Below are 72,089 nucleotides of genomic sequence, written 5' to 3'. Positions count from 1 at the left end.
TGGGGAGTAATAGGTGCCTATGTGAGAAAAAGACCCCAAAATCGGGACTGTCCCTCTAAAATCGGGACTTCTGGTCACCCTAATATTGGTACAAAACTGTGTGCAGAGCAGTCCTTACTCTAACTGGATCAAGTGGGGAGTACTCAATATGATACTGCAGCAGAATCTAACCCTAAGCTAGTAGACATCAATTCAGCACAGTACTTGGTTGTAAATGGCCTGCTTGTGCTTAGTCATGCTTAAGTATTTTTCTGAATTGGGATCTTAGTATCAGTGGTTATAATAACTCAGCTATGTTTAGAGGTGAAACAGGCCCTGGAGTTTCTCCATTCCCCAGTGGAACATGTGTTTCAAGTTAACTAGCTAACTCCTGTCCATGTTAAATAAGTATCTATTATTTGTACTGCTGTGCCAATTGAGACTGGAGTCCTATTGTCCTGGGTGCTGAACAGACACAGTGAGAGACATTCCCAGCCCCCAAAACTTCTGGTCCAAATAGACAGCACAGGCTCTGTCTTCTCTGCAAAAGAAGGTGTGCTTTCACATCCAGATAGATAACTATTTAGCTTTAAAATTGTAGTGGAGACAAGGCACCTAGTTAGTCAAGATTAGCCTCGGGTGGGGAAGTTATAGGATTGGCTTCACTGAGCACAGCGAGGTAAATATTGCCTGGGCCTTCTCGCCACTCAGATATTACAGCAAGAAAGCTATCTTGAGTTATCTATCTCAATGTGAAAACAAACTTTATTTTCCAGTGAAGACATAGCCACAGACAGAGGGTGAGAGGAGAAACAGTGGCACGGAGGGGTGAAGTGACTTCCCCAAGGTCACACAGCACATAAGAGATTGAACTGGGATTATAATCCATGTCTCCTGACTCCTAGTTCAGTGTCCTTCCCACTAGACCATGGTGCCAGGATCAACTGTCAGGACTATATTTCCAAGGAATCAGAGATTGGAAAACTTGTAGCTTGTAGTGGTACAGTAGTGCTGGCATGCATTGCTTTTCGTCTTGTCAGCCTGCCTTCTTTCCATTATGGTGATAAATGCAAAATTCTTTCCTTTACAATTTAACTTCAGATGAAAATTTGTATGACAGCTTTACCTACACCAGAGAGCTTCTCACAGAGATAAATTCATATGGCAAGTCATTTCTGGATCAGAGGGTTATTAATGAAGAGCCAGCATGGGTCATATAGCTGGTGATTGCTATAATTTGCAATTATTTATTGCATTTGAAAATGTGAATTTGTACCATCAAGGTTTGAGATGGATAGATTGATGGATATGATTAACTGAAATTGTATACAGCATGATTAAAATAAAGATCTGGGACATTAAATGAAACCACTACTGGTTAGCTACCAAATGTAAATTATTTACTTCAGTGATTTAAAGCTTTATATGTTTGTAGATTTGCAGCTGATGCTGGTGAGGAAGGAGCAAAGTAGTACAGAAAACATGTATGTTTAAAAATGGTGGAGCCAGATACATGTAGTGTAGCTGTGTGCTGAACAAGGAGCAAGAGCTGAACTTTGACTACAGGGAAGATAGATGTTGCTAGTCAGAGAACAGAGCCGTATCATTTTATATAAAGAGAAAAGCAAGAGGCAGCGTGGTCTGGGGATAAGGCACTGGGAGTGACGAGACTTGGGGTTCTGTTTTTGACCTTGCCATTCATTTGCTGTGTGACCATGTCCTTCATGATGTAGCTTAGGCTCAAATTTCAAAAGTGGCCTTTAATTTTGGGTGCCCAGGTTAAGATGTTTAGGAATCCAAGCTGAGCATCCAAAAATGGAGGTACCACAAATTAGAGCCGACTTTTGAAAACTTTCCCCTTCACTGCAAAATGGGGATAGCACTACTTATCCACCTTTGTCCAGGGCTTTGAGATTTCTGAGAGTCCTTGGACTGGCACTGTTCCTGAGTTCTATTCCTGGCCCTGCCATCCCACTGCTGTCTGCATTCACAGCTATGTATCCTGGCTATGCCACTTGAGAATGGGTGAAAGTCATCAACTTAGGCCTCAGCTGGAGTATTGTGTCCAGTTCTGGGCAGCACATTTCAGGAAAGATGTGGACAAATGGGAGAAAGTCCAGAGAAGAGCAACAAAAATGATTAAAGTTCTAGAAAACATGACCTCTGAGGGAAGATTGACAAAATTGGGTTTGTTTAGTCTGGAAAAGAGAAGACTGAGAGGGGACATGATAACAGTTTTCAAGTACATAAAAGGTTGTTAGAAGGAGGAGGGAGAAAAATTGTTCTTAAGCACTGAGGATAGGACAAGAAGCAATGGGCTTAAATTGAAGCAAGGGAGGTTTAGGTTAGACATCAGGAAAAACTTCCTGTCAGGGTGCTTAAGCACTGGAATTATTGATTAGGGAGGTTGACGAATCTACATCATTGGAAATTTTTAAGAGCGGGTTAGCCAAACCCATGTCAGGGATGGTCTAGTAGATAATATTTAGTCTTGCCATCCATGATCCAGACCTGAACTTTGACACATTGCAAAGGGGCTTGGGTCAGATCCTCCTTCCATTCAGGCCCATACCACTGTTTCCCCAAACCCCTCAGTTCCACTTTTTTTTTTTAAAGGGAGTGGATCAAGGGGGAAGAAAAATCAGTTTTAGTATTAATGGAAGACTGGGATGTCTTTCTTCACCACCCAGTGCAAGTCTGACATCAGAGTCAATCTGGAGAGTGCTAGATCTGACTTTGAGCTGGCCTCATCGAGGGAAATTCATCCCTGAATAAATTAGTTGGTGACTGACAAGAAAATATTACAAATTATGTATTTGGTTATTTTATTCAGTCACCTGTAGAGCAGGTTGAATAGTGGAGAAATATATGTGTGAATGCATTGTGATATTTGACAGAAATACTGCGCAACTAGCTCCAATCCAAGTTCTCTTGTGACAGCAGGAGCTTCGTGGATCAGGCATATGAACAAAAGCAAAATCTCCATCCTAGGTCAGCGTAAATTCTGCCATGCATTTTTAGTGTCATGGCAGGTTATAAAGGGCTAACTCCTACAGTTTTGTGACATTCTTCACCTACAGCTGAGTGCCTCTGGAAAAGGGTACAGAATTCTGTCCTGCTTTTGAAATCCTCAGAGGAACTAATACCAATTTGATGCTTGCAAGTGAAAGGCCCACTGATCAGTATGAGCTTTGGGCAAGCTTATTGCCATCCGTGGGAAATGGGCTTTCGGAGAGAGGGATTTGATTCACAGAGCCAAACCATCAAGTGGTGATCTGTAAAACTGAATTGCATGGTAGTTGAAGCTGCACCAGAACGAATCTTTTTAAATGCAGCGTGCTGGTTAAAGGGACATTTCTCTACCAGTCCCTAGCTGTGTTCTATTCCCAGACAGAACTGCTATAGCCTGTGTCTGCATTGTGGGTTTTTTTACACCCAACGTAGCTACAACAATGCAGCCATATCAGTGTAAAATCCCAATGTATCTATCTAACCTATATGGCCCATGTCACCATAATATCTGCACTGTTTGTGTGTGTGTGTGTGTGTGTGTGTGTGTGTGTGTGTGTGTGTAAAGACAAAGTGAAAATGGTATGCACACAACTTATCAACTACTCCCACACTAACAGAAAATCTTAAAAGGCGACCAAGTCCACTAGAAATTATGGTACAAAAAAGATGTCACTAGGAAATATCTGTGTAATGGGATGAAATTCATAGAGAAAAGGGGGGACTAATGCATGAGGCAGCTCAGAATGGAAATAGCAGCACTGAACAGTATATCCAATCTGTTCTGAGCCATGACCTGCCTCTATCACCATGTGTGGGATCTTCTCCTTCCTAACTGGGTTTAAAATGGTCACAGAGAGAGTCCTTCTAAATGCAATATATAATTTAACCCATGGAACTCACTGCTATTGGATATTATAGAGGCAAATTGCTTTGTAAGATTCCAAACAGGATTAGACATTTTGGGGCAGATTTTCAATTTCTCTACACCATCTGGGGACAGATTTTCAAAAGAGCTCAGCACCCTGTGCTGAAATCCTCTGAGAATCTGGTCCTTTTGAGTAAAAACAGAAGCTGAAGTGATGTTAGTTCGGGCCCAAATGACAAGGGACCTCAGTCCATGTGCTTAAAAATGTAAGCTGATCATCAGCTGGACTCAGTGAAATTTCACATATGGCACAAGTGTCAGGATTTTTATGCTTTCTTTTGAAGTATCTAGGACTGGCTGTTGTTGGAGACAAGTCTAGCTTGTTGTGGTTTTTTACGGAAAATTGGGTTCTGACAAAGTGAATTGTTTTATGAAAAGTGTCTGCTTTCCATGGAAATTTTTGATTTTTCATTGAAAAATGGAACTCCTGAAAACAGAAATATTTTAATGCTGAAATGCTGCTACTCTGCACCATGAGAGTTGCCATTCACATGATTCATGCTGCTGTTCTCCTATGTGGATTGGGATCCCCATCCAAATGACATCTCCTAGGATGCCCTACAATCATGCAGTTACCATGATGGTCAGCCTCTCTTCACTGAGAGGGGGCCTGTGGTGCATCCTGGGAGATGTAGGCCAACCAAGGAGCCTGGTCTATAGAGAAGAATTGGAACATGAGGTACCCAAACTACAACTCCCATGAGGCCTGGTGGTGGCACTTCAGAATCAAAATATTTTGATTTTCAGTTTTTTTCACCAGAATCTTGAAATCTTCCATGGGGGGAGGGGAACCCCATTTCCAACCAGCTCTCATGGTGACGTGTGTCTAGGTGGCTCATTGAGATGCTCCAATGCAGCAATTCCAATGTAGGAGAGGGGGACTGTGTATGGCTTGTGCTCCACGTGAACTAATTTTCTGAATGGGAGTGCAAGACTCCCCTGGTCCTAAGGCCTCCACTGTCTGGGTGTATCTCCTCAAAATGTAATAATCCTCAAGGTCTTCCCAAAGTGCCCAGAAGCAGTTTATGAGAAATAGGCCAAGTTCTGTGCCCTGCTTTGCTGAAGAGGACACACACTGATTTATATTCTGCTGTAACCCCAGCTGGGTCTATTCCACACACATATACTGAGGCTGCTGAGCTCTCCTCCTAGCTGCATCTCTTGGATCTGAAATGAAAGCAGCATAATTGGATGCACCAACATAGCGGACAATGACGAAAAGCGTTTTTCTAAAAGCATCCCCCACCATTGCAGAAAGATTACATCTGATGTGATAAACCAGCATCGCTCCTCGTTGGTACCACTGCTAAGTAATTTACCCTTACAGAAAAGAGTCTGGTTATTGCAGTACATTTGCTGCAGCCATCTAGGTGAAATTATTTGTTTCAAACAAGAAAAAAAATAGGAATTTTGCTTTCATATTTTCCAATAATTCAAACTCCTTGGAGAAAAATGAGATATAGACCTAGAGTCAGAGGTGGAGAACACCCATGACTGAGTATGATATAAAAAGGATGGAGGCAAGAGGAGAGGACAGGGGTTTGGACACACATATACACACACCTTGCTTGAAAATGGTCTAAAGGAAAGAGGTGCTAAAAACAGAAATGGGAATTGCTAGAAGAAAGAGGTGTGTACCTGACAGCATGAAGGGGTTTCCCTTGGGACTAGGTGGATAGTTCAGGGAAACAAATATGAACCTGTTTGGACTATGCATGATTCTGCCAACCCACATTTTGACACCCAAAGGGGCGGAGGCATTTAGACTTTATAGGATTGCCAACCCTCCAGGAATTAAAGATTAATCTTGAATTAAAGAATATGTCGTGATGAAACTTCCAGGAATACGTCCAACCAAAACTGGCAATCCTAAACTTTGCTGGATTTGGATGCATTAAAACTTTGGGGCCCATTGTCCCAAGAACACCCTCTTCCCCTGTCCCCCTTCTCTGTATCACTAGCAGTATGTGTACGGTGCATACTAACCAATCTGGAGTCTTGGTCATGCCTGTCCCCCCTCACTCTTCCCCTTGGGCATGTTGTAATGTGATCTAAGGGGAGGAAGGGAATCACTTGGATGGACAGTACATTTCTCGCCCCTGGGATCCTGCTTTGGCAGCAGCTAGCCAGCAGCAATGCAATGTTCATTGCCTCCTGCCCACTGGTGTTTCTAGGCCCCCTTGGACTGATTGCTTTGGCATGCTCATTCTCCGCTGAGAGCAGTGTGAGTTTGGGTTTGGATTGGCATTGTGATGAGATCAGAAGAACTGCAACTGTGGGAATTAGGGCTGTCAAGCAATTTAAAAAAAATCATGATTAATTGTGCGATTGAAAAAATTAATCACAATTAATCATGCTGTTAAACAATAATAGAATACCATTTATTTAAATATTTTTGGATGTTTTCCATATTTTCAAATATATTGATTTCAATTACAACACAGAATAAAAGTGTACAGTGCTCACTTAATTTTTTATTATAAATATTTGCACTGTAAAAAAAAAGTAGTAGTATTTTTCAATTCACCTAATACAAGTACTGTAGTGCAATCTTTTTGTCCTGAAAGTTGAACTTACAAATGTAGAATTATGAACAAAAAATAACTGCATTCAAAAATAAAACAATGTCAAACTTTAGAGCCTACAAGTCTACTCAGTCCTACTTCTTGTTCAGCCAATTGCTTAGACAAACAAGTTTGTTTACATGTGCAAGAGGCAATGCTACCCACTTATTGTTTACAATGTCACCTGAAAATGAGAATAGGTGTTTGCATGGCTCTGTTGTAGCTGATGTTGCAAGATATTTACATGCCAGATGAGCTAAAGATTCATATATCCCTTCATGCTTCAGCAACCATTCCAGAGGACATGTGTCCATGCTGATGATGGGTTCTTCTCAATAATGATCCAAAATAGTGCAGACTGATGCATATTCATTTTCATCCTCTGAGTCAGATACCACCAGCAGAAGGTTGATTTTCTTTTTTGGTGGTTCAGGTTCTGTAGTTTCCACATCGGAGTGTTGCTCTTTTAAGACTTCTGAAAGCATGCTCCACACCTCATCCCTCTCAGATTTTGGAAGGCACTTCAGATTCTTAAACCTTGGGTTGAGTGATGTAGCTATCTTTAGAAATCTCACATTGGTACCTTCTTTGTGTTTTGTCAAATCTGCAGTGAAAGTATTCTTAAAAGGAACAACATGTGCTGGGTCATCATCCGAGTCTGCTATAACATGAAATATATGGCAGAATGTGAGTAAAACAGAGTAGGAGACATACAATTCCCCCCCAAGGAGTTCAGTCACAAATGTAATTAATGCATTATTTTTTTAATGAGTATCATCAGCATGGAAGCATGTCCTCTGGAATGGTGGCTGAAGCATGAAGGGGCATATAAATGTTTAGTATAACTGGCACGTAAATACCTTGCAATGACAGCTACAAAAGTGCACACATACGTTGGCAATCCTAAAGCTTCCAACCTGGATCACATTGTAAAAACTGGATGGAGAGAGTGGAATAGCATCAGAGATGTTGGAACACATGTATGTTGCACAACCATGTTTAACATCTGGGGAGTATGAGATGAGGTTAACGCCATCAATACCATAACATCATGCTACGCTGATAGCAACATGACTTTCTTGCAAACAGATTACATCAATACTGTGACAAGTGGCTAGGGCACTAATGATGCTGCACTTGGCTGTTGACAGACCCTCAACATTAAACTGAAGAATTTAAAGTGCCAGTCCAATGGCTTAAAAGTTGAAGAATGGCAATATATTGGGGTCGCATTCAGATGGCATGTGACCAAGATTCATCACTGAATTTAGTCTGCTGGTTGGATCAGTACAAATGGACAAGTCAGCATATCAGACCTTAACCCATCATAGGGGTCTCAGATTTGAATATGTGGAGCTGAAACACACAACATTTTAGGGTATGGGTCAGAACCAAACCACAGGGGGCTTATTATCTGGGTTCTGATTCAGTGCTGCTGAAATCTTGCGAGAGTTGGTGATCTCCTGAAGTGTCATCCATTTGTGGGCAAAAATCTTACTTAGAAGAGTTCTTGGTGATATTGACTCTAAACCTCAAACCCAGCTCTGATTTGAACTCTGACCTTATACTCCAGATTAGACCATCACCCCCTTGACTCATCTCCAGTTATCGTGCTGGGATTACAATTATTCCACCCTTAATTTCTCTAGTTAGCAAAGTACGAGGCTTGCTATTTGGAGGCTGGCTTGGACAAAAAAGATTTGCTTCTTGTTTTTTAATAATTTTGAAAATGCTGTTACCTGAGGGTAGGTGCTTATTCTGGCCAGCACTTGGGAGTCTAACATTCTTCCCAAGACTAAAACAAGTGTACCTGTGTGAAAAAAGAAGTGCCCTTTATTTTCTGTTAAGGAAAACAAGTAGAAAATGAAACAGGAAGGGAGCAAGATATGTACAGCTGAAGGGAAGAGAAATGCAGCAGGTGTAAATTCCTCCAGGAGAAAATGAGATAACACTTAGCAATTCATAGATTCCAAGGACAGAAGGGACCATTGTGATCATCTAGTCTGACCGCCTGTATGACACAGGCCAGAGACCTGCCCCAAAATAATTCCCAGAGCGGATGTTATAGCAGAGCATCCAATCTTGATTTAAAAATGGTCTGTGATGGAGAATCCACCACAACCCATGTCCCTTGGTAAGTTGTCCCAATGGTTAATTACTCTCACTGTTAAAAATGTATGCCTAATTTCCAGTCTGAATTGGTTTACCTTCAACTTCCAGCCATTGGATTGTGTTACACCTTTCTCTGCTAGATTGAAGAGCCATTATTACATTTTTGTTCTTGATGTAGCCACTTATAGACTGTAATCAAGTCATCCCTTAACCTGCACTTCGTTAAGATAAATAGATAAACTTAAGGAGCTCAATCACCATACAGCATGTTTTCTAAATTGTGAAGTCCTTTCCATTTAAGAACTTCAAAGCACCTTACAGATACTTACCTGTGGCCTCACTATGGTGTTGTATGAGGTAGTTCAGTATTATTATCCTCATTTTACAGATGGGGAAAATGGAGACACAAAGATGCTAAAAGCTTGTGTCTACATGGGCGTGGATGGTAATGCGCTCTCTGGGGATATTATTTCTAAAGCACACTGTGTTGCACATTAATTGGTCCATGTAAACCTTGCTGATATGCACTAAGGGTTCCCTAGTGCACTTTAAGGTAGTACTGTTTCAAATAGCACTACGATAAAGTGCACCAACAGGGTCTACATGGACCAATTAATTTGCAACACGTGTGCTTTAGAAATCATCCCCCCTTGCCCCCCCCAGAGTGCATTTAGCCCACCGTGTAGACAAGCCCCAAGAAACAGGAAGTGTATGGCAGAGCCATTCCTAAAGCGCGGGTCTTCTGGTTCCCAGCCCTGTGCCTTAATCACAAGATGGCCTTTCTTGTAGCTATGAAGATGGAACTATAGGGAAAAAATGTGAAGAGGCTGTTGTTAATGTGCCATTTCATGTGGAAAACTAGAACTTTCTTTCTTGTAATTTTTCATCAAAATTGTAAAACATTTTTGACCAAAAAAAAAAAAAAGGGAAAATTGTTCACTGATTATTTTTCAACCAGCTCTTTTGAAAACTTGGTGCATTTCTGGGGGATGGAAGGGGGAAACTTGTTGAGAGTTCTTTGGGAGGGAAGGACTTACCCCAGGCATAACCCTCACAGCGGGGCTAGAGCTTGAGAGTCCATAGGTTTTTAAGACCGGAAAGGTTCATGATGATCATCTAGTCCGATCTCCTGTGTAACACAGGCCAGAGAATTTCACCAAGTGCTCCCTTAAGCATAACATGTGGTTGAACTAAAAGACATCCAGTCCCGATGTCAAGACTTCAAATGACAGAGAATCCAACACATCCATAGACAAGTTATTCAAAAGTTTAATTCCTTCCCTGTTCAAAAAGTGTACCTTGTTCCTTACAGAGTATTCTGATGCTCAAGTATTGTGGTGTTAAAGGGACAGCTCTGCTTTACTTATAGTTCCTTCCTTAAATTCTCTCCTGCCAAAGGTGTGTGAAGCTTCTGCACATCAGAGGCCTGGGGAGTAAATTTAACATTTCTCATGAACATGCAGGTCAGTTGGTGGCTGTCTTACACACTTGGACAGGATTTAATATCATGCGCTCGTCTGAGGAATCAGCAGTGGGACTGGATGGAACATAGTTCCCCAGGAGAGTATTTTGCAACCTGAAAATGAAAGCCTAAAACCTATCAGGATGTCTCTTCAGCTCCAAACTTAGAAGTTAGAACCTAGCACTGTGCCAGGAACCATGAAAGCTGAGCAAACTGCAACCTCCCAAAACTTGTAAATGGAAGCCTAAGTAGATAGACTAATTGGAGAATGGTTGCACTCTCTACCGTGCTTAGATTCTCAGTACACGAACTGGCCGGATAATGACAGACAGATCCTCAAATCACAATTGAAAGTGTTGTGAGAGAGCTGCCTCACTCTACTAACTTCCAATAATTGGGGAAGTGGTTGCAATAGAGTTTGTGCACTGCAGTGGAAGAGATCTATTAAGAATACTTTTCAGGCCTAAGCTGCTGGAGAGAACTGTTAATTGAAACTACAGCACTTATTTTAATTGTGTCTTCCTGTCAGCTTTTGCTCGAATTGCAGTGCAGAACTGACTTCACCACTCTGATAGTTCCACTGCTGAGCCCAGTGACTGTACAGTATCAACACATGTTTCTGCATTAGGTTGGGATTTACTTTTTAATATTTTGTTTGTTTAGCAGAATTTGAAAGCTGCGCAGCATTAATTGCCGGAGCCCTCTCTGATAGTGGGAGAGGGCTGTCTTCCTATTTTCAGTTCCCAGCATACTCATAGCCTCAATCTCAACTTGTGGAGTTCCCTGTTTCCCACGCTGGAGCCGGGAGCTGCTCTATGTCATGCTGGAATGGAGCTGTTGCTATTTCTCTAGCCCTCAAGGTTCTCTCAGCCCTATAGTGATTGTTTTCTGACCTCTAACTCCCAATGGTCCTTACATCTCTGTCTGGGAAGGGCTGTCTCCATACCAGTAACACACTTTTAGGGTGAGAACCTCCTTCGTGCTCAGAGTTCCATCTGCCCCATACTAAGAATAGACTGGCTTCAGACGTCCCTTGACTTTTTTCTCTGCATTTTTATGGGCGTCCATCTCTTGATTAGGATTTCCTATCCACTGTCCTTCCTATTATCAACTTCGGCTCAGAAGATTTATTTCCCTTGCTCGGTAATAACTTCTGCTACATGCTTTGCAATCTTATCAGTGAAAACCTTACCACAGGCTGCAGTCTGACCGGTCTGACTTACATCAGCCTTGCCCTATGGATGAAAAAACTAGGGTGATCCCCTTGAATAAGGGACCCAAAAAAGATCAGACCAATGCACGTCTCTGCTCTCTTTAATGTATCTTTAATGGTGGAAAATATGTCCGATGCACTGCAGACCTGTCAGCAGTGGCTTCAAAAAGTCCTTGTATGCTCCGCTTTATATATAACACCCCTTGTTTTTTGGTTAACTTGTTGAAATCAATAAATGATGTGGCCCCCAAATGGGTGCATAAGGGGTGAGGGCACAAAGAGTCTTCTCTCCCTTATATTTCCTGCACGGGGTCCAGGCACAGCTGCACTCCTGCTTCTAGCCCCTCACCAGCTTTCCCCCAGCCAGCAGAGAAGGAGTGTGCTGCACCAGCCTGCGGATGCATATGCACCCCCTGTGCACTGGGTCGTTCTGGGAGGCGCCTCCTGAACTCCCTACTGGGTGGCCTAATCAAAGCACAGGCCTTCTTTAGTAGCAATTTCCACTACTGCAAGTAATGAGGCCAGGATCCTAATTCTCATTTACCCTAGAGACACTGTATGCCGCTCTGGCAGCGTCAAGGCCCTGTACATTGCCAGAGTGCTATAAAGATGCTGTGGTGTAAATGAGAATCAGGCCTTTTGTTTTAAAAATCTGATCACCTTGATCTCAGATGGGATCCCCTGGGAGCAGCAAAACTGTCCAGCAGAAGGTTGCTTTGTTTCCTTGGATTAAAAGTGCAAATGTTTTTAGGCTGTGACTGTAGAACGGGGAGAAAAGAATGAAGATGAAAAAATATTATGCAGTTCCGATTTTTAGATTAATGCTCTTTCTCATAAAAGTGCGAATGACATTTATTTGGCTGGCTGCATAATCCATGTTAACAAGACAATTAGTATGTGATGAAAGTTATTATTGTCCTTGGCACGTCAAAGTCGGGGCTGCTGCCGGATTTGGAATGGCGCCTCGATTCATTTCTTATTTGCGGCAAAAGATAATATTGAATTTTTCTCCGAAGATCTTGACAGCGTGTAATTAGTATTTTTCTGCGTTAAATAAAATGAAGCAAAACACAGCAACCCAGATTAAAAGAAAAACCAAACAAAAATGATTTTTTTTTAAAAAAATTACATTTTGAGTGAATTCCACACTTATGAAAGGCAACTGTTTGACAGCTACAGGTGACTGCAGCTCTGTTTATTGACAGAACGGGTACAGTGTTGATAATGGCAGCAAAAGCTTTTCTCAAGCACCATGGTATAACTATACTAAAATATTTTTCCTAGAGTTTCTCACCATTGCTTGCACTGGTTCAGCGCCATCAGTGCTAGCAAAGATGGGAACCCTAGTGTCGACAAGGCTCCAGGTGGCCAATGCATTGTATAACCCTATGGAGACAGAGCCGGCCTGCACAAAATGATGCTTAAAAGTTAGTGGTTAGTGTTTCCATTGGCGACTGCTAGTGGAGCTGAGTCAGCGGTAGGTGTGGTAGGAAAAGTTAGCAAAAATTCCCCACACTAGACAAGGCCTGTATGTGCTGATGTGCTGCAGGCTCTGCCTCCCACAATAGCTGTAAAAGGGAGGTTCAAGGCCCTCTCCTCAGCTAATGAGCAATAAGCATCAAACTTTTGGGTGCCTGTGCCTTCGGAACTGGATTAAGATGCTTCTTTCACATAGGCTGCTGAAGTGATCTGAAGGTATGACCATGGTCAGACCCTGTCTACCAAGGCTGGATCAAACCAGGTGAGCCCAATCCAGCTAATTAAAGAGGGCCTATAAAGTGCAGCTAGGAGGAAGGACTGGGACAGGCTGAGCTCTGGTCAGCAGAGGCCACACTGGAGTGGCGCTAATCCTTGTGATGGGTCCCTGGAGCAAGGGGCCCAGGGGCTCAAGGAAACAATCCCGCAGTTGCGGCTCCAAGGCGGGAGCAGAGCGGGAGGAGACAAGGAAGCTGCCAGGAGCTGCAGAGCGAGAGATCCCTGGGAGGGGTGGCCCTGAAGCCTGGGGCTCAGGTATTGACTTGAGACTGCCACCTTGGTGTTTAACTGTTGTTATAAAAGAATAAACCTCCTTGACTGGGACTGCGCATGACAGTGTATGTTTGAAACTGGGGTGCCACCCCCGCCACTCCCAGTGGCACCAAGATATTACCTAGGTTGCAAAGTCAAGCTCTTGAAAGTAAAGAAATGCCAGCATTTAGATTGGGTGTGCAGCCTTAATTCAGTCCTGCTGTGTGTATGTATTATGACAATCTTTAATTATATGAATGCATGCTATGTTTTCCAAAGGACCTCTGCCTCATTCAGTGCACAGGACGGACAGTGCTCAGGGAATGAATTAGGGCTGCATACAGAATGGGGCTGTTGGTAGGATTCCTTCATTTGCATTGGAAGGTGTGTGGAGAACAAGGCAGGCCACTGACCCAAGAGAGAGATGGACCTGTGAGTAAGGCAGGTGGGTGCCACATGGAAGATTTCCCTGCCTCTGCCACAGAGGTCCTATGTGATGCTGGGCAAAACACTTAACCCCAGAATTTTTGCTGTGGTCACTAATTGTGTGTGTCTCATTTTCTGGGTGCCCTGGGGCCTGAAGTGCTGAGAGCTCACAATTGCAACTGAAGTCAATTGGAGCTGCAGATGCCCTGCATCTTTAGTAATGTGGTCTGGAGGAATGGGCACAACACTGGGTGGAAGGAGATCCTGAGTTCTAATTCTGACTCTGCCCTTGATTCGCTCTGTGTCTCATGCAAGTCAGTTTGTCTGTGCTTCACCATCTGTAAAAGGGGGCTAATAATTCTCACATCTCCCAGGGGAGATGTGGTGATAACGTCATTAATATCTGTGAGGTAGAATGGTGATGAACACCGCAGAAAAGTCTATATGGAAATGAATAATCCAGAGCAGGATTTGGATCGAGTGCAGTAAATAAGGCAAGGACTATTGAATGAGGATAAAAAGAAACAATGAACAACTGTCTCATTCCTTGAACACTAGCCATCCCATGCACTGAATGAGGTAGGGATACCCAGGATAAAAACGTGTGATGACAGGCTGAATCATCATTCATACAGAAAAAGGGCTGAATTAAGGTTGCATGAACATTATAATTAATAAAGAGAGGAAAAGAGATGTTCAGTCTGGAAAAGAGACAACTAAGGGGGAATATGATAGAGGTCTATAAAATCATGACTGGTGTGGAGAACATAAATAAGGAAGTGTTATTCACTCTTCTTATAACACAAGAACTAGGGGCCACACAATGAAATTAATAGGCAGCAGGTTTAAAACAAACAAAAGGAGGTATTTTTTCACACAGAACACAGTCAACCTGTGGAACTCCTTGCCAGAGAATGTTGTGAAGGCCAAGACTATAACAGGATTCAAAAAAGAACTAGATAAGTTCATGGAGGATTGGTCCATCAATGGCTGTTAGCCAGGATGGGCAGGGATGGTGTCCTTAGCTTCTGTTTGCCAGAAGCTGGGAATGGGCGACAGGGGATGGATCACTTGATGATGACTTGTTCTGTTCATTCCCTCTGAAGCACCTGGCATTGGCCACTGTCAGAAGACAGTATACTGGGCTAGATGGACCTTTGGTCTGACCCAGTATGGCTGTTCTTATGAAGGGACATGCTGGTAGTGGGGTCTGGAAAAACCCTGCTTAAATTAGACATGTAAATACCATTTAAAAAGTTAACCTTTTAAATGATTAAAATATTTCATTTAAATGGTTAACCAATTAAAGGGCCAGCCGGATAGCAGGTCTGGGGCCAATCCAGCTGGGGCTTGCATGGCTGGGGTTGGGGCTCCTCTGGCTGGGGCCGTGACTGGCGCGGCTGGGGCCGCTCTGGCTGGGCAGCACTGCTCCACCCTCTCTGGCTGGCCTGGGGCCACTCCAGCCGGTGTGTGACAAGCCCAGGGGTTAATACTTAAGGCAGGTTAACCGATTAATGCTTACCGATTAGCCGGTTAACATTTTACATCCCTAATTTAAATAAAACGGATCAAATTCACTGCTGGGGTAACACCTTTGGCTTTAGGAGAGTTAATCCTGGGTGAAATTAGAACAAAAGTCTTTGACAGACAGCAAATGTGGCAGGGAAATTGCTGAAAAACTTCAGAGAGGTAAAAAGATGTAAGGGTAAGTATGAAAAATGTAAGTGTATCTGACAGCATGATAAAGACATTTCAGAATCATATTTCAATTCCGATATGAGACAGTTTTATTCAGGAAGGTCACCAGATCTACTGTGACTTGTACATATGTGTGTGTATGGAGACAGAAATGTCACTACAGTGTCTGCTTTCTTCTGATTGAGTTCTGTATTTTATGAACCCAGTGCCCCCCCAAATTCTTAGCTGTGGGATTGAGGGGTTGGTGTTCTTTAATTACGCCAGGGCTGGCTTATCTGGGAAAAATAAATTCCCACAATTGGCAATCTGATGTGTCCTGTCTCTGGTTATTCCAGGCCCAGTTCTTCTGCAATGAAGTCAATTTTGCTGTTAACTACAATAGCAGAAAGATTCGACCTTTGGACTGGACATTTTATAGAAAACTGTTGTCAGCCACATGCCCAAATCAGCACTGGAAAGGGGATTAATTCCATCCATCAGTGGAGCAGACTAAATGGCTTTGACCAGCATATCTGACTGTGAGTTGTATCTATTACTGACGTGTACAGAGTACTTTGCAGAAGCAGTGATTTCTGCATTTTCTCCTGCCGTTGAAGTACTAAAATAAAATTGCTCCCAGCTCTAAAAATAAATAATGATTTGTACACGGTTTATCCTGGTATCTGGGCCTGGGCCAAGCATTGTTGTTGTTTTAATAATTATTCTGTTCTCTGTCTGCTTGATCGGGCTAATGTCTGATTTTTGTCTGCTGCTAGCACATCTTCCCCCAGAATCTCAGCAAAAGACCACCAGACTATGCAGAAATTAAGCTATTTTCCAGACATATAAATGACAGGTTTTTGTGTGTGTGTGTGAATTTACTTTTTAGGGGTATTAATTGATTGGCCTCCATCAACAGGAAAAGAATCATTGCTCCAGTTCCAAGAAACAAGAAGTTCATTGGGAAGAAATACCATGGACTATCGAAACGTGCCACAGTGGAACCCGCGTTTGGGGTGAAATCTCCCTGTGGTACAGATCCACCTGGAGTGCAATCATGTAAGCCCTGATGTAGACAGTGCTATGGATGGCTGCTGGTATTTTTTTAAGCACCATGTGGTTTTGAGATGGTGGTAAAAATGCCTGGAGTCCTCTTGGTGCTGTTATTCCCACGATAGTTATCATGGGTGGATCTGCAGCCTCACTATAACAGCAGGTTTCAGAGTACCAGCCGTGTTAGTCTGTATTCGCAAAAAGAAAAGGAGTACTTGAGGCACCTTAGAGACTAACAAATTTATTTGAGCATAAGCTTTCGTGAGCTAGCTGTAGCTCACTAAAGCTTATGCTCAAATAAATTTGTTCGTCTCTAAGGTACTATAACAGCAGTGGGGGATTTCCTCCAAACCTTCTAGAACAAGGAGAGTTCCATAGAGAGGCAAAACCTGGAGGTGAGTTGCAGAGAATCTACAGCATGGTCTGTGACTGCAGACGCATATGTTGTGCAGTGGGCTTCCTGCACAGTCTCTTCAAAAGGAGAATTTCTTTTTTCATCTATGTGATGAGCACACCAGGTCTCACAGAGAACTGGAATGGGGGAAAACCCCAATAGGGCTCTCTTTGGAAGCCAGAGGGCTCCTTAAAAGAGAAGGTGGCTGATGGGGCTCTCTTTACCCATATCTGTACCATAGCACTGAGAGGGAAGGAGGTGGGCATGGAAGCCTACTGTGCTGTGGTATCCTCTGGGTTAGATCTATCTAGCAGTCTAGTTCTCTTTTCCCACTGCCCTGTCTCTTTAAGACATTGACTGACATTATTTTCTGCTGCATTTGTTCTCTACCTTTTCTGTTCTGTTTTGGATGCCCCGCGCTAGGGTGGGAGGATGGGAACAAAGGCCCAGATCCTCAAAGGCATTTAGGCTTCCATGGATTGGTACCGACACAGAAATCATGGATTGACTGAGCCATTTTTCAAAGAAAAAAAAAAAGTGGAAGGGCGACTGAGGCCTCATAAACTTTTTTGCTGATGTAACACCACAGTTAGTATATCATTTGTGCCGTGTGCATAAGGAGTGCTTGTGTCGATGCACAGTGCAGTGCACCATGAGTAGGTATCCCAGTGTGCAACCTGCCACCGTCCAGCCACTGTCCTTTGGGAAGTTTTGGCATTGCATGCTGGGTCAGAAACAAGTTACACAGGGGTGACTGGGAGCAGGGGTGACTTCCCAGCATGCAACTGCCTCTATTCCATAATGTCATCTATATCCCATAATTGTTGTGCCTTTTAAAATCTTCCCACAAACCCTCGTGGCCCTCCTTGCTGTCTACCATGTCTGCCAGAAGCATAGAGCCTGCACAGCTCTGCACTGTTGTCCTGAGTGTTGCAAGCACAGGACTCATGATCCTCCGCTGTTTGCTGTGCCACAGGAAGAGCCCCCAAGGGACATGATGATTTCCCAGAGGGCAGATTGCTGTGGGACACAGCAAGAATCAATTAAAGATTTTTGGTGGCATCCAAGGAGCAGCTGCAAATGGTGGAGCATTGTTTCTGGGCCCAAGAAACAAGCACTGACTGGTGGGGATTGCCAGGGCTGGTGCAAGGATGTTTTGCACCCTAGGCGAAACTTCCACCTTGCGCTCACCCCACCCTGCCCCCTCCCCGAGCCCTGCGGCAGCTCCCCACCTCTGCCCTGAGGCGCCCCCCTGCGGCAGCTCCCTGCTGCCGCCCCTCCCCCCCCGGCCCGGGGAGCCATGCGGCAACTCCCCGCTGCCCCCTCCCTCCCTCCCTCCCCTTGGCCCAGGGAGCTGTACGGCAGCTCCCTGCCGCCAACCCCCCCTCGGCCCGGGGAGCCATGCGGCAGCTCCCCACCCCAGCTCACCTCTGCTCCACCTCCTCCCCGAGCACGCCGCTGCTGCTCCACTTCTCCCACCTCCCAGGCTTGCGGCGCCAAACAGCTGTTTGGCGCCGCAAGCCTGGGAGGGAGAGAAGCAGAGCAGGGCGGCATGCTCAGGGGAGGAGGCGGAGCAGAGGTAAGCTGGGGCAGGGAGCGGTTCTCCTGCGCAGCGCTGCTCCCTCCGCCCCCCGTTACTTGCTGCAGGCGGCCCTACACTGCTCGTGCCCCCCAGCCCCAGCTCACCTCTGCTCCACCACCTCTCTGGAGCACGCTTTTGGTCGTCCCCAACCACTTGGCGCCCTAGGCGACTGCCTCGTTCGCCTAATGGTTGCGCCGGCCCTGGGGATTGCATCGTAATGCAAGTTTGGGAAGACAAGCAGTGGCTGCAGAACTTTTGTATGCACAAGGCCACTTTTCTGGATTTGTGTGCTGAGCTTGCCCCAGCCTTCCAGTGCAGGGACACCAATATGAGAGCTTCACTGACCCTGGAGAAGTAAGTGGCGATCACACTGTGGAAACTTCCAGCTTGCTACTGATCAGTGGGGTGGGAGTTGGAAAATCTGCTGAGGGGGCCACTGTTCTGCAAGTGTGCAAGGCCATTAATCATCTACTGCTACTCAGAACTGTGGCTCTTGGCAATGTGCAGGACATAGTGGATGGATCTGCAGCAATGGGGTTCCCCAACTAAGGTGGAGCAATAGATTGCACACATGTCCCTGTTTTGGCACCAGACCACCTTGCCACAGAGTACATTATCAGAAGGGGCTATTTTTCTGTGGTTATGCAAGCAGTGGTGGATCATCGGGGAAGCTTCACCGACATCAGTGTTGGCTGGTCAGGGAAGGTGCATGATGCTTGCATCAGTAAGAATATAGGATTGTCCAGAAAGATACAAATAGGGAATTTCTTTCCCGACCAGTGGATTACCATTGATGATGTTGAATTGCCAACGGTGATCCTGGGGGACCCAGGCTACCTCTTGCTCCCTTGGCTCATGAAACCATACACCAGCAATGTCCACAGCACCAAAGAAAGATTCAGCTGCTGGCTCAGCAGGTGCAGAATGACAGTTGAATACACTTTTGATAGATTGAAGGGATGCTAGAGTTGCTTGCTTACAAGATTGAATCTCAGTGAAAAAAATCCCCATGACTATAGCTGCATATTGTGTTCTTCATAATATCTGTTAAACAAAGGGGGGGAAGTTGCTGCCAGGATGGTGGGCTGTCTGCTGTGAGTTTGAACACCTGGACACAGCAAATATTAGAAGAGCTCAGCATGGAGATATACAGCTGGGAGGCTTTGAAACAGCACTTTAACAGTGAGCCACAGTAATTCCTTATCTACCTGGCCCTTCCGATGTGATGTATGGTGCTTGGTGTGCAACTATGAATATGCCATTGTTAATGCACCTATTAATTCTGTGGTGTTTGCTATACATTTCTGATCATTACACTGTGTGTGTCACTGATCCTATAAGTTATGTCACACTGTACAATAACAAGTAAGTGGGTGCTTTCAGTACTGCTGCAGCAGATATTGTGAACTAATTAAGGTGAACTATTTTCCAAATAATAGAACTATACTGAGTAACACCGCCAGTTCGACAAAAGCTCTGTGCAATTTAAAATAAAATATATTTAAAAACTTAATAAGTAATAGAACAGAACTTAACAAGGGGAAATGACTTTGATGGCTATCTTAGCTAGACATACAGCAATTGTGGCTTTCACAGGCCAGTGTATGTGAAGCTGTGTTTGCTCTTACTGTCCCTCAGTGTGGAGTGGTGGGGTAGGGATGCAGCCCCTGATGCCATGTGGAATGTTGAGAGGGGGACGTTAGTGAGGGGCTGTAATGGAATTCTCCGTGGACTGCAAAGGGAGACAAGCCTGTGATTGATGAACCTGTTGTGCCACAAGAGTGTGCAGCATCTGTTTTTTCTGATAGAGACGCCTTATTCTGTCCTAGTGCATCTTCCTCTCCTTTTTCTGGGCCTTTCTTCTGTCTGCTCTGTCTCCATCCAGTCTGCAACATTCACCCTCCTGGCCCTCTGCTCACAGTCCAGTGCAGCACTGGCTTGCAGGATCTAGCTGAACATGCCATCCAGGGTCCTCCTTTATCTCCTCCTTATCTGGCTCAGGTGTTCCCGGGTGTGGAGGAGGAACCCCTCAAGGCCACAATGGCAGCAGCTACAGGTAAAACACACAGAGGTAAGATTGTCAGCCTAGTCACAACAGGAAGCAAAAGTTAAGATGCCGAACTCCCCTCCTTCCCTTGCTCCCCTAAAGTTTTACACAAGACATGCTTATTCACACTTCTGCTTCAGAGCGCTCACACATGGTGTCGCTCTCAGCACCAGCTGCGGTGAGTATAGCCCTCCATGAAACTCTGAGTACAGGGCAATGGGACTGAATATTGGCACCATTTTCCACAGGCGGTGGTGATTTTTAGCAGATATCTCATGCTTGAGAGTAACAAAGGCACAAAGAGTAACAAAGTAGCTGCTGCTGGCTTCCTGAAGCCCCCTGGGCCTGTATGCCGCTAGCCTGTGTACTGCAATGGTGTCTGCCAAAGGTATTGCTGACTGGTGTTCTGCTGTGGAGGAAGAAATAAGGCTGCCATCATTGGAAACCTTTGGGAGAGGAATGCAAGTACCTCTACCAAAGTTTCATTAAGATCTCTCAGGAGGATTCAAGGGACATCCTAATGTACATAAATAAACTGGTTGACATGTCCCCCTTGCCTAACTCTACAGGGGAATGAAAAGCAGATAACAAGAACTCTGCCTCTCTTTTTGTTGTAACACTAGCTTTTCTAGTATGAGTAAATTAATGAAAAGTTGATAGCAGTGACTTTTTAAGTTGGCAGCACCACGGTACATCATTGTAATGGGAAATACATTTACACACTTACCTGAGATTCCTTCCCCTGAATTGGGCTTTTCCATGCTCAACTGCCAGGACTGGCTGGCCTGCTGTGAAATCTCCAAGAGGTCCTGGCTCATGGCCAATATCTTCGGTCTACTCCAAGCCAGAGTGCGTCTGGAGTGTGTAGCCAGCATGGTCAGCTGGGCAATTGGATTCAATGGAGAGCTGCTAGCTGTGGTTGCCAAGCTGGACAATCAGGAAAAGGCATTTCAAAAATATGCAGGACTTTACAGGGGTGTGGGCTTGTGGTCTCTGCGACTTCTGGGCAATGGAGTTCAAAATTGTGACCAGAGCAGTCAGTATTGGGCATTGTGGGATAGCTGTTGGAGGACTGTTACGGTTGACATAGGTGATGTGGTGTCTACACTCATGTTGCGTTGAACTCAGTACATCGACCAAAGCTCAATGTCGCTCAGAGAGGTGATTTACAGTGTTGCTGTATAAGGGCATTTACATCGGTGGGAGATATTTAAGTGTAGACACATGCACAGCTGGGTCAACACAAGACAGTTGACATTGACCTAACTTTGTAGCGTAGTCCAGGCCTGAATACAAAATGTCTTTGTAATTTCCTCACACAGAATTTGGAGGTAATAAGGCTAGACAAGTTATTGTATGGGAGGTAGAATTTTGGATCTAGATCAGGGCAATGGGCTCGTACAGTTTGTATAATCCTACAAAGTGTGCAATTGCCAAACAGTCTGTTGGTTTTTACTGATTTGTGTTGATCAGATTTGGATGGAAGAGAAAATGAGATAGGAAGGATGGATGCAATAATAATATCCCTATAGGTAACACTGAGGGTAAAACATTGAGCTTCACCAGGAGCTCTTTAAGTATCTGAAGATCAAAAAGGAATTCTACAAAAAGTGGAAGCCTGGACAGATAGCTAAGGGTGAGTACAAAAGAATAGCACAAGCAGGTGCAGGCAAAATCAGAAAGGCTAAGGCACAAAACGAGTTACACCTAGCAAAGGACATAAAAGATAATAAGAGGAGGTTTTATAAATGCATTAAGAGCAAAAGAATGACAACACAAAGTGTAGATCCCCTAGTTAGTGGGGAAGGGGAGCATGACATCAAGAAGGCTGAGGTGGTTACTGTCTATTTTGCTTCAGTTTTCACTAAAAGGTTACTGGTGACCAGATTGTAGGGCTGTCACGATTCGCTCCCTGTCTGTCAGGGAGGGAGACCATGCCCTCTCAACGAGCTGCTCCTAGAGCAGCTCCGTTTCGGGGGGGGAATTGGCTGACAGTTGGGTCTGGGAGCCCTGGCACTCAGCCAGAGTGGGACAGCACACGGTTAATGCTTCTGGCCCGCAGTCAGGCAGGGCAGTAGTAAGTTTATAGGCCCGGCACAGGCAGGACTGTAATCACTTAATGGCTCTGGCTTGCAGGCAGGCAGAGCTGTAGGCAGTCTGTATGTCCAAGCCCTCAATCAGGACAGGGCAGCAGGCAGTTAAGGGCTCTGGCCTGCAGTTAGGTAGAGCAGCACAGCATTTGGGGGGATGAAAGGAGGGGGGAATTGGCTCTCTGGCAAGATGGCCAGCAAAACCATCTGGTGCCTTAGCTTGGGTGGGCGTCAGATCAATGCAGGCCTCCTGACCTAAAGATGGGAAAGCTGCCAACCCCAGGAGTGGAGTCTTTCCGGGTCTCTGGCATTGTAGCGGCCTCCGTTGGGCCCAGGCTCCAGCAGTGGGGGGCTGAGATGTCCTGCTCCTCTGGCAGCTCTGGCTTAACTGAGCTGGAGCGTCTGCCTTTTATATTTCCAGTTCCTGTCCTGCTCCTCTGCTTCTGGTGGGGTGGCTGTGAATATCCTGGTTCTGCCCTTCGCGGTTCTCTCCCCAGCTGTCAGGAAGGGAGACCAGATCCTCTCATGACACAGATACATAACACAAGTAATATTAACAAAAAGGAGGGGGGAACACAACCCAGAATAGGTAAAAAACAGGTTAAAGAATATTTAGATAATGTAATTGTATTGAAGTTGGCAGAGCCTGATGAAAGTCATTCTAGGGTAACTAGCTGAAGCAATCTCAGAACCATTAGTGATTCTCTTTGAGAACTCTGGCAGGATCAGTGAGGTCCCAGAGGACAGGAGAAGGGCAAACATAGTACCTATCTTTAAAAAAGGGAACAAAGAGGAGCCGGAATTATAGACCAGTCAACCTAACTTTCATAACTGGAAAGATACTGGAATAAATTATTAAACAATCAGTTTGTAAGCACCTAGAGGGTAGTAGTGTGATAAGTAACAGCCAGCATGGATTTGTCAAAAACAAATCATACCAAACTGGCCTAATTCCCTTCTTTTACAGGGTTATAGACCGGGTGGATGGGGGAAAGCTGTAGATATAATATATTTTGATATTTAATAAGGCTTTTCACATAGTCCTTCATGACATTCTCATAAACAAACTAGAGAAATTCGTTTTACATTAAATTACTATAAGGTTAGTGCAAAACAGGTTGAAAAATCATATTCAGAGAGTAGTTATCAATGGTTCACTGTCAAACTGGGAGGATGTGTCTAGTGGTGTCCCAGAGGGGTCTGTCCTAGGTCTGATACTGTTCAATATTTTCATTAATGACTTGGATAATGGAATGGAGAGTATGAATACAAAATTTGCAGTTGATACCAAGCTAAGAGGGGTTCCAACATTTTGGAGAACAGGATTAGAATTCAGAAGGAAGTTGATATATTGGAGAATTGTTCTGAATTCAACAAGATGAATTTCAGTAATGACAAGTGCAAAGTACTACACTTAGAAAAGAAAAATTAAATACAAGGCTACAAAATGGGGAATAACTGGTTAGGCAGTAGTACTGCCGAATAGGATCCGGTGATAATATTGGTCACAAATTGAATATAAGCTAACAATGTGATGCAGCTGCAAAAAAAGCTAATATCTTTTTGTGGTGTATACATGGGAGAAAATTATCCCACTTTAATTGGCATCGGTGGCATCTCAGCTGAAGTATTGTGTCCAGTTCAGGGCACTCCACTTTAAGAAAGATGTGGATAAGGTGGAGAGAGTCCAAAGGACAGCAACAAAAATGATGAAAGGTTTAGGAAACCTGACCTATGAGGAAAGGTTTAAAAAGCTTGGCATGTTTAATCTTGATGAAAAAAGAGTGATGGCAGGGTGGGGGAAGGGGAGGGAGGGAGAGAGCAGATAAGTCTTCAGATATGTTAAAGGTTGTTATAAAGAGGACAGTGATCAATTGTTCTCCATGTCCACTGAAGGTAGGACAAGAAATAATTGGTGTAGGATAAGAAGTAATTGGTATAGGCTGCAGGAAAGGAGATTTAGGTTAGATATCAGGAAATACTTCTTAACTATAGGGATAGTTAAGTACTCAAATAGGCTTCAAAGGGAGGTCATGGAATCCCTGTCATGGCAGGTTTTTCAGAACAGGTTAAACAAACACCTGTCAGGTCTACATATATTCTGCCTGCCTCTCCAGTAAGCTCTGGCCCAAAGATCTGCCTCCTTTGCTTTCTCCCAGGATAACACTCTCAACTCTTCCTTCTTGCTTTCTGCCTCCAGCACACTGCCTGCAACTGATATCACAGCCCCTCCATTTGCAAAGAGGAAAACCCCTCGGCCCACCCGGCTTAGCTCTGCCCTGCCCTGCCCTGTGGCCTAGTACCTCAAGTGATCATAAAAACAGCTGGGGGCTGTGAGGCTAATAAAGGGGCTTGGTTGCTCCTTCTGTGGAGCCAGAAAGAGTGCTTGGTACCCATCCTGTGGTTTTATTTGGGTCCAATACTCGCATGAGGACAACTGTTAATGCCATTTATATATTTGAAAAACATGGTATGGTCCTTCTACTAACACTGCCAAGCAGAGGGGGCAGTGAGCAGCCATAGCACAGGGAAAAGAGACTGCTCCCTGTGAAATGAAGACCCAATGCAATTACAAGAGGTAAGAGGAAATATTCATTTATGAAATGCAGACTCACTGCTGCTGGAAATTATTGAGGCAAATGGCTGAATAAAATGGGGGGGGGGAAAGGAAAGAAAAAAAGGAAAAAGGGGTTAAGTATGACTTAGAATATCTGCTGCCATCAAACACCTCTGAGGTAAAATTTACAAGAGCTTTTCATCCTTATGTTCCGGTAATTAACTACTACTTTGTGTCAGAAAACAACCTCCCTCTATTGCCCAGAATTATACAGTTAGGTGCGCTGTTTAGGTTTTTGTGCCTTTCTTCTAAAACATTCACAATTGACCATTGTCAGGGATAGGCTAGTGAGCTGGCAATTTCTTTGTCCTGCAGGATCTCCTTTGAGATCCTCTGTTCATAACACAGGCCACCGAACAGCTTTTGATAGTAGCAACGTTTATTCATTACCAGGCTGAATTTGTATGAGTGACATAAAGGTGAAATGCTTTCTAACCCATTGTTTTGCTTCTAAGAAATCCAGTACCATCTTAATATGTTAATAGTCCATTGTTCGTGTACATTATTACGCAGCAATAAGCCATGACATCTCCCCATCCCTCTTTTTAACAAAGTAACTTTGTTTGAAACTGCAGCAGTCTCCTGAGTGACTAGTTCTGTCCCTGTGTTTAATAAAGGAGGTGTTGCTTGGTTATAGACAGTGAAATACAATTTTCAGATGTTGCTGCTATGATCAGCAGGGTGTAATAGAAACTCATTATAGTTCACAAGTCTAATTTAATTACATTTTCTTCAAGAACGTTACGCTGGCTCAGCATGAAGTGGGACTCATCTACAAATATTCAGGCTTATCAAAACTCATTAATATCTACAATTAAATCATTTTAGAAAGTCAGGGAAGGCAGTAGGTTCCTTTTGTTAGCTAAGCCATTTGCCAGCCAGTGGGTGAGTTTTATACAACATGGATCTCGCCACAACATGGCGGGGAATTAACCAGATCTTGGATTTAATATAAAGAAGTATGGAGTAGAATCTAGCTTTCTTGCTTGTAATTCTTCTTGAATGATAATTATGTCTTGGGACTAATGTTTTCTATCTTGATCAAATCCCAAAGGCCACACTTGGTTTACCCTCAGTCTTTTCCCAAACAGAAGGTTCATTGACTTCAGAGAGAGTCTTGTAAGAGCAAGTGCTATGTAAACACTGAGTAAGAACACCAGGATGTGATCCATTGATAATAGTGCATCAGCCTATTTTTGAGTGGTAACCTTTGGTAAGAGCAAATAAATGTTAGTCTTTAAGGTGACACTGGACTCCTTGTTATTTTTGTGGATACAGAGTAACACGGCTACCCCCTGATCTTTGGTAAGAGAAGGCCTAGGATAGGGCGATATCACCTAAATAAAGTAAGTGTCATTATCTCAATTTTATAGATGATGAAACTAAGCTACAGAGAGGATATGTTATTTGCTAAAGGTCCCACAACATGTAAGTGGCAAAGCCTGGAACAGAGTCTAAAATGCCTAACTCCCAGTTGGCTGCCTTATCTGCTGGACAACATTATCTCCCCATCCAAAAAAGAGCCAAGTTGGCCCAAAAGTATGGAACCTTTGTCACTGAGGTAGGTGCTCAGATATCATGGTGAAGAGCCTGGTATAAAACTTTAGGTAGCTAGATAGGAAATATAGACAGCTTAGACAGATTAATCATCTTGAAAATTGATTTTTATGATAAATGACCTGGTGGGAGGTGGGATGGTTGAAACTCAACCTGAACTCTCATAGACCCTGAAAACTGAAAGAGCTAGGAATATCTAGCTTTTAATATTCCTATTTTCAATATACCCCCTTCTCTGCTCCCCACCCAAACCCTCTGATCTGAAAACTTCTCTCCTCCTCTTTGTCTCCAGGCATTTCTAGCATGCTCATTGCTGAAATGTGCATTAGAAGCTATGGAGAAGAGTCCAGAGGGACCAGGATTTCACTCTTGAAGTCAATGGGGGTTTTGCCATCGGCTTTAATGGAGTCATGATTTCACCCCCCACATGTAAGTTGGCTTTTATGTCTTCCACTTCCAGCTTTTTGAGATTTCATCACGAATGGGTCATGTGAAACACAATGTCCCTTTAGCTCTTTTCACACATGCTTTCTCAGGGGTCACCAGGGAAATCCAGGTGATAACACACATGCAGAGGCCTGTGTCTTGAAGGACAAATGGGAGAAGGGGGGAGGTTTTCATTTTCATCTCAGTCCTTAGTCATTAACTCCCTTCATATGATTAACCTGGACTCAAGTCCCCACTGTACTGAGGAGTCTATCTTAATGACTGCAAAAGAGTTACTACAGTTCTTTCCTAATCTTCCTGCGAGTTTTCTCCCTAGCTCAGAACAGCCATATTCTAAAGAAGCAATTTCCCCAAACTGTGGTCTGTGCCGCAGTTGGGAATGACCTGTGGAGCGTTGCCAGGTCATGTGGTGCTGGATTCTCCTTCTTGTTTCCAGCTATTGAATAAACCACTGCTTTCATGTCAGTCCCTCCATGGGTTACTTCCTCTAATGACCCATGTACACCCTGATCTGGAGGAAAAATTGTGTAATTGAAAATCCCAAACTATTCAGGGGCCCTTGAGCCTTCTGCTGTAGCTAAGACTAGCAGAGTTTCATAAACCTAATTGCTAGATCAGCTTGAAGTGACATCATGGGTTGACACTGGTGCAGGAAAGCAATTGCTGCCGCTTGATATGATGAGACGATCTATGGGAATGGTAGACACAAATGCATGAAGAAGCACAAAGGAGTAGAAACTATGGAGGGCACAGGACAGAGAAAGGAAGAGGTTAGAGGACACAGAGGAAGGAGAAGAAACCAACCATGCATACGATGTGCTGCTGCACTGTCTTCTGCAGAGACTGGAAGACTAATCCTCCGCTCTGTTGTTAACTTCAAGGTGAGCAAGATTGGTGCCTAGAACTGCAGCCATCCATTGCAGAGACCCACATTGCTACAGTTCTAACATCAGGTTTAAAAAATGGCCCTAGGTAAACATTAGGGGGTGGAAGCAAGGAAGTATAGGACTGGGAATCACCACTATGTGCATGCCCCCTTATGAAAAAAAATGAAACAAATCCTGAAAAAAAACCAGGAGTAATTAAAAGAAGACCAGAGCTGGCAGCGCCTCCTGTATGTTAATCTACATGAGCTACAGGGGATAGTGCTCAGATGGTCAATAAAACCAGACTATTTTATTTTATTTTTTGTGGTTGCATATATTGGCAAAGTTGTGACAGAAACATTTCAAGGGATTGATTCGTATAGAAATGTATCTGGGCTGCTTGTGGTTTATTAATAAGAACAAGATAACAAGTGCTGCATTATTGATCAAACCCACAGGGACATTTCCCTTCTTTCTTCTTGTCGATGAAATCCTGTTGTAATTATTTTATCTCTTTTTCTTGTTCTTCTTTTAAATTTTATTTTGCCTTTCTAAAAAGATTGCTGGAGCCGCAATAATGAAGCGAATGCAAGCAGTGTCAATCAAGGCTGTCAGGTGGTAGACAAAGGGGTGGAGGTGGGAGACAAGTTAGGTTTGTGGGGAAGGGAAGATGTATTGGAGGTGTGCAAAAGAAGTGCAGTTTCTCTCTCTGGCTGTCTGTTGTGTGGAAGCTACCATGGTAGAAGATGTAATTTGGGGATCCTAGATCTTGGATGTCTACTGTCCCTCTTTCCCTTCCTAAATGTTAGCTTTTTAATGCTAGAATAAACCAGGAGCCAGGAGTTCGTGAAGCTGAAGGGAATCAGTTAGTTTTTGGTTTCTAAGTTGAATGATATCCATACACTATTTCAGCTGGCTTAACATTTCTCTTATGCCCAGAGGGATTGACTGCTGTTCTTTGCGCAGCAGCTCCACCACCACCAGAAAGGAAGTGAGAGGGGAAGACAGATTTTATATTCAGACATAGTTTGGCAGATTCTTATCATGGCACTCAATAGCTGGCATATTCATGCTGCAGAAGAAGCAGAAAGTGAATTCAATAATTTGTTATGAAAATTCCACAGATTTTTATTATGCCTACAGATGGTGTCTCATGACTCTGAGCTTTAAAACTAGTGCTCTGCATTTCTAATGCCAAGGTAAGAATGTTCCCTTTTTCAGCCTAAGTTATTGTGGGGTAGGCACCCTCTATTTCCCTCTCACAGCCCTGTTGATTTTCCCCTTATTTGAACACTTTCTTTAAACCATTCCTCCAGCCAAAACCAAGTACAATTCTAGGCTAAGTTCATGGATGATGAAAACAATGATGTATGTGCCTGTAGCTGACACAGCATGGGGATGGAAAGGGGAACTTGTAGCAGACTGGAGGATAGGGCTCGTCTAGACAAACAGTGAGTGAGGTGTAAATCTAAAGCACACTAGAGTGTCATGTGCTAACTGCTCCTGTGGACCTGGTTACCATGCAGTAAAAGCTCCCTAGTGCACTTTGATCTACTCCACTTGGAAACAGGAGCAGATTAAATTGCACTTGGGAGCTTTTAGTGTGAGGTAGCAATGTCCACATGGACAATTAATGAGCTGTAGAATTACACCCCAGCTTGCTGTGCACTAACTCCATATAGACAAGCCCTTACAGGAGCAGATCCCAGAGGCAGAACAGACTAGAGAAGGGCTGCCCTCTCACAGGAATTCTCCCGCCCCCCAGCATTCCTTTCTGTGGCTACAGCTTTAAATGTGGTAGAGCAATCAGCTGTAGCCCTGAAGTGGCCATTTTGCCACTGGCCACATCTTTCTGTAACTGAGCTGGTTTGTATCTGATGTGTTTTTCCATTTACTACAACTCCTGAGGAAGCTCATAGAAGGAAGATAATATGGATGGGGAGTATTCAGCTGTTGTGACCTGCACTGGATGTGCCATGTTTGTCTTTCTTCCACAGGACAGAAGTGACTGTCTGTACAAAGTCTGAGGAGATGTCATCCTCATGCAAAGGCAAATCAAAATGTAAAATATTCTGAAAAAGTTAAACTGGCTTTGCAATACTGCCGGTATAGTAATGTTTGGGTGGGAGTTTCTGGGTGACAGCTCAGGGGCCTGTAGAAAAGTCAAATCTCCTCAGCTTTGCTTCATGAGGCCCTGCTCTTAAACCAATAGTCACACTATGCTATGATGTTATATAGTAACACCCAGCATTTTGATACCATCTTCCAGGAGGAAACTCAGTTAAGCCTCCCACAGGATGTAGGTAAGAACTATCCTAGCTCTCTAGGTGGAAAAACTGACACCAAGGGACTGACTCTTGCCCTGTACGTTGTTGTACTGATTTACATCAGTGCAAAGTAACGATAAAAGCTACTGTTCTGATCTGGTTTCAGAGTAGCAGCCATGTTAGTCTGTATTCGCAAAAAAGAAAAATGAGTACTTGTGGCACCTTAGAGACTAACACATTTATTTGAGCATAAGCTTTCGTGCATCCGATGAAGTGAGCTGTAGCTCATAAAAGCTTATGCTCAAATAAATGTGTTAGTCTCTAAGATGCCACAAGTACTCATTTTTCTTTTATTCTGATCTGGGAATGTTTTACACCCCATTCATGCTGGTGGAAATCACTGAACACTGAAGGGCAATAGAGTTCATCCCAGAGAGAGGTGTCTAGGCACTAGAGCTAGAGTAACAAGGGGAACCTAAAAGTTAGGTGTTGCAACCACTCTGTCTTGTTTAAAAGTGGACTTCTCACCCTGCATTAGGCACCAGGCTCCTATACAATGTATGGGGAGAGCTAGGTGCCTCAGAAAGGGATTCACAGAAGCTAGCACATGGGGTTTGAGGTGGGGGTCACCTAAACTAGCCAGTAGGAAATGCAGAGAAGAGATATGTGGCCTAAGCCCAGTCCCTCAAAATGAGTTAGGCACCTAAGTCCAGGCCAAAGGGAGCACTCCCTCCACTCAGGATTATCATCAGTGAGCTCTTTCTGGGAGTTAGGACTGACCTGGCTTAGGCACCTTTCTTGCCAATAACCAAGGAGATGGTGATACTTGTCCCTCTTGTATCCAATAGCCCAGTGGGTAGGGTACTCATGTGGGAGACCCGAGTTCAAATTCTGTAACATACAATGGCTTTGGGTTGACAATCAGTTTCAAGAAGACTGATGTACCAAGGGTTGGAAGAACCAGTGTCTGACATTACATTAGAGGATAAATCTCTTGGTGTCATCAACAGCTTTTGCTATTTCAGTTCCATGATCTGCAGGAATCTTGACCTGAACTGACAGTCTCCTTCTGTTCCCTTCCCTCAGATGTATCATCTAGTCCACTCTCCGCATTAATACCTGTGAAGAGAACATGAAAATGGTTACTTACCTGTATCTGCATTGCTGGTACATGGACACTACCCTTTCTTCTTCTGGAGGTCACATGCTGCCAAATTTCTTCACCGTCCTCCTGTCCCCGCAGTGCAGCCTGCTCTCAATCTTCAGAACACTGTGCCTGTAGAAGCATATCCTGACATCTGTCCATGAAATCTTCAGTTTCTCTTATGCAACGCAGGGTTGATACCTGTTGCTCCAGACCTTGAACCTTCTCTTCCAATATGGAAACCAGCTTGCACTTTGTACAGACAAAGTCACTTCTGTCCTGTGGAAGAAAGACAAACATGGCACATCCAGTGCAGGTCACAACAGCTGAATACTCCCCATCCATATTATCTTCCTTCTATGAGCTTCCTCAGGAGTTGTAGTAACTACTCAGAGAAGCCGGCAAGATGTAAGCCTCAGTGGGATCTCCCCAGGCAGATCCCAGGCAAACTCCCTCTGTTAGCCTCTCTGCTGTTCGCTGCTCAGCTGGTTTGCAGCTGACTGGCTTTTTATAACAGTCAGGCCCACTCAAGGCTCACCTGGAACAAAGCACTCCCAATTCACATTTTTCAAACACCAATCAAGCACACTGTCAAACTGTCCCCACAACAGACACTCAGATACTCAGCAACACAGCCTCCTTAATGCAGCCCTTAGCGTACCTCCTCTCAGGCAGATCCCAGGCAAACTCCCTCTGTTAGCCTCTCTGCTGTTCGCTGCATGAAACAATGGGTGTTACCATACACACTGTAACAAGAGTGATCAGGTAAGGTGAGCCATTACTGGCAGGAGAGCTGGGAAAACCTTTTGTAATAATCAAGGTGGGCCATTTCCAGCAGTTGACAAGAATGTCTGAGGAACAGTGTGTGTGTGGAGGGGGGAGATAAACATGGGGAAATAGGTTTACTTTGTGTAATGACACATCCACTCCCAGTCTTTATTCAAGCCTAAGTTAATTGTATCCAGTTTGCAAATTAATTCCAATTCAGCAGTCTCTCGTTGGAGTCTGTTTTTGAAGTTTTTTTGTTGAAGAATTGCCACTTTTAGGTCTGTAATCGAGTGACCAAAGAGATTGACGTGTTCAGGAACAGTATCCCTGATAATGTCACAGCAAACCTGGTGGCTGAACTTTGACTTTGTCCACACCCATAACTATTTCACATTTGGGGACAATGTATACCTTCAAATCAGCGGCACTGCTTTGGGTACCCGCATGGCCCCACAGTATGCCAACATTTTTATGGCTGACTTAGAACAACGTTTCCTCAGCTCTCCTCCCCTAATGCCCCAACTTAAATATATCAGAGGGAAAAATACAGGAGAGGGAGAGGAATTATTTAAGCTCAGCACCAATGTGGACACAAGAACAAATGGGTATAAACTGGCCACCAGGAAGTTTAGACTTGAAATCAGACGAAGGTTTTTAACCATCAGAGGAGTGAAGTTTTGGAATAACCTTCCAAGGGAAGCAGTGGGGGCAAAAGATCTATCTGGTTTTAAGATTCTACTTGATAAGTTTATGGAGGAGATGGTATGATGGGATAATGGGATTTTGGTAAGTAATTGATCTTTAAATATTCAGGGTAAATAGGACTAATCCCCTGAGATGGGATATTAGATGGATGGGATCTGAGTTACTCTAGAAAATTCTTTCCTGGGTATCTGGCTGGTGAATCTTGCCCATATGCTCAGGGTTTAGCTGATTGCCATATTTGGGGTCGGGAAGGAATTTTCCTCCAGGGCAGATTGGAGAGGCCCTGGAGGTTTTTCGCCTTCCTCTGTAGCATGGGGCATGGTTGACTTGAGGGAGGCTTCTCTGCTCCTTGAAGTCTTTGAACCATGATTTAAGGACTTCAATAGCTCAGACATGGGTGAGGTTTTTCATAGGAGTGGGTGGGTGAGATTCTGTGGCCTGCACTGTGCAGGAGGTCGGACTAGATGATCAGAATGGTCCCTTCTGACCTTAGTATCTATAAATCTATGAATCTACTCTACTTGCGCTACACTGATGACATCATCATCTGAACCCATGGAAAAGCAGCCCTTGAGGAATTCCACCATGATTTCAACAATTTCCATCCCATAATCAACCTCAGCTGGGACCAGTCCACACAAGAGATCCACTTCCTGGACACTACGGTGCTAATTAGCGATGGTCACATAAACACCACCCTATACCAGAAATCTACTGACCACTATGCCTACCTACATGCCTCCAGCTTTCATCCAGACCACACCACACGATCCATTGTCTACAGCCAAGCTCTATGATACAACCGCATTTGCTCCAACCCCTCAGACAGAGACAAACACCTACAAGATCTCTATCGAGCATTCTTACAACTACAATACCCACCTGCTGAAATGAAGAAACAGATTGAGAGTGCCAGAAGAGTACCCAGAAGTCACCTACTACAAGACAGGCCCAACAAAGAAAATAACAGAACACCACTAGCCATCACCTTCAGCCCCCAACTAAAACCTCTCCAACGCATCCTCAAGGATCTACAACCTATCCTGAAGGACGACCCATCACTCTCACAGATCTTGGGAGACAGGCCAGTCCTTGCTTACAGACAGCCCCCCAACCTGAAGCAAATACTTACCAGCAACTACACACCACACAACAGAACCACTAACCCAGGAACCTATCCTTGCAACAAAGCCTGTTGCCAACTGTGTCCACATTCCTATTCAGGGGACACTATCATAGGGCCTAATCACATTAGCCACACTACCATGCGGGTACCCATTGCAGTTCCACTGATTTGAAGGTATACATTGTCCCCAAATCATCTACCAATGTGATATATGCCATCATGTGCCAGCAATGCCCCTCTGCCATGTACATTGGCCAAACTGGACAGTCTACATAAAAGAATAGATGGACACAAATCAGATGTCAAGAATTATAACATTCAAAAACCAGTCGGAGAACACTTCAGTCTCTCCAGTCACTCGATTACAGACCTAAAAGTGGCTATTCTTCAACAAAAAAACTTCAAAAACAGACTCCAAGGAGAGACTGCTGAATTGGAATTAATTTGCAAACTGGATACAATTAACTTAGGCTTGAATAAAGACTGGGAGTGGATGGGCATTACACAAAGTAAAACTATTTCCCCATGTTATTCCCCCCTCCCTGGCCCACTGTTCCTCAGACGTTCTTGTCAACTGCTGGAAATGGTCCACCTTGATTATCACTACAAAAGGTCTCCCCCTCCCCCCCGCTTTCCTGCTGGTAATAGCTCACTTTACCTGATCACTCTCATTACAGTGTGTACAGTAACAGCCATTGTTTCATGTTCTCTGTGTATATAAATCTCCCTACTGTATTTTCTACTGCATGCATCCAATGAAGTGAGGTGTAGCTCACGAAAGCTTATGCTCAAATAAATTTGTTAGTCTCTAAGGTGCCACAAGTTCAAGTACTCCTGTTCTTTTTGCGGATACAGACTAACACGGCTGCTACTCTGAAACCTGTTTCCTGCAGCTTCCCTGAACCCACTTGAGGAGAAGTAGTAGGAGCCAGTTAGGTCCTTAAGATGCTGATATCTTCCCTCAGTCAGACCCTGCTACCAGCCTGCTTATTTGTCCCCTTCAACTGAGTGTTGAGAGCCACTATAGCTGACACAGAACAGCAGTCATGAGTGAAAGAAGAAAATGCCCCTCTGGGGCAGCATTCAGAAAAAGAAAGGAAGCAAAGGAAGCTTTTCTATCTAAGCAGGAAGGAGCTCTCCTGAGATACATAGACACAAATGGTCACTCTGAGCCTTGCGGCCCCAGTGAGGATGTGAGTGGCGAGGAGATGTCTGATCTTCCAGTTAGCCAGAGTGCAGGTGACCTGGCAGCTACTGCAGCATCCATATCTCCATCTCAAATGGACGTAACTATGCACATTCCTGAAGAAAAGTGTAGATCAAAGAAGAGTGTGGTGGAGGCGCAAGAAACAGCTGCTGCTGAGTTTAGTTCCCTAAGTCTAGATGATCCAGGACTGTGGACCCACTTGAGCAGTAGCCTGAAGGACTTCCTTGTACTGCATGGGCCACAGCAAGTGAAAAACTTCATGTTCTCCAAAAACAATGAAAATGAAGTTACCATCCAACACATTACTGGCATGAAATCCCCAATGGTGACAAAGTGGAGAGGCCATGGCTTAGGTACTCAGAAATCCAGAATGCTACATATTGTTTTAGTTGCAAACTCTTCCAGTCTAATGTTCCAGCCACATTGGGTTCTACAGGAACAAAGGACTGGAAAAATCTGGCTAGAAATCTGGCATGCCATGAGAAAACAGCAAATCACCAGAGATCATTCCAAAGGTGGAAAGAGCTTGAGATGAGACTAAAGTTAAAGGCCACCATAGATTATCAGCATCAAGAGAAGATTGTAACAGAGTCTCTTTACTAGTAAAATGTTCTGAAAAGTATCATTGCTATTGTGAGAACGCTTGCTACCCAAAACCTAGCACTGTGTGGCACTTCAGATTAGCTGTATATGCCAAACAATGGAAACTTCCTTAAAATTGTGGAGCTGATGGTCGAGTTTGATGCTGTACTCCAGAAGCATCTAAGAAGAGTCGCCACCCAAGAAATGTACATACACCACTACTTTAGAAAAACAATTAAAAATGATCTCATACAGTTACTGGCAACAAAAGTCAAACAGAAGATTGTGGCAGATCTGAAGTCAGCAAGATATTACTCTTATTCTGGACTATACACCTGACATCAGCCATACTGAACAAATGACTTTAATGGTGCGTTTTGTAACAACAGAACCTAGTGAAAATGTCCCTGCAAGGGTGACTGTCAGAGAGCATTTTCTAGAGTTTATTGACATTGATGATACTACAGGAGCTGGTATCACAAATGTGCTTCTTAAAAAGCTGGAAGATACAGTAATTGCAATAGCTGACATAAGAGGTCAGAGCTACGATAATGGTGTCAACATGAGAAGAAAGAACAGAGGAGTGCAGACACGGATCTGAGAGTTAAACCCTCAAGCTTTTTTTGTCCTATGCAGTTCTCATTCATTGAACTTGGTGGTCAGTGATGCAGCAACATCAGAGGCTTCTGAATTTTTTAATGCAATTCAAAGCATCTATGTATTTTTCTCTGCATCAACTCATCAATGGCAAATTTTGAAGCAACATCTGGGAACATCCTCTCTGACACTGAAACCACTGTATGCCACACGATGGGAAAGTCGAATGGAGGCGATAAAGCCTATCAAACACCAAATTGGGAAGACAGATGATGCCATAGTTGCCATTATGGAGGATAATGCTATGACAGGAACTATTCATGGGAGAACAGTGGCAGAGGGAAATGGAATCACCAGAAACATACATAACTTCAAATTTCTGTGTGGCTTAGTGTTGTGGCATGACATACTGTTTTTGAAATAAATGTTGTAAGCAAGAGACGCTTTGTACCATTAAGTCTGAGGGAGGAGGGGACAATACCAATGAACATTTAAGTGGTGGGATTTTCCACTGTTGCCACTAAACATTAATTCTACTAATTACTGCTATTAGTAAAGTCCTGTCAGTATGTAACTAATGAGGACTCTGCCCCAACTTTACTTAATCTATGGCTTTTTTTGGGGGGGGGGTCCCTTTTGATAGTGCAATGCACGTTACAGTTGCAAGGTTGCTGAATCAGCTGAAGGTGAATCTCTGGGAACAAAGTTGCTAGTGAGATTAATGGTGCATCATGGGAACTGCCTTCTAAGGGGTGCATTTGTGGAGGAGAATAGTTTTTTTAAAAATTAAAAAATAAAAATAATTAGCATGCTAAATACAAGCTTATTATGCCTCAGTCAGAACAACTATTCCTGGTACCAGGATTGGACCAATTTGAGAGTGACCAGGAAGAATTTTCACAGAGAATCCAGAGGCCTGAATTCCATGGACAGTGAGGATGAATGGCCTGGAACCACCACCAAAATTAAGGATTGGGAGCAGCATGGAGGAGTGGTGGAAGCCTTTCACAAAGCAGTTTTTGTTGTATGTGATTGCAGAGGATGCAGACACAATAAGCAGTGCTAGGAAAATGTCTTTATTAACTGTAGCTGCTACAGAGGCCGTAGATATTTATAATAGTGTCCATCCGTCACTAGCAAACAGAACTGATTTAGATAAGGTCCTTCCACTGTTAAAGCTTATTGTGCACCAAGAAAGAATGAAACCTTTGAACTATCCCTCTTCCACATAAAGTTACAAAGGCACAAGAAAGCACTGAGGAATATGGAACTAATTGGAAGGTCCGTAGCCAGTCTTGCAACAGTGGTCCCTTAAGAGTTTCTCTGACTAGAGAGGTTTCAGAGTAGCAGCCGTGTTAGTCTGTATTCGCAAAAAGAAAAGGAGTACTTGTGGCACCTTAGAGACTAACAAATTTATTAGAGCATAAGCTTTCGTGAGCTACAGCTCACTTCATTGGATGCATTTGGTGGAAAAAACAGAGGGGAGATTTATATACACACACAGAGAACATGAAACAATGGGTTTATCATACACACTGTAAGGAGAGTGATCACTTAAGATAAGCTATCACCAGCAGCAGGGGGGGAAAGGAGGAAAACCTTTCATGGTGACAAGCAAGGTAGGCTATTTCCAGCAGTTAACAAGAATATCTGAGGAACAGTGGGGGGTGGGGTGGGAGGGAGAAATAACATGGGGAAATAGTTTTAGTTTTACTTTGTGTAATGACCCATCCACTCCCCAGTCTCTATTCAAGCCTAAGTTAATTGTATCCAGTTTGCAAATTAATTCCAATTCAGCAGTCTCTCCTTGGAGTCTGTTTTTGAAGCTTTTTTGTTGATGGATAGCCACTCTTAGGTCTCTAATCGAGTGACCAGAGAGATTGAAGTGTTCTCCAACTGGTTTTTGAATGTTATAATTCTTGACGTCTGATTTGTGTCCATTCATTCTTTTATGTAGAGACTGTCCAGTTTGGCCAATGTACATGGCAGAGGGGCATTGCTGGCACATGATGGCATATATCACATTGGTAGATGCGCAGGTGAACGAGCCTCTGATAGTGTGGCTGATGTGATTAGGCCCTCTGATGGTATCCCCTGAATAGATATGTGGACAGAGTTGGCAACGGGCTTTGTTGCAAGGATAGGTTCCTGGGTTAGTGGTTCTGTTGTGTGGTGTGTGGTTGCTGGTGAGTATTTGCTTCAGATTGGGGGGCTGTCTGTAAGCAAGGACTGGCCTGTCTCCCAAGATCTGTGAGAGTGATGGGTCATCCTTTAGGATAGGTTGTAGATCCTTGAGGATGCGTTGGAGAGGTTTTAGTTGGGGGCTGAAGGTGATGGCTAGTGGCGTTTGTTATTTTCTTTGTTGGGCCTGTCCTGCAGTAGGTGACTTCTGGGTACTCTTCTGGCTCTGTCAATCTGTTTCTTCACTTCAGCAGGTGGGTATTGTAGTTGTAGGAATGCATGATAGAGATCTTGTAGGTGTTTGTCTCTGTCTGAGGGGCTGGAGCAAATGCGGTTATATCGTAGAGCTTGGCTGTAGACAATGGATCGTGTGGTATGATCTGGATGAAAGCTAGAGGCATGTAGGTAGGAATAGCGGTCAGTAGGTTTCCGATATAGGGTGGTGTTTATGTGACCATCGCTTATTAGCACAGAGAGGCTGGTAATCAGCTACAGAGATGAGAAGATGTTTGCTGATAAGATAGTGAGCTGATGTTGGGAAAAGCCCTATACAACTCTGCAAAGCAGCAGAACAGGCAGCATTATGGGTTCAGGGTCTAAATCACGAGGAGAATCAAGACATTTTTGTGAGGTTATCACACAGTGGAACATGACGGCTGGGCATAAGAGGAGAACATACTAGGAAACGGGCAGTACAAGAAAAGGTGTCAAAAAGTTGCAGTAAGCAGGCAGACCAAATGATTGTGTGGGAGATATGGGTATGAACATGCATTTACAGACTGCACTTTGGTTCAAATGCTGGACAGAGTCTGCTTTGAGTATTTGTCAGACAACACAGGCAAGAGCAAACTGTAAATACAGTGAAGGAATCCATGGATTGCTCCAGTGAGGAGGCACTGTACATATAAAGCAAGTGTTACAGATCCTGGTGGATGAAAAGGAGATCACAGCACTGCTAGCTAAGTTGAAAATGGGTAATGGCTGACAAAATCTGTTGTGCTGAGTGCTGCTGAATGCACAACGGAGACTGAAAGTGAATTGCAGCTATGTGGCGAAGCAGTGACTCACCAGTGTGGCACCTCCTGCTGGTCATCTTGGGAATTAGCTCTCCAGCATATGGAGCACCTCCTCCTGGCCAGTGTCTCGCCTGCTGCTGGCCCCCATGTCCCTCCTGGACCCCAGTGCCCCTTTACCTTGGGGTGCTGCCATCTGGCAGTGCCCTTACTCTCTGGGTCTCCCCTCCCAAGGAACCCCCAACCCTTTAACCTCACCTTGCCTCAGTGGCTACTGCCAGTCATCATCTAGCCCCTGCTCACTGAGGCAGACTGCAGTCTGTAAACCGCTTATCACTGGCAAGGGGGGTTTGGATCTGCTGCCTCTGCTTAACCACGGGTCGCACCTTTGCAACCTCAGTACCTGTTTTGGCCTTTGACCGGGCCCACAGACTGGGGATTTGCCAGGCTGGAGCTCCCCAGCTCCTCCTCCCTTTCTCCAGCACGGCTCAGTCTCAAGTTCCCATCTCTCCCAGGCAGCCAGGTCCTTCTCTCTTAAGAGCTAGAGAGAGACTGACTCAGCTACTGGCTCAGAGCCCTTTTATAGGGCCAGCTGTGGCCTGATTTGGGCATGGCCCCAGCTGTGGCTGCTTCCCCAATCAGCCTAGCCTTTTCTCTCAGGAGCGGGGTAACTGCCCTGCTACAAGCTGAAGAAGACAAAGAAAATTTAGAAGCATCTTTGAATGAAGCTCATTCTGAGAGAGATATTTTCCTTCTCACCAGAGGAGACAGAGGGAAGAGAAACAACATCCTGAATGCTGTCCTGAGGCTCCTGGAGGATTGGGGCATAGAGGAACTAGAGAACATCCACTGGACAATGGGAAAAGATTCCAGCCTCCCAGAAGAAGGAGCTTCAGGAAGAGTGATAGGGAACATTAAAGATTTTGCCAAAGCAGAACTAGATTTGCATTTCTAACCCCACGTGTTTCAATATAAACAAAATGCCAATTTCAGAGCTGGATAGGACTGAGACTAGAGATCTGTTAGTCTATTCCTCCAGACACAAATGCAAGTTCAAATTTCAGTGTTTTTATAAAAAGTATGTGGTGGTGGTAATGGGGGGGAGAGGACGTGTGGCATAGTTGCCATTGTTGTGTAAGGACATGGGTGTGGACAGAGACTAATGGTCAACCTGTATGTTGGAAAGGGAGGTTCGAGACTTCAGGCTGTAGTCAACACCAGGCTCTGGTTTCTGTTGGATTATAGTCCTGTAATGTTTAAATACAAGCTCTCCTTGCCTTAATAGGAACGCCACATTAAGTGGACCTGCCACAAGAGGGGGATAAAGACCTACACTTCCCTAGTGTGGGTTACATTATAAGGATTGATGTATTGAAAAATCAATCCACCAATAAAAGACTGGTTTCAGAGTAGCAGCCGTGTTAGTCTGTATTCGCAAAAAGAAAAGGAGTACTTGTGGCACCTTAGAGACTAACAAATTTATTAGAGCATAAGCTTTCATGAGCTACAGCTCACTTCATCGGATGCATTTGGTGGAAAAAACAGAGGCGAGATTTTTTTCCACCAAATGCATCCGATGAAGTGAGCTGTAGCTCACGAAAGCTTATGCTCTAATAAATTTGTTAGTCTCTAAGGTGCCACAAGTACTCCTTTTCTTTTTGCACTAAAAGACTAAAACCCTGAAAGTACAAGTCCTGGGAATAGCATTGCAGAACATGTCACTGTTGACTGACAGCTGGTGTGACATCATTTCCCACCATTGACACTTCCTGGAGGTCGTACTTCTGAGGAATGTGATTAGATAACGTCTCCTTCAGCAGTTTCAAACTGAGGCAAGTATCCTCAGCTGGACTCATCCTCCAAATCGTATTAATTACTGAACTTGTTCCAGAGAACTATTCCTTAATGCCATGGCTGAATGGTCCTGGAGGCTGACCGAAGTCCTGCAATAGCCAGCCAGCAATAAATTCTCAATCTCAATCTAGTGAAAAACCTGGCTTTTCATGCTTCTAGGTCATCAGTCAATCACTCTATTATGTAATGGCACTTGCAGTGATTCATGGCCCTTTCTACATATTTCTCAGCCTGCTGCAGAAGACCCAGATTGTGAGTCATGGCCCTTAAAATACGGGAATGCTGATAATGAAGGTACCATACAAAAAACAAACTCTGGAGAAACTCTAGGCAGGTAGATGCTGTCATTTTAAGGACAGGTGAGCATTTTACCTTTCGTAGAGTCTGACATAGAGAAAAACACAAGCCAAGGTAAAAGTTGGGAGCAGATATGTGTTTTTTTCTCACTGTCTAGATGTGTTCTCATTTACATCTGTGCAAAGTGGTTGTAAAATACAGAGTCAGAGTGGTTGCATTTTATACAGACTAACACGGCTGCTACTCTGAAACCTGATTTTATGCTCTATGCAGGTATATATGATCTTTGCGTCTGATCAGCCCTGTCCCAGTCTCTCCTGATCCCAGCACTGCCCTAGCTATAGATGTTCTTGTAAAGGTCTGTGTGGCACTCTGTACCTCAAACCAGCACCCTGGAACCTGCACATTCACCACTGTCATATAATTATGATAGGTTTCATACAAAGTATGCCTTGTAAGGTATCATTTTAAAAGGCTTGATCCGTTGAACATTAATATCCTGTTGGATTCTATGTGCTATCATTGTATGTGAGGTTATGAAGTTATGCTATGTATGTGTTACTGAAATATGTTGTGAGCTTGGGAAAACCCACAACCAACCTTATAGGTACAACAATGGAGTATCCAGACATGCTGATCGCCCATTGAAGGGAATCCACTCTCCCAAGACCATCTCAGAGAGAACACGTATACAATGAATGGAGACTGCTTGACCCACATCATAGCAAAAGATCTTTCCAGCGAGCTGGAAGTGAGAGGGAATGAAGTGGGGAGCAGCAATCCTTCTCTCTTGAGAAGGGGGAAAGGAGAATAGAGCTATTGAGAGGAAAGAACATTCTACTGCGAGTGGATGATGACAAAAAATTCATGAATTGTTATTTGACAATTGATATGGGGGGGGGGCAGTTCATGAACCATGTATCTGGTGAATATTATTGAATTCTGCATGGTTGAATAATGAGAGAATTTATCTGTGAATAAGTAATTTGATGGTTCTGGAAGGAAAATTTCATCCGCCCCATTATTCCTGAGTATTATTAGACCAGCTTTTCAATATGGTGTGAGTTTAGATAGAGCACTATCCATCATGTATCCCAAGACCAACAGAGAATAGGAGGTTGATAAGGATTATTGCTACTAAAGCTAAGCATGAGAAACAACTATTGCATCAGACTTGGATATAAAAGCTTCATGTGGCATTTTTTATTTGCCTTGTGCTGTATCTTTGTTTTTTAAGGGAGGGAAAAGAGCATGGAATTAGGTTATTTGTGGGTGCATAAAGTTAAACAACAGAAAAATCTCAGTGGAAGTTGCTGCTGTTTTCTTCTAATTTGCTTTTTGACCACAGAATACATTATTCTCCGGCATCTTCATAAACTGAGGAATAAAACATGATATAACTAAGATGTACAGTGTACTTTTCAGCTAAACCACAGGATTGGCAAAACATTACCATCATTTTTCTGTTTTTTATTTGAAATCATAAAGAGTTAAGTGCAGCAGTTTGCTATGGTTATCCCCCCACCCCTTCTTGAATAAGAAATGAAGAAAGACTGAGGCAGTTAATTTAATAGTTGGTTGGGAAATATACTGATCTGTGACATCATTAATTGAAACAAAGGGCAGAGAATGTTCAAGCTGCAAAAGATGTGGACTCGGAAAATGAGATTAAATAACAAATGAAACCTCAGGTGTCAGACTCACTACACTGATAATTTCCACATAATTTAGGTGGTGGATTTTTAGGACTAGAGAGTGAAATGGAGCAGGGCTAGTTGTACTGGTTCTACTACAACTCCTATCTTCAGAAGATTTCACAGCAGATGGTAAACTTTTATTAATGAATTTTCACTGCACCCTTGTGAGGTAGGTAGCTTTTCCTATCCCCATTTTAAAGATGGAGAAACAGGCATGGAAAGATTAACTATCTACCTTTGGAATATGGTCTAAAAGTAGGTCCCATGGCCCATATTTAGGCACCAAAATACCGGCTTAAGGCATCTTTCAGGGTTCCCTCCCCACTCTGAACTCTAGGGTACAGATGTGAGGACCTGCATGAAAGACCCCCGGAGATTATTTCTACCAGCTTAGGTTAAAATTTCCCCATGGCACAAATTCTTTGCCCTTGGACAGTATGCTGCCACCACCAAGTGATTTAACAAAGAATCAGGGAAAGGACCACTTGGAGTTCCTATTCCCCCAAAATATCACCCCAAGCCCTTACACCCCCTTTCCTGGGGAGGCTTGAGAATACTATCCTAACCAATTGGTTACAAACTGATCACAGACCCAAACCCCTGGGTCTTAGGACAATATAGAAATCGGTCAGGTTCTTAAAAGAAGGATTTTATTTAAAAAAAAAAAAGGTAAACATACCTCTGTAAAATCAGGATGGAAAATAATTTTACAGGGTAATAAAAGATTCAGAAACACAGCAGAACTTCCTCTAGGCTTAGTTTCAAAGTTACAAAAATCAGGAATAAACCTCCCTCCAGCAAAGGAAAAATTCACAAGCAGAACAAAAGATAATCTAACATGCTTTGCCTGGCTTTTACTTACAATATTTGTAATATGAGAGACTTTTAGGATAGTTTATAGAAGAAGGAGTTTTCTGACCTGATGCTTCTCTGCTTCTCAAGAGAACACACACAACAAAGCCTCCCCCTCCCCCTGCCCCGATTTGAAAGTATCTTCTTTCCCCATTGGTCCTTTTGGTCAGGTGCCAACCAGGTTATATGAGCTTCTTAACCCCTTACAGGTAAGGAGGAATTCTTGGCTACCCTTAGCTGTATGGTTATGACAGCATCTTACTACACAAGAAAGAAGGCAAAGAGATGGTAGAAGATGTTTAAAATAGATGGTTATTTAGATGCCCAAACAGGTTAATTACATGACTAATTTTAGACACCTCATTTGTAAATTTGGCCTTTAATGACCTGGCCAGACTCCCACAGCAAAAAAGAGATTATTCTGCAATCCATTGGACGTTATTCTTGGTTAAAAAAATATCTGCTTCTCAGACTAAATTTTGCATTTAATTTCTTCCCATTACTTGTAATCCTACTCACCGTTCCTCCATTTCCTGAGTGTTTTCTACTGTTTGAATACTTACAGATGATTTTTATATCCACCTTTGTCACTGTTTGCATTAGCAATACACATTTAGTTCTTTTAATCTTTTCTTTCTTAGAAATCAGCCTTCAAGGGCCTGAATCATTGTTGTAGCTCTTATCCATATTCATTTACACCTTTCTGATACAGAGTGGCCAAAACTGTATATCCCACTGCTTCAAGGTGGAGAGTTGCATAAACTATTATATATATGGGATTATACTTGCAGACTGTGCTGTGTGATTTATTAATATGGCTCTGATCAGCAAAGAAGGTGCTAACTTTAAGACCATGGATAGTTTAATTGAAGTCATTGGACTACTGAAGTGGTTGAAGTTAAGCATGTGTTGAAGTAGGCTGGACTATAGTCTATCCCTTCTGATCCATCGTCTGAAGTCTCTGCCCAGCTGCTAAATATAGTTTAGTGTGCTTCTCTTCTTACTGGTACCACCAAAATAATGCTACAGTAGACACGTTGTTGTAGGTTACTTATTGATCATTATTGACTGATAATACTGATAATTGATTTAAGGCTCTTCAAGCATAAATGCAGATAAAATTGTTACTTTGTACTACTTGATACCCTATGTTTTCAGTGTTTAATTTCCTATGTATGTATTGTGGAAGGGGTGGTTCATGTATTCTTAGATTGTGTATTTGAGGCAAAAAAGGAAATCTGTGTTGTGTGAAGTTGATGAGGTTTAAAGCTGTGGTTCTCAACATTTTTTCATTTGTGGACCCCTTTCAAAATTTTGAATGGAAATCTATTGTCTGTGTATATATAGTTGAATTCTGTTCAGTCAGTTTTCAGTCTAAATCTTTCACATACCCCTTAGACATAGTCTGTGGACCCCCAGGGTCTGCAGACCAAAGACTGAGAACCACTGGTTTAAAGGACATCATCTCATGGGAGTGTTTTCTTCTCTGGGGCAGCCATTTAACATGACCAGGGTCATTAGTATTACTTACAGGTTAAACTGAATTTAGTGACCACGAGAGAGTTGCTTGGAGCTGCTATAAGGAAGCAAGTTACAGTAGACCTGATTAAACACGGTTTTGATTCAGCTGATTTGATGACCCTATTGTTTAAGTCTGACCCGAAACTAAGGGTGTTGCCATTGCAGAAGATGCTGGAAGGCCTCAGGTCTGAGTGAAGCTTTAAGAAACAATATTCTTCCCCAAGGAAATTCCTTTGAAGAAGTTGACAGAGATAAAGAGATACCTATAGCACAATAAGCATGTTACGAATGCTGCGATGACAAGGTCATTCTGCTTCAGCAATAGTAGTGCCTGCGCTTTTCAGTACCTTTCATCTAATGGGCTCAAAGCACTTAAGAAATTATGCTTAGAAAGAGCTATAGGGCATCCTATATGCATCAGGGTAGATGGGGTTAAAATATTTCACAGGAATAGGGAAAGACAGATGTCTGTGAAGCATAATTGTGCAGCTTTTTATCTTTTTAAAAGGTGCTGTGCTTTGAAATTTGAAATTTTCGGGGTGGAATGTTAGCACAAATTAATTTTTAGACATCAGTGCTATCTGGTTAGTGTAATTGCTTATTATCTGCTTCCCTGGGGTCTTACGCACTTGGAAAAGAATATTTGCATCTCAGCTCTTGTTTAGAGAAAGGAAAAATCTTTCAGAGGCCCTATTCAAGTTATCTGATGCTAAAACAATTAAATACCAAGAGGAATGGTTTAGAAAAAATTTTCAGAGAAGTCAGTTACACCTGACCTTATTGGCTTCTTCTGAGAAGCAGCAAACTTTCATTGACATTCTCCTACTGACTGGCATTGCTGGTATCTAGTTGGTTATGTGATCTGCCATTGCATCAGATTTTTCCACACCCATCTTGGCTCGGGCTGACAGGCAGCTCCAAATGGTCCCCAATCTCTCTGATGTGTTAATTCACTTCCATAAAAGACAGATCAGCACTTAGATACTGTGGAGACTGACACTAGAGAAAAACTTAAGACCTGCAGAGAGCCCTAAATATCATCATTACCAATATAGCAATTGGGTTACTAGTGACACAGTGGTCCGCATAGCCTTTCAGTGCTGGAGGTCCAAGTTCAGATCAGGTTATTGTGTTTTTAAAAAATGCCCCAGTTTGTGTATGATGATCCAAAGCTATCAGGGGCTAGATTTTCAAAAGTGTTTATTACCCAGCAGATCCACCTATTCTGGTGCCTAAATGGGAGCTGATCTCTTTGAAAATCTAACCCCATGTAATCACCAAGGGTAATTTCAGCTCAAGAGAATCCCAGGGATGGAGTTGCGTATGAGGCCTGAGATGCATGAGGCTTCAGATACCGTTATTGTGAGTGCTGTAGGAGAACCTAGGTTGATCAGGCCGGGATGATATCACAGTCCCTTGCGTCTATAGCAGCAAACAGAGTTGTAAATAGGGGAGTTTGAGTGGGAGTTCTGTTGGAGGAGAAGGTATTTGTATTTGGTTTTGTATTTGTATGTGTAGAGGCTTGTAGGGGTTTTGTGCTGGGAGAGAAGCTGAGCCTTGATTAGGGGGCAGGGGTTCTCTGAGTAGGGGTCCTATAAAGGTAGCCAGCCAGTCAGACAGCGGCACGGACAGCTGCAGTGGCACAGGAGCCAGCAAACAAAGCTGTAAACAGGGGAGTTTGAGTGGGAATTTGGAAGGGGAGTTTGTATTGCGGTGCTCGTTTGGGGTTTGTTTTTGCTTTGGGTGCTGGTGTTTTGGTGTGGTTTGTGTTTCCCAGATTAACAGGATTTAGGTGGGAAGGCTATGACAGATACAGAGGCAGCAGTGGTAGTGACCCAAGTAGTGGAAGACACAATGAAGATGACTGGATGTGGAAGCTGCGGTATGTACGTGATCCCTGAGGGGTAATGGAAAGAATTTCATCTGCATGAAGTGCTATCTGATCAAGCTGATGGAAGAAAAGATCAGAGGATTGCAGATGGAAAGTCTGGTTGAGTTTAGAAGGAGGTTCGAGCAGATGATGGAGCAAGACGTGAGGCGGCTGAAGGGTAAAGCTCAGACTTGCAGATGGAAGCAGGACCGAAGAACTCTGAGGGGAGACTGCTGGGTGAAGAAAATGGACAGTGGAAGCATGTGACTAAGAGAACCAGGCAGAGGAAAAGACAGGCTAGTGAAGGAGAAATAGAGCTCAAGAACAGGTTTGCAGAGTTGGAAAATGAAAAAGGGGCACAGCAGATGGTCACTGAAGGTGGAAGGGCAAAGAAGAAGAGAAGAGCGGTTAGTCCGATAGGAAAAGGGGAAGAGTCAATGGAGACGACACCAAATATGAGCCCCAGAAGGATACAGGATGGGTTGAAGAGGATTACAAGGAAGAATAGGAATGGAAAGAACTTGCAGCCAGAGGGAACAGACCCGAGAATCTCACAGTCGCCAGGAAAAGGCAGGTCTACGTGATCAGGGACTCCTTACTGAGAAGAATGGACATGCCTGTAACCAGAGCTGATCCAGAGAATAGAAGGGTGTGCTGTCTTCCAGGTGCTAAGATACGGGATGTGGACCTGAGGTCGAAGAAGATCCTAAAGGGAGCGGGAAAGAATCCACTGATCGTCCTTCATGTGGGAACAAATGATACCGGTAGATTCTCGCTGAAACATATCAAGGGAGACTAATGCCAGGCTGGGGAAGATGCTTAAGGAAATCGAGGCTCAGGTGATCTTCAGTGGGATTCTGCCTGTTCCTACAGAAGGGCAACAAAGGTGTGACAAGATTATGACTGTCAACAGATGGCTCAGGCAGTGGTGCTATAAGGAGGGCTTTGGGATGTATGGCCACTGGGAGGCATTCATGGACAGAGGACAGTTCTCTCGGGATGGACTTCATCTGAGTAGGGAAGGAAATAGACTTCTAGGATGGAGGCTGGCACAACTGATTAAGAGAGCTTTAAACTAGGAATTTGGAGGAGATGGTTGGGAGATGTCCAGGTAATCTCCATGCTGGATTTTAACATTGAGAGCGAGGAAAACAAAGTAAGAAAGAATACAGCCATGGGTAGGAGAATGGACATAAGGAGGAAGGGCAGTGTGGATACCAGTCTAATAGGTCATCCTGGCTGTAGAATGTCCGTGCCTAATCCGGTAAAAAATGTGAGCGAGGCCAAACAGCAAAAATTAAGATATTAGTACACCAATGCGAGGAGCCTAGGTAACAAAATGGAGGAACTAGAGCTACTGGTGCAGGAAGTAAAACCAGATATTATAGAGATAACAGAAACATGGTGGAATAGTAGTCATGACTGGACTACAGTCTGTTATGTGCTGTTTAGGAAGGCTATGTGCTGTTTAGGAAAGACAGAAATAAAGGTAAAGGAGGTGGAGTAGCATTGTATATCAATGATGAGGTAGAATGTAAAGAAATAAGAAGCGATGGAATGAATAAGACATAGTCCGTCTGGGCAAAAATCTATTAGGGAAGAAAACTTCTAGAGCCTGCCCTGTGATAGTGCTTGGGGTGTGCTATAGACCACCGGGATCTAATTTGGATATGGATAGAGCCCTCTTTAATTTTTTTAATGAAGTAAATGCTAATGGAAACTGCGTGATCATGAAAGACTTTAACTTCCCAGATATAGACTGGAAGACAAGTGCTAGTAATAATAATAGGGCTCAGATTTTCCTAGATGCGATAGCTGATGGATTCCTTCATCAAGTAGTTGCTGAACCGACAAGAGGGGATACCATTTTAGATTTGGTTTTGGTGAGTAGTGAGGTCCTCATAGAAGAAATGGTTGTAGGGGACAACCTTGGTTCAAGTGATCATGAGCTACTTCAGTTCAAACTGAATGGAAGGATAAACAAAAATAAATCTGTGACTAGGGTTTTTGATTTCAAAAGAGCTGACTTTCAAAAATTAAGGAAATTAGTTAGGGAAGTGGATTGGACTGAAGAATTTATGGATCTAAAGGGGGAGGAGGCCTGGGATTACTTCAAGTCAAAGCTGTAGAAGCTATCAGAAGCCTGCATCCCAAGAAAGGGAAAAAAATTCATAGGCAGAAGTTGTAGACCAAGCTGGATGAGCAAGAATCTCAGAGAGGTGATTAAGAAAAAGCAGAAAGCATACAGGGAGTGGAAGATGGGAGGGATCAGCAAGGAAAGCTATCTTATTGAGGTCAGAACATGTAGGGATAAAGTGAGACAGGCTAAAAGTCAAGCAGAGTTGGACCTTGCAAAGGGAATTAAATCCAACAGTAAAAGATTCTATAGCCATATAAATAAGAAGAAAACGAAAGAAGAAGTGGGACTGCTAAACACTGAGGATGGAGTGGAGGTTAAGGATAATCTAGGCATGGCCCAATATCTAAACAAATACTTTGCCTCAGTCTTTAATGAGGATCTTAGGGATCATGGTAGCATGACAAATGGGAATGAGGATATGGAGGTAGATATTACCATATCTGAGGTAGAAGCGAAACTCGAACAGCTTAATGGGACTAAATCGGGGGGGCCCAGATAATCTTCATCCAAGAATATTAAAGGAATTGGCACATGAAATTGCAAGCCCATTAGCAAGAATTTTTAATGAATCTGTAAACTCAGGGGTTGTACCGTATGACTGGAGAATTGCTAACATAGTTCCTATTTTTAAGAAAGGAAAAAAAGTGATCCGGCTAACTACAGGCCTGTTAGTTTGACACCTGTAGTATGCAAGGTCTTGGAAAAAATTTGGAAGGAGAAAGTAGTTAAGGACATTGAAGTCAATGGTAATTGGGACAAAATGCAACATGGTTTTACAAAAGGTAGATCATGCCAAACCAACCTGATCTCCTTCTTTGAGAAAGTAACAGATTTTTTAGACAAAGGAAATGTAGTGGCTCTAATTTACCTAGATTTCAGTAAGGCGTTTGATACGGTGCCACATGGGGAATTATTAGTTAAATTGGAAAAGATGGGGATCAATATACAAATTGAAAGGTGGATAAGGAATTGGTTAAAGGGGAGACTACAGCAGGTCATACTGAAAGGTGAACTCTCAGGCTGGAGGGAGGTTACCAGTGGTGTTCCTCAGGGATCGGTTTTGGGACCAATCTTATTTAATCTTTTTATTACTGACCTCAGCACAAAAAGTGGGAGTGTGCTAATAAAGTTTGCGGATGATACAAAGCTGGGAGGTATTGCCAATTTAGAGAAGGACCGGGATATCATACAGGAGGATCTGGATGATCTTGTAAACTGGAGTAATAGTAATAGGATGAAATTTAATAGTGAGAAGTGTAAGGTCATGCATTTAGGGATTAATAACAAGAATTTTAGTTATAAGCTGGGGACTCATCAGTTAGAATTAATGGAGGAGGAGAAGGACCTTGGAGTATTGGTTGACCACAAGATGACTATGAGCCGCCAATGTGATATGGTCGTGAAAAATGTTAATGCGGTCTTGGGATGCATCAAGCGAGGTATTTCCAGTAGAGATAAGGATGTGTTAGTATCATTATATAAGGCACTGATGAGACCTCATCTGGAATACTGTGTGCAGTTCTGGTCTCCCATGTTTAAGAAGGATGAATTCAAACTGGAACAGGTACAGAGAAGGGCTGCTAGGATGATCCAAAGAATGGAAAACCTGTTTTATGAAAGGAGACTCAAGGAGCTTGGCTTGTTTAGCCTAACCAAAAGAAGGCTGAGGGGAGATATAATTGCTCTCTATAAATATATCAGAGGGATAAATACCAGAGAGGGAGAGGAATTATTTAAGCTCAGTATCAATGTGGACACAAGAACAAATGGATATAAACTGGCCATCGGGAAGTTTAGACTTGAAATTAGACAAAGATTTCTAACCATCAGAGGAGTGAAGTTCTGGAACAGCCTTCCAAGGGAAGCAGTGGGGGCAAAAGAGCTATCTGGCTTCAAGATTAAGCTCGATAAGTTTATGGAGGAGATGGTATGATGGAATAACATGATTTTGGCAATTAATTGATCTTTACCTATTCATGGTAAATAGGCCCAATGGCCTGTGATGGAATGTTAGATGGGATGGGATCTGAGTTACTACAGAGAATTCTTTCCTGGGCATCTGGCTGGTGAATCTTGCCCACATGCTCAGGGTTCATCTGATTGCTATATTTGGAGTCGGGAAGGAATTTTCCTCCAGGGCAGATTGGCAGAGGCCCTGGGGCTTTTTCACCTTCCTCTGCAGCATGGGGCACAGGTACTTGCTGGAGGATTTCTGCACCTTGAAGTCTTTAAACCATGATTTGAGGACTTCAGTAGCTCAGACATAGGTGAGAGGTTTATTGCAGGAGTGGGTGGGTGAGATTCTGTGGCCTGCATTGTGCAGGAGTTCAGACTAGATGATCATAATGGTCCCCTCTGACCTTAATATCTATGACTCTATGAATATAATTTATGGAGCTAAAATAGTAAAAGCCAGTCGGTGAAACAAGATGATAGTTCTACTGGAGACTTTAGGTAACTCAAGCTTTTCTCTGATGCTCTTGCCACCTTTTCAACCAGAGCTCCACATTTGGAAGCCACTAGAGTCACTTCCTTGCATTGTATTATTATAGTAGCAGTGAGAGACCACAACCAAGATTAAGGCTCTCTTGTGTTAGGCACTGCCCAAACCCAGAATAAGAGACAGTCCTTGCCCCAAGGAAATTCCAATTTAAATAGACAAGACAGAGGGTGGGAGAAAGGAAGCATTGTTATCTCCAGGTATTGTTACAGATGGGGAACTCTAGAGCACTGAGAGGAAGTGACTTGCCCAAAGTCACATGGGAAGTCTGAGTCCGGATCCAGTGCCTTAATTATGAGAACAGCCTCCTTCCTCTCTGAACTTGCCAGAGCATATACAGCTCTTATTCTTAGACTATAAGGGCTTTGGGGCATAAACACTGTCTAACTCTATTTGTACAGCTCATTGGGGTCCAGTCTTGCCTGGGGCCTTTGGGTGCTACCATAACATAAATATTATATAATTATTATTACCATTCAGTGGGTAACACAGTTTGCCACAGAGTGTGGAAAACAATAAAGTTTTCTCTTTTGGCAGTTAAGAGTAAACACAGTCATAAACTATGCTGATGTAAAACAACCAAAAATTGAGGCATTATTTCAAGTTATTTGTATCACAATTTTGTTCCATTCACAGTTATTTTCTGTATGTAAATAAGCTCCACACTGAGGAGAAATGTTACACTATAACTCAGTTATTTGAGCACTTGGGGGGAGGGGAGATCAACCAAGCCCCTGAGCTGCAGCCAGCAAGAAAGGATTATGGATGATATCATAGATTTTTTTTGTTTGTTATAAGATTAGATTTATTTGAAAACAATATGCTGAGATTTGCTTTCTTCCTCCAGCAACCTGCATTGCTCTGTAAATCTGTAATTACTATTTCATTAAATATTGTGCTGTGATTTGAATAATTAAAAGCTAAATGGTTCAGTGTAGATTCTAAATCAATGAGAATTTCTAGCCCATTAAATAAGGGACCTTATGTGAATTAGGATATAGCCTTCAATGAGAGCAGTAGCATCTTTAGATACAAGCAGTTTATATATAAGGTGATCTGTGGGGGTACAAAAGTAAACATAACATCTTTTGGAACCTTGCTTGCTGAACTTCCTACATGAATGTGGATTGTAGCATAATTAACTGTCTGATTTTCATAAGGTTTGATCTTTCCCCAGTGAATTTAATGGCAAAATTCCTATTCATTTCAATGGGAGCAGGACAGGGTCCTTAGTCTGTCATTAGAGCTGGCCAAATTATTTTTTAATTTGGTGGGGAGGAGGCAATGCTAGTGTGGAGAATGGGGGAGTTATGTGTAGTATATTTTTCATAAGTACCATTTGCCCTTCAAGTTACCTGCATGATATTTTCCTGCTTGAATGCATAGTTAAATCAAAGGAGTTATTAAAGGAAACAATGATACAAGTCCTTGAGGAAACAATAAGGTAGCTGTTTATGGGAGAATACGCCATATCTGGCTCTATCCAAGCTGAGAACAGTTTACTCTTCCCAAGGCTAAGTGCTTATTAGGATCAAAGAAGGATGCCAAACTATTACAGGACCCCAAGACGAGAAAAAAGGTGAGCTAATGGGGGTTGCCGAGGGAGTGTCAGTGAGAGCTGACAAGCATGCATGGAGGGACACAGAGAGAGCATGCTGCAAGTAGGACAGTTTGCTTCTTCCAGCCAGAGACGGGTGTTGGATGGGCTGAGGGGAACTTCCAAATGCTTGCAAGGGAAGAGATTAAGGTATAGGTAAGGGGAAATGTATATATTTGTTGTTTTAACCCTTTGCTGTGCATGCTTTGTACCTTTGGATGAAAGAATAAACAGTGTTTGGTGTTGAAGAAGCTGTCATAGGCTCCCAGAGGAAAAAGCTTACAAGTTCCAAACTGAGTTGAGCTTATTGGGTTAAACCAGCTTATTGGGTTAAATTTATTGGGAAATGGGGGGGCTGCAGCCCGGAGGACCAAAATATGAATGGTAGGACCATGTAGTTCCCCAGAATGAGATGCAGGAAGTCAGGCCTATCACCTAAAGGGTCCACTCAAGAGGGTCTAAGGTGCAGCTCACCCTGTAACTGGGACAACCAACAGAACTTTTCCCACAATGTAGCATAAAAAGCGTCTTCTAAAAAATAAAAAAAAAATGCAGAAATAGAAGATTTTCCCTGTTCATCAGTGTGATGGGGTATATCAACCCCGTACTGGTGAGGCAAGGGTTAAAGACCTGCTCAGGGCCCAAGAAGCCAGGGGCCCCCTAACCCATGCTGGGTATGCTCCCAGTGGATGGAGCATTTAAAATGGAGCAACTCAGCTCAGTCAGGGTTGACTGAGGAGAGCAGTCACATGCAGCAGCAGCCTCCTGTGGAGAAGCCACTGGGACTGGAAACACCCGGGATCAGACCTCTTAGCCAAGTCCCTGGGAACCCTCCAACCACAGAGACTGAGGGTGAAGTCTTGCTTCTGCCAGCGAAAGGGACTCCGGGGAGATGGACCACAGGAGAGCCCAGGAGGGATCTCTAGGCCAGCCTGCAGCAACAATGGCAGGACCAGAACAAGGATAGGATGTGACCCCAGGGAGCGTGTGTGAGGGCACCAGACTCTCAGCCACAGAAGAGGGTTATTGTTTTAAAGGGTCCTGGATCGGAACCCAGTGGAGTAGGGTGGTTCCTCTGCCCCACCCCAGTCCCTGAGCTATAGCTGCTAGGCAAGGCAGCCTTGAGCTCTCGCCACTAAGCAATGCTTTCTGAACTGTTGCTGCTAGGCAGGGTGGCCTTGAATTCTCACCATGGGGAGATGCTTCCTGAACTGTTGCCAGTAGGCAAGGTGACCTGGACCTTTCACCAGTGGGCAACACTTCCTTGAACTATAACAACCAGGTGCGATGACTCAAGATTACTACCATTAAGTGGTACTGCCAGCTGTGGGCAGGCCACCACGCACATGCATACCCCTGACCTCTGGACTAAAAGAAATGACAGAAGAAAACATCTTTAAAACTAGTTGAAGTTTGCATTCATAATTTATGTAAACCTATAGTCAGAAGCTTCAGAGTGGAAGGAGTTCTCTGCTCCCTTTGTTAGTGGAAAGGGAAAAGAATGGCTATAGAAAGCTTCATTTACATATGTTACATACCCACAATTCCACTGGTTCTCCTTCTTCTATATGGAGTCAGCTCTTTGAGTCTTTCTTCTCCATTCCAGTCTGTCTTGAAGCAATTCCTCAGAAACTCTGAGTTAATCAAATCCTTTTATATAACATCCATCCAACTAGTTTTGGGTCTTCCAACCCTTCTCTTACCCTCCACATATAAATTTAACATCCTGTTTTCTGTATATTCTTCCAATATTCTTTTCATGTGCCCAAACCATCTCAGCCTGATTCCCTTAGCTTTTCTATAATTGGTACCACTTCACACTTTCCCAGTTTGTTCGTTCCAAACATGATTCATCCTTGTAACTCCAATCATTCATCTTAACATTTTAATTTCCCCTGTATTCAAGATCTGTTCTTACCTCTTCATCAGTACCCAGTATTCAGAACCATACAAAAGTGCAAACCTAATTACCGTCTTGTAGATCTTACTGTTTGATTTGATAGGCATTCTCCTATCGCAGATCACTCTGCTCACTTCTCTCCATTTAGTGCATGCCTTTCCTGTTTTGCTTATAAATTCATCGCAGAGTTCTCTGTTATCCTATACTATCAAACCTAAGTACTTGAACTTCTGTACCTTTTGGTACTGGCCCCCCCAGACATCCTCCTGCAAGATATCATCAAATCTACAGACCATATTTCTGCTGATTTTCATGCCATTTCTTTCAAGTACACACCTCCATCTCTCTAAGACTATGTCTATACTACAGATCTTATGGCGGCACAGCTGTACTGTTGCAGCTACACCGCTGTAAGGTCTCCCATGTAGCCACTCTATACCAACAGGAGAGAGCTCTCCCATCGGCATAATTAAACCACTTGCAATGAGCGGCAGTAGCTATGTCAGTAGGAGTGCTGTCCGCACCAGCACATATGTCAGTGAAACTTATGTCGGTCAGGAGATGTTTTTTCACACCCCTGACCAGTAGAAGTTTTACTGACAAAAGTGCTAGTGTAGACATAGCCTAAATCTTATTCCACATCCTCTTTGCTTCTCCCCACCCTCCGTGAGCACTACATCATCTGCGAAAAGTATGCACTAGGGTGCCACTCTCTGGATATTTTCTGTAAGTGCATTTAGCAACAATGTTAACACAAAGGGCTTTAGTGCCAAGCCTTGATATACTCCAACTCTTACTAGAAACTATTCAGTTTTTCTACATGGCCTTCCAACTGTGGTAACAGCACCCATGAATATGTCCAGAATGAGTCTGATATAGTCTTAACATATCTGTTTCATTCTCATACACCACCAGATGACTTCTCTTGGAATGTGTTCATTAGCCTTCTCAAGATCAATGAACACTATGTACAAGATTTTCCTCTTTTTTCTGTTTTTTTCCACAAGCAGTTTTAATGCAAAGATAGCATCCATTGTTGACTTGCCTGGCATGTCACTGACCTTTACTTCTCTTTGTAATCTCTTATCAATAACTTTCTCCCAAATCTTCATTGTGTGGCTCATGAGTTTAATTCCATGGTACTTACCACAGTCTTATCACAGCCTTTTCTCTTAAATATTGGTATGAATATGGTCTTTCTCCAAGCATCAGGCATCTTCAGTCCTCACGATGCAATTAAACAGTTGTGTCAATATATTCACACCTACTTGCCTCGGGCACTTCCATATTTCTGCTGGTATGCCATCAGGGCCAAGAGCTTTCTTATTTTTCATGTCATTCAGGGATTCTGCAACTGCTTCTTCTAGGACTGATGCCACCAGACATTGGTTTGGTTTTATCAAATGGAATAGTTCTCTGGGATTCTCTTCATTCACAAGCTTTTCAAAGTAATTTATCCACCGTTCCTTAATCTGGTTCTCATTGATTAATATATTTCCACTTTCATCTGTAATGACTTGTATCTCACCAATGTCTTTAATATTCTTATTGCAGGTCTTTGCCAGTCTATGTATTTTTTTTCTCACCCTCCTTTGTTTGAAGATGGGCATATAAGCCTTCCTTGGCTTTAACCTTAGCAGCTGCTATCTCTTTCTTCACTATCATTTTGGCTTTTTTATACTCCTGAAAATCCTGCTCTGGAATGTCACTTGCCAAAGTTTAAAACCCATTTTCTTTTCTTCATGGCCTCTCTTTCTCATTCTGCCATCAGATCTCATTGGAGAAAGGCTCTCACTTTTGTTTCACCAAGCAGGCTCTTTGCACATTCTTGAATGTTGCTTGCAATGTACTTCCATCATTGATTCATATTTTCTATTCACCTTTCTAAAGAGATCTTCTCCAACACTTTTTTGTTTCAAACTCTTCGCTAACTTTAAGATTCCACTACTTGGTTTTCTGTACTGCTGATATGTACTGCTATACTGCTGTTTTTTCTGATATGTATCCATAGTCAAGAACTAGCAATCTGGGTTGAGCTACAATGCGTTTCCCTGGGATGATAAAGTTTTTGTTCTTTAGCTCAGCTTGGTTTATCAGGAAATAATCTATGCATGCCCTGTGTGACAAAGCTCTGTCCTTGCTTCCGTGGGTCCCGCGTTTCCTGGCGGATTTCGCTAGCCTCAGAGGCTCACTGTGACTCTCCACGTAACCCTTCTTTCTCTAGAGACAAGGGTCACAGTCTACTGAGCCATTTTCATCATAAGCCAGTGAGGGAGGTGAGGAGAAGTTATCCTTCCTTGAACAGTCTCTGTTGTCTCCCAGTCTCAGTGATTAATCAGGGGGCAAAGGTGGGCGGGGGGGAGCCTGGGCCCACCCTCTACTCCGGGCTTCAGCCCAGGGACCCTAATAGTATCAGCTATGATAGCTGACCTTTTAGAAACATGACGTGTACAATTCCCTGAGCTACTTCCCCCATAGCAGCCCTCACTTCCTCAAGCTCCACTTCACCCTTACCTAGGGCCTCCTTCCTTGTGCCTGATAGAGTGTGTACTACTCAGCCTTTCCAACCGTGCAACTTCTTCCCACAACTCCTGACATGCACTCCCACCTGACTGACTGGGAGGCTTTTAACTAGTTTCAGCCAGCCCCTGATTGGCTTTAGGTGTCCCAATCAACCTAGCCTTCTCCCCGCCTTCTGGAAAATTCTTAATTGGCCCCAGGTGTCTTCATAGAATCATAGAATATCAGGGTTGGAAGGGACCTCAGGAGATCATCTAGTCCAACCCCCTGCTCAAATCAGGACCAATCCCCAATTTTTGCCCCCGATCCCTAAGTGGCCCCCTCAAGGATTGAACTCACAACCCTGGGTTTAGCACGCCAATGCTCAAACCACTGAGCAGCTGCCATTTCACTTATCCTGGTACCAGGAATTTGTTTAGCCTGGAGCTAATATATCTATCTCCCACTACTCTTCCATAGCCATCTGGCCTTGCACCATCACACCTGATAATACCACTCTTATAAGTAATCAAAATGTTCTTTCTTTTTAGTGAAAAATGTATTATCGACTACCAAATCATAGGTATAGGCATAATATTCGTTTCCCCTTCCTTGTTCCTATGCCCATAACCACAGCTGCTGTTGTATCTTTTTGAAGCATTTACCATCTCTCTCCATATGATGACTCTTTCTTTCCTTATCACTTTCCATACAACAGTGTCCATTTTCCCAGAAATCCTCTTTTTTTTTTTTTGTTCATCGCTTTCCACTTAACATTTAGGAGGCCATTTTAAAGAGCTAGCTTAACCAAAATTATTCTGTCACATATTCTATCCACAACTACTACACATTCCTATATCACTTTGTCTGAAACTGTACCAATTCCATTTCTCTTATTTGACATGCATACTATAGTAGCTTATAGCCTTCCCTAGTATCTCTTGCCTTTGTTCCCTTCCATTTGGTCTCTTGAATGCAGGCAATCTGTACTTTTCTTTTCATCAATGTCTGGACCAGCTCTGCAGTTTTTTCAGTTAAGGTCCCTATATTCCAAGATACCAATCTTATTTTCTGGACTTTGACAGCATCCATCCAGAATGATGCAGTTAGCACTCAGATGAGGGTGCTATGCTTCACTTCCAGGAAATGCCCTGGTCACGTAGGGCATATAAAGGACAATTCCTGGATTTCTTAGGCTAAGTTTTATGGTCGGCTGCCAGCCTGATGCCAATTCTCCTAATTTTTCAACCAGGACTGGCTACAGCATAGGTACAATTCCATCAGTTACACTTGGGAATCAGCCTAACTGTACCAGATTTAGACTTTGATAGGGAGTGAGCTCTGAGAGAGAGACAGAAGGGAGAAAAGGCTATCTCAGTGTAGTGAGAAGCTCATCTCCATGTAGCAGGCACTCTGCCTCAGGATCCTACATGCTCTTGGCTTCCCCCTATTGAGAATTCTGCAATGCAGAGAGGCCTCCTCAGCAGAGAGAACGCAAAGCACACTGCTTGATGGGAGATGGTACAGAGAGGACTCCTCACCAGAGGCCGGTGGGGCAGGAGCAGAACTGAGACTGCTTCAGTCAGGTTCCCCAATACTCAGATGATCTCAATCACCAAAGGTGGGTCACCTAAAGGTGGGACTGAGCAAGTGGCTTCAACGGGGTCAGAGCCAGATCTGCAGAGAACATCACCCTTAAATGCGGACTACTATTCACTGGTCCACACCATGAGTAGGGTTTGTGGTGGGTTGATGTGGCGAGGGAACTTTTGCTTGTTGGGTGTCCAGAGGCTGTCTAGAGGGGAGGGAGTTGAATGAGCTGCTGCAGATATACTGGGTGCTTTAATCCTTATTGGAATGTTTTATTACTGCTGAGTTTTTCCAGATTTTATATTCCCACTTCCCCCAACTAAGATCCCCCCTCCTTTTTTCTAATGTAGACTCAGAGGCCTTGTGAGGGGGGAGGTGTTCTGCCTGCTAAGGACCACTGGAGGAGGGTTTTATTCTGGATGGAGGCTCATGCAAGTTTTGTTATCCTTCAAGAGGAATACTAGACATATTGAAGCCAGCTCTAATTGCTGCCATGAACCATCTAGCAGAAGGGTTACATGTATATAACACCCACCCAAAGTATGCTAGGTGCTCTATAGTCAACAAGGAGACAAGATTACTGCCTTGGAACATTTACCATCTAAATAGACAGTGAGCAGATGGGAGATAGCACGTAACAAAAGCAGGTAACTGAATGATGCATCTTGTTAATTACACATTTCTTCTGAGCTCAAGGTTGGGAATTGGGTTTACGGGCCTCCTAGAAGGGGCATGTTTCAGAAGGGACTTGAAGGAGGAGACAATAGAGGCAGTGAACTTGACCAGGTGTGATGATATGGTTACTTGCAGTATATGATCCTGTTACTAGACATATCTGGGTGTGGAACAGAGTTCCAGGCAGGGTGTATTCCGTGTTTAAATGAGAGACAAAGCTGGAACTCAAGTTGTGTGGAAGCCTCTTTGTCCATAAACTGTAGTTGCTTCTTTAATAGATGCCTCCTTTATAAAGAAAGATTGTTATTCCATTTATTATGATACCAGATCCAGAAGACCTGATGGAGGAGGTTGCAGGAGTAAGAATGGAAGAAGGACGTGGTGGGTGACTAATTAGCTGGCACGTTTTTGGCATGAGGATTGGGCAAAGGTTAGGGGCACAAGAAAGAGAAGTAGGCAGAAGCTAAATAGTGCAGATGTCCTTGAAGTCAAGGACAAGGAGCTCAAATATGATGTGGAAGGAAAATTAGTGGATTAGAAGAAACCTGTCTGCTCTTTCTGATATTCACTGGCAGTGCAAAAATTCATCTCCAGGGTCTAGCTGACCCCTGTACTGTTCCATCGGACCTAAAGCTATCACCTCTGGCAGCCCAGGTCTTCCAGAAGAATTATTGATTTCAGAATGGGACTGACACAGGGAAAATATGGCATCCTCTGCAGGAAACCCAGTGCCCATCTGGCCAGTAGTTCTTTGAACATGCTCCTTAACCCTTCTCGTGTCTTTATGTTCCCCAACCTCTTTCACTAGCCAAAACTGCTACACTGTAAAGTGTAGTGCTTGTCTCCTGCCTCATTGTACGTTTCATTGATGGTACTCATGACTAGAGTGATGCCTGCAGAATGGGATTTGTGAGATTCTGCAGTGTTAAGGGGACCTGGATGGAACTTCTTTCAGTATCTATAAAATGAAGCTCCTTATCTGTCCACAGGATTTGTCCCAGAGTGACACAAGGCTCTTCCTTCCCCAAGTGGTTGATCAGGCTTAAGGCCCTGAGAAAAATCATTGATTTTTTTTTTTTAAAAAAAGGTCACAGCGGCATCCTGGGTAAATGCTCAAATTTCACTGGATATGCACAGAGGCTAAGTCATCATTCCTCCCCCAACTGATGTGATTTTTCCAACAGCAAGGAGGCAGAAACAGGCATCGCTACTTCTGCTTCCATGCTGAGGTGGTGACTATATGTGGGGGGTTAGTAGGCCAATCCCATCCCGGAAGGGGGGGCGGGGAGGTGGCAGCCAGTCCTATCCTAGGGAGTGAGAGAGGGGGTGGTGTCTCACCACATGGTGCCAGCCAGGCACACCCAGCCTGGCCCTGGGCAGGGATCAGGACCCAGGTTGCTCCATGTTCAGCTCTGGCCCAGGCAACCACTGCCGCTTCCTGTCTGGCCAGCAGAAAGAGGGAGGTGGTGCTGACAATGCACTGATTAGGAGCCCCAGACTGGCCCCTTCCAGTTGCCCCTGGCAGGTCTGGGGAGACACCACAGGAGATGAGACGGGGAGCCATTCCCCAATGTAGCCAGCATCACCACAGCTTGGAACATAAGCAGGAGTGCGAGGGGTCCTGCCCCTGCTGGGAGGGGAATTGGGGGGTGACAGGGCCCTACCTCCATGAGTGGCTTGGGATGGGGGATGGATCCTGGTCTCAGCCCCTCTTTAGCTAGTGCTGCAGTGTCTCCCCCCGTGTTTCCTGGCAGCCACTGTAAAGCAGGCTGGGACTCCTAATTACCATGTTGTCAGGAGTACTTGTGGCACCTTAGAGACTAACAAATTTATTAGAGCATAAGCTTTCGTGAGCTACAGCTCACATCATCCGATGAAGTGAGCTGTAGCTCACGAAAGCTTATGCTCTAATAAATTTGTTAGTCTCTAAGGTGCCACAAGTACTCCTTTTCTTTTTGCGAATACAGACTAACACGGCTGCTACTGTGAAACATGTTGTCAGCATTGCCTCACTCTCCAAGCTGGCTGGACAAGAAGCTGCAGCAGTGGCCTGGGTCAGAACTGAGCATGGAGTGAGCTGGACCCTGATTCCTGCCCTGGACTGGGTAGGGTTAGACAACTGGCGCCATGTAGTGAGATACTGTCCCCACCTATTCCCAGCCACCCCTGTCCCTCCCACTCCCAGGATAGGACTGGCCTGCTGTCTCCTTCCTCCTCTCTGGGATGGGACCAACCTACTAACCCCTCACAAGCAGTTGCCACCTCAGCCTGGAGTTGGATGTGGGGAGGTCTGCTTCTGCCTTTTTGCTTCTGGAGAAATCATGATTTTGGGCTAATTTCATGATTTCTGTGCAGTCTGTGAAATCATAATTTACACCAGGCCTTAATCATGCAGCCTGTGCAGTGCTGTTGGCACTGGGAGCGAAAAATCAAGTCCAGAAATTGTGCTTTCTTAGGCTATGTCTATACTACCACGGTAAGTCGACCTACGCTACGCAACTCCAGCTATGTGAATAATGTAGCTGGAGTAGACATACCTAGGTCGAGTTACCGCGGCGGGATCGATGGAAGATTTTCTTACCTTACCTTACTCTTCTCGTCAGGGGTAGAGTCCAGGGGTCGACTGGAGAGCATTCTGCAGTCGATTTGGCGGGTCTTTACTAGACCTGCTAAATCGACCACTGGTGGCTCGATTTCAGAGCGTTGATCCCTGCCATAGTGTAGACCTGCCCCCACAAGGGACTTAATCTGAGAATGCTCACTGGTAGCAGAAGCAAACATTGTTAAAATACAATAGTCATTGGTGGAGATGGCGCCATAGTCAAGCATCATGTTCAAATGATCCACGCACCATTTAAGTATGGGATTCCGTTCCTCTAGGGTCAGCACACTCTTTCATTCTTCAGAGTGAAGAGCTGACATAAAGAGCTGCATAAAAGAAACCATTGGCCGTGCCCATGCTCAGAAGTTTTAGTTGGCCTACAAAACCCAGAATCAATGCTGTATATTCCTGAGCACCATCTACTGGCACCATGTCTATTAATGAAACTAGTATTTACATATGTACAGACATCTGTTCTCTAGGGCCCTCTTGGGGCATTGTGAAGATTGACTGAACTTTGTTTGGTATGTAAGCCTTTCAGATAAAGCATTTAGAGACCAAGGGCTAGGTCCTTAGCCCTTTGTAAGTTCTGCTTGCACTGCTGCAGCAGTGAAAAAATGGGATTTACAGCAGAGTCAAGGCAGAACCTGAGGACTAGGGAAAGGATGCATAGATGTTACTTTACCAATATTACTTTGTAGTGTTTGTGTGGCAACCATATGGGTGCTGAGTTGCAGCCCATCCTACTACTCCTGGGAGATGTGGATTTAAATTCCACCCTCATTCCCAGTGTTTTTTCCAAATACTTTTATCTCTGCTTTCCTTCCCCTGTACCTAAGTGCCAGGGAAGTTATGGTGGACACCTGTTTTCTAAATCCAATGCACTGAGCCCTTAATTGGCATTGGAAATAAATAGACTAGGATGAGGTCTGTCTGGGGCTTTTCTCATTGTGTTTTTGCTAGCTGTCATGATGAGGCCCCCATGTAATGCATTTTAATGAATCAGCACCTCACAGATGTGAAATAAATTAGTCTTGTGAAAGAACTTCGTCATAGAAGCAGCATAAACCTTGCTATATTACTCTAAGGTTTCTGATAATTGCTGTTGATTGTGTGTGTGGAGGGGGGGTACGGGGCGGGGGGGAGTGGAAGCCATCCAGAGGAGAAATGCAATTTGCTGCTGCGGCCACTAGCTCCCAGATTTATTATCTCTTTGCTTTCACCCTGGGTGTTGTAAAACACCCTGCAAATTCAGCAGCTTCAATGGATTCTTTTTATTTTATGGCATTTTTTTTCAGAGTACATTCTCTCTGCAAGTTTACAAGGGCCAGTGTCTGTATCCTTGTGAACTTAGAAGGTACCAGCTGAATGCAACCCTCTAGTCACCTGGCAGCCCCCTCTCAACCCTAATCCTGAGGCTTCCATTTACAATGTCTTTGCCCCTGAGGGATCCCAGAGTGATTTACAAACCAGAGAACACCAGCCATCAATGAAAGGCAATCATCTACAGGATAGAACCAAGCAGTTCTTAGACTGGGCACCTCAATGCTACACAGTGCTTTAAGACAGGGAAGGAAAGAGTGTTGATCGACTAACTCAATGCGGTTAAATCTGCAGGGGTAAAATATAATGACCCAAACTAAAATTTAGCCTGGACCCAGGAATTAACACATCCACTCCTGCCCCTTCCCCTAAAAAAATAATGTCATGGGAGATTCTAAGGTCTGTTAGTGATAAGGGGCCCTTGGTTTTATGACTCATCTTAAAGATAACAGGGCACCCCTTAATATCATGCCTAAGTATTGGCTCAGTCCTGAATAAGCTGAAGGTGTATTATTGTAACAGGGTGACCATTCCCTTAAGGATAGTAAGGACTAGTGTTCAGTCAACTGCTGTTCCATGGTGTGCCCCTTTAACTCCTGAGGCTTTTGTCAGTGGATGAAGATGTAGGGATGGCAAAGATAGGTGTTGGAAGAGAAGATGGTTCCAGGGGAATAGTTAAGGCTTGGGGAAACCCAGGATACTCTCTTTTTAAAGGGTTTGTGACTAGGAGCCTTGACGTGTGGGCGGGTCAGGGTTCCTACCTCTCCTAGCCAATTGGAACAAACTCTGGGAAGAAAATTGTATGCATTCTGCCTTTTCCCTCAGAACAAGAGAGAGAAAAGAGAATCAACAAAGTGTTATGAGAGACTTCAGACTGGGTAAATTCATGGGATTTCAAGTTCTCCATTGCTAAAACCAAAGGATTGATCTTTACAAAAAGGAAAGCTACAAAGGAATGTAAATTGTATCAGCATGGAGAACAAATACATATAGTTTAAAATTCCTAGGGATACTATTTGATACTAAATTACTCTGGAAAGATCATATAGGCTATGTTAAAGAAAGGAAGGGAAAGTAAGGATCAACTTGTTTAAAAGTATTGCTGGTATTAATTGGGGAGCAGATATGAAAACACTGCCAATGGTATACAGAGCCTTAATCAGACCAGTTCTCAACTATGGCTGCTTAGCTTTTAGGTCAGCATGAAACTCAGTACTTAAAAATTAGATTTAATACAAAAACAGATACTATCAGTTTTATGTGGAGCATTTACTACAACACCCATATGCACACTACAGATAGCTGCTAGTGAAATGCTAGTTACACTACAAATGAAACTACTGGACCTAACTTTCGGAGCCCAAATTAATGGGAATCATATTGATGAAAATACCAAACAAATATACGAGAATTGTTGGGAATTCTCTAGGCAACCTATATATAGCACACAATGTTAGAACTCCACATGCCCTTTGAGTTAAAATGTGGATGCAGCAGTTGAAAGACAAGGAAAGGCTAAATAAAGTCAAAACTTTCAGTCCTAAGAACATTAGTTTTGGATGGAAAGCCACATGTCCAGATGTAGATTTAGATTTATTGTATAAACTTAAGGGTAAAAAGGAGACAACAGGTATAAAAAATGAAGTGGACCAGTCTACAGATGAAAAGTGAAGTTGTTTTTGTCAAATGTATGCAAAGGGGTCCAAACAAGAAAGAATAATACCAAACCAGGAAGAGTAGCAACAGCATATTGTACACCCAAATTAGAAATTAGTCCATCTAAAACAGTGGTTCCCAAACTTCTTCTGCCACTTGTGCAGGGAAAGCCCTTGGTGGGCTGGGCCGATTTGTTTATCTGCTGCGTCTGCAGGTTTGGCCTGGAAGCAGCGCGGACCGAGGGACGTACTGGCCACCACTTCCAGCAGCTCCCATTGGCCTGGAGCAGCGAACTGCGGCCACTGAGAGCGACAATCAGCCGAATCTGCAGACATGGCAGGTAAACAAACCGGCCCGGCCCGGCCCGCCAAAGGCTTTCCCTGCACAAGCGGCAGAAAAAGTTTGGGAACCACTGATCTAAAAGAATGTCCAATTCTGTAGCTCTCATAACAGCTGAATTAGTGGCAAGAACACGAGTGTGAAACTGGATCTGGGATGTATAACCAGCAACAATGGCAGTCATTGGTTTGAACTCAATATCAGCCCTTAAAGCAATCAAAAAGGATGTCTCCATACACAGAAGTGATTTAACCAATGAAATTATCTCTCTAATAACACAGTGAGCACAGATGGGAATACATGTCGCATTAGTCTGGATCCCAATGCGTATCGGGATAACAGAATGAAATGGCAGACAAAGCAGCTAAATCCACTGTAAGAAGTGGAGGGATTGGCACAGGAATTTCCCCTTGAGTAAAAAGGAATTCAAAAGCTGAATACAGAAAAATTTTAAAAGAGGAATGGAAAAAAAAATTGGATCAACGAAAAAAGAGGAAGTTTTTTTTGAATTGTGCCCTAGAGTTGAGTATAATGACATACTTCAGGGCCTGGATAGGAAAAATGAAGTGATTTGTTTAGGGTACTAACTGGCCATTGTGGTTCAAACAAAATCTTTTTTAATAAACGAACATGAAGATGGACTAATAATGTGCTGTAAGATGGAAGAAACAATTGATTACCTTTTATGGGTACGTAAGGGCTTTGATAATGAAAGGGAAAAGCATTTTGAGGAATTTAAAAGGCTCAAGGTTACAAGTTACATTGTTATTTAGTAAAAGTAGCAGGGAAAGGGGGTAGTATTAGAAAGGCGTTGTTACATTACCTGAAAGACACTGGGCAGAATGAGAGAATATAAACAATTAGGAATGTTGGAATTATAGCTGGTGGAAGCTATAAACAATCCAGTCAAATCTGCTTTCCTCAGTTATAGGATTACACAGACCTTCCCTGGTGCTCTGGTCCCGCTCGCTCCCATCTGCCACCTCCCCACCAAGTGGTCCCTTCTCACTAGGGCTTGGCACCTTGCTTCCATATGCATCATTACAAGGGACACCTGTCCTTTATAGACCCAAATTTGTGTCCCCATTGACAGATGAGGTGCTAGCTCATTTAATGACTTTAAAGTATGTCAAAAACACAGATTCAGCAAGTGGCTCTAGAGCATGTTATCTGGGTTACATAAATGAACCCCACATCACTGCAAGCTTCCAGCAGTGATATTTTACTTTTGTTCTTTGGTCTGTTGTGTCCTGTATTTGGGCTATGGCAGGCAGAATTTCCACCCTTCAGTGCTTCAGCCTCCCTTATTCCCCCATGGTAGAAGCATGATTCCTTTGTAGGTGACCTGAAAGAAAGGGTGACTTCCTTCTACCCTTCAGGGGTCACAGCACTCCTGGGCTTGCCAGATGAGAGCTTAGTTAACCCAGTTTTATTGACTCTCTCCTTGGCTTGTCTTAATCTCTGGGGTTCCTGGTAAACAACAGGAGAGCAAAGGATTTTTGACCCTCTTTCCTAATGATTATTGGATCATTTTTCTTGCCCTTCTATTTCATTGGAAGCCCGTCCATGGCAAAGCACATGACTTAGGGCTGCAGACTAGCATTGCTTCAAGGATTCATGCAAACCACCTAGTAAATCATCAGCTGTATAAAAACTGCTACTCTTTGGTGAAGCTGCAACAAGATCAGCAAGGAACTGGATTAATTTACTTGAAAGAGTTTGGTAGAAACAAGCTGCTCTGTAGTGGACATGACATTTTTTCTGTATGTGTGTGTGTAAACCCCACACCAGACAGGAAAGTGTTAGAGTTGCTGTGGGATCATTTCTGGAGAGCAAGAAGGTAACTTTCTCTCCTTGGCTCATTCAGTCCTCTACCTCTTTGCTGATACTGTGAACTAGAGGACAAAAGGTGATGGCGGTTTATGTGATGGGGACACTGTCCCTTGGAAACAAAACTGAGATCACTGGCTTAATTGCATGTGGGGCCAGATTATCATCCAATGTGCATGAAATGGGTAGAGCTCTTTTGAAAATCTGGACCTAACTGAGGGGGTGAGCATTTGGAAATATGGCCCATAGTCTGCTGGACAGCCAACAGATACTTATGACTCTTGGGCATCACTCAGCTGTGTTAGATTCATACTACAATAATAACTTTGAGGGGAATGGTATTGGGGCACAGAGCCTATCACCTGAGCCATGTTACCTGTCTTACCATGGGTCAGATTTTCAAAACAGCTCATGGGCAGATTTTCAGGTGCTCAGAACCCATTTAGGCACTAAACTAAGGGGCAGATTTTCACAAATGTTCAGCTCCCAGTGTGACATTTAGGACCAAGTTTTCAAGAGCTCTGCACGCTATGTACACCCAATGTGCTGAGCTCTTTTGAAGATCTGGCCACTTATTGTGGTGCCTAAATGGGAACTGAGCTGTTTTGAAAATCCTGGGCCCAGTTGTGAGTGCTGAATGCTTCCATAAATACTGGCCTTGCTGTTTGTTTCAGCCAAACAGGACATTCTCCAAAGTTCCAGGGAATGACTCAGTGACCCAAAGCAGACATGGCAAATAAACTAGTGAATCAAACATTCACGAGATCTAGCAAACTGTTTGACACCGCAGTACACTAATTATCCCAATTATCTTGACAGCCTCTTGGTCCAGCGCCAGTTTTTTAGCCTGTTCCCTGATCCCTGTTTAATGATGGATCACTCCTGTAGTTAATTTTTATATTTATGAACCTGCCATCATATTCTGTGGGTCTGTTAAATGTTATGTGCTGTAAAATTGTTTATGATTAATGATGATCCCTGTGCTACCTTGACTGCAGTGTATTATTGTAAATCCTGTGTTCAGTCTCCTACAGTTATGTGTTTTCCTTTCCCCTGCAGAGACAAGCCACAAACAGTGACTAGAGACAGCTGGTCCCCTATGGCAGGTCATGGACTAACATCAAATGAAACAAGCAGTGCTTGTGAAGCAGAGTGTGGGTATCATAGAATCATAGAATCACAGGGTTGGAAGGGAACTCAGGAGGTCATCTAGTCCAAACCCCTGCTCAAGGCAGGACTAATCCCCAACTAAATCATCCTAGCCAGGGCTTTGTCAAGCCTGACCTTAAAAACTTCAAAGGAAGGAGATTCCACCACCTCCCTAGGTAACGCATTCCAGTGCTTCTGGTGAAAAAGTTTTTCCTAATATCCAACCTAAACCTCCCCCACTGCAACTTGAGACCATTACTCTTCATTCTGTCATCTGCTACCAGTGAGAACAATCTAGATCCATCTTCTTTGGAACCACCTTTCAGGTAGTTGAAAGCAGCTATCAAATCCCCCCTCATTCTTCTCTTCCAAAGACTAAACAATCCCAGTTCCCTCAGCCTCTCCTCATAAGTCATGTATTCCAGTCCCTAATTATTTTTGTTGCCCTCTGCTGGAGATTTTCCAATTTTTTCATATTCTTCTTGTAGTGTAGGGCCCAAAACTGGACACAGTACACCAGATGAGGCCACACCAATGTCGAAAGGAGGGGAAATATCATGTCCCTCGATCTGCTGGCAATGCCCCTACTTATACATTCCAAAATGCCATTGGCCTTCTTGGCAACAAGGGTACACTGTTGACTCATATCCAGCTTCTCGTCCACTGTAACCCCTAGGTCCTTTTCTGCAGAACTGCTGCCTAGCCATTAGGTCCCTAGTCTGTAGCGGTGCATGGGATTCTTCCGTTCTAAGTGCAGGACTCTGCACTTGTCCTTGTTGAACCTCATCAGATTTCTTTTGGCCCAATCCTCTAATTTGTCTAGGTCCCTCTGTATCCTAGCCCTACACTCCAGCGTATCTACCTCTCCTCCCAGTTTAGTGTCATCTGCAAACTTGCTGAGGGTGCAATCTACGCCATCCTCCAGATCATTAATGAAGATATTGAACAAAACCAGCCCCAGGACCGACCCTTGGGGCACTCCACTTGATACCGGCTGCCAAATAGACATGGAGCCGTTGATCACTACCCGTTGAGCCTGACAATCGAGCCAGCTTTCTATCCACCTTATAATCCATTCATCCAGCCCATACTTCTTTAACTTGCTGGCAAGAATACTATGGGAGATCGTGTCAAAAGCTTTGCTAAAGTCAAGGAATAACATGTCCACTGCTTTCTCCTCATCCACAGAGCCAGTTATCTTGTCATAGAAGGCAATTAGATTAGTCAGGCATATCTTGCCCTTGATGAATCCATGCTGACTGTTCCTGATCACTTTCCTCTCCTCTAAGTGCTTCAGAATTGATTCGACCTGCTCCATGATTTTTCCAGGGACTGAGGTGAGGCTGACTGTCCTGTAGTTTCCCGGATCTTCCTCCTTCCCTTTTTTAAAGATGGGCACTACATTAGCCTTTTTCCAGTGATCCAGGACCTCCCCTGATCACCATGAGTTTTCAGAGATAATGGCCAATAGCTCTGCAATCACATCCGCCTACTCCTTTATCACTCTTGGATGCAGCGCATCCAGCCCCATCGACTTGTGCTCGTCCAGCTTTTCTAAATAGTCCCGAACCACTTTTTTCTCCACAGAGGGCTGGTCACCTCCTCCCCATGCTCTGCTGCCCAGTGCAGTAGTCTGGGAGCTGACCTTGTTCGTGAAGACAGAGGCAAAAAAAGCATTGAGTACATTAGCTTTTTCCACATCCTCTGTCACTAGACTGCTTCCCTCATTCAGTAAGGGGCCCACACTTTCCTTGACTTTCTTCTTGTTGCTAACATACCTGAAGAAACTCTTCTTGTTACTCTTAACATCTCTTGCTAGCTGCAACTCCAAGTGTGATTTGGCCTTCCTGATTTCACTCCTGCATGCCTGAGCAATATTTTTATTGCACGCAAAAATTGAGCCATCCAAAATCACTAGGAACTTTTGAAAAATCTCAAGCCTGTATCCCAAGGTTTCTTTTCATTTAGCTTTTATTTAACACTAAACATAGCTGGTAGCTGTTCTTCCTTTATGTAGAACAGCTACTAGCTATGTTGTGTGAACTTTAAAATCTTTGCTAGTTTAGATTAGCATCCAAAAGTTCAGGTTAGGGAAGGCAAATCCTGGCAATGATTTGGAATTTGTGAAAACCCTAGAACTTGTCTTTTAAGTTTTAGATTACAAAAAACCTTTTCAAATTTAGCAAAACAGTGTGTGTGTGTTGTTGTTGTTTTTTCTTTATTTCCTTCCCAAAAAAAGGCATTGTTTTTCAAAGGAAATGTAATTTTAAAACCTTTGTATTTCTGTAGAAACTTGTGCTTTGCAAACCCTATAGAGTCTTGTTTGGAATTCATTCCTGAATCTTACCATGTGTTAACTAAGCAAATATATATATTAAAGATACAGCATCTCACAATTTACAAAGGTCCAGAGGCAAATGGAAATAAAACCACAGTGGTTGTAAATTTTGTTTTAAATATAGAAGCCATGAGTTTTGAATAGGTTCTAAATAGATTAACAAGCTGAACTCCTAGCTCTTTTGAAGTCAAGGGAAGTTTTGCCACAACTGTTAATAGGGTCATAATTTCCCTCATGGAT

Source organism: Dermochelys coriacea, chromosome 13 (genome assembly GCF_009764565.3).
Source record: "Dermochelys coriacea isolate rDerCor1 chromosome 13, rDerCor1.pri.v4, whole genome shotgun sequence".
NCBI lineage: Eukaryota > Metazoa > Chordata > Testudines > Dermochelyidae > Dermochelys > Dermochelys coriacea.
Note: the sequence above shows the minus strand (reverse complement) of the source record.